This window comes from Ranitomeya variabilis, chromosome 1 (genome assembly GCF_051348905.1).
Source record: "Ranitomeya variabilis isolate aRanVar5 chromosome 1, aRanVar5.hap1, whole genome shotgun sequence".
NCBI classification, from domain to species: domain Eukaryota; kingdom Metazoa; phylum Chordata; class Amphibia; order Anura; family Dendrobatidae; genus Ranitomeya; species Ranitomeya variabilis.
Genome location: NC_135232.1, coordinates 537,192,191 through 537,264,279, shown reverse-complemented (window position 1 = coordinate 537,264,279; position 72,089 = coordinate 537,192,191). Strand labels below are relative to the sequence as shown.

The 72,089-nt window shown below is 45.0% G+C and overlaps 1 protein-coding gene and 1 long non-coding RNA gene across 2 annotated transcripts in view; both read right to left on the bottom strand.

Annotated features, from left to right (window-relative positions):
- Positions 1–40,470: 40,470 nt before the first annotated feature.
- On the bottom strand, positions 40,471–44,940 carry LOC143766694 (uncharacterized). The gene is made up of 5 exons (XM_077254557.1): positions 43,709–44,940; positions 43,555–43,629; positions 43,066–43,261; positions 42,736–42,898; positions 40,471–41,959 (listed from the first exon to the last, which is right to left on the bottom strand). The coding sequence occupies exons 1-5, from the start codon at positions 43,910–43,912 to the stop codon at positions 40,984–40,986; spliced, it is 1,614 nt and encodes a 537-aa protein (XP_077110672.1). The 5' UTR covers positions 43,913–44,940; the 3' UTR covers positions 40,471–40,983.
- A 24,801-nt stretch (positions 44,941–69,741) lies between these two features.
- LOC143766689 (uncharacterized) overlaps positions 69,742–72,089 on the bottom strand; it is a 13,308-nt gene continuing 10,960 nt past the window's right edge. Inside the window, exon 2 of the long non-coding RNA XR_013213613.1 lies at positions 69,742–70,939. This is a non-coding gene — a long non-coding RNA (uncharacterized LOC143766689). The remainder of the gene's footprint in view (positions 70,940–72,089) is intronic.

The following is a 72,089-nucleotide window of genomic DNA, read 5'->3' as shown; positions in this document are numbered from 1 at the left end:
ATAGATTGGGGAACAGAAACCTGCAGTTCCAGCAAAGGTAATCGGTTTTTGACAATTATGAGAGACAATTACCTTTCACAACTGGTTCAGGACCCAACAAGGAGGGGGGCACTGCTAGACCTAATATTAACCAACAGGCCAGACCGCATATCAAATATAAGGGTTGGGGGTCACTTGGGGAATAGTGATCACAAAATAATAAGTTTTCATGTAACCTTTAATAAGATGGGTAGTAGGGGAGTGACAAGGACACTAAACTTCAGGAGGGCAAATTTCCAACGGATGAGAGAGGATCTTGGTGCAATTAACTGGGACGATATCCTGAGACACAAAAATACACAAAGAAAATGGGAGACGTTTATTAGCATCCTGGATAGGACCTGTGCACAGTATATACCGTATGGGAATAAACATACTAGAAATAGGAGGAAACCAATATGGCTAAATAGAGCTGTAAGGGGCGCAATAAGGGACAAAAAGAAAGCATTTAGAGAATTAAAGGAAGTAGGTAGTGAGGAGGCATTAAATAAATACAGAAAATTAAATAAATTCTGTAAAAAGCAAATCAAGGCAGCAAAGATTGAGACAGAGAGACTCATTGCCAGAGAGAGTAAAAATAATCCCAAAATATTCTTTAACTATATAAATAGTAAGAAACTAAAAAATGACAGTGTTGGCCCCCTTAAAAATAATCTGGGGGAAATGGTGGATGAGGATGAGGAAAAAGCCAATATGCTAAATGACTTTTTTTCATCAGTATTTACAAAAGAAAATCCCATGGCAGACAAAATGACTAGTGATAAAAATTCCCCATTAAATGTCACCTGCTTAACCCAGCAGGAAGTACAGCGGCGTCTAAAAATAACTAAAATTGACAAATCTCCGGGCCCGGATGGGATACACCCCCGAGTACTGCAGGAACTAAGTACAGTCATTGATAGACCATTATTTTTAATCTGTAAAGACTCCATAATAACAGGGTCTGTACCACAGGACTGGCGTATAGCAAATGTGGTGCCAGTATTCAAAAAAGGGGCAAAAACTGAACTGGGTAATTATAGGCCAGTAAGCTTAACCTCTACTGTGGGTAAAATCCTGGAGGACATTCTAAGGGATACTATACTGGAGTATCTGAAGAGGAATAACCTTATGACCCAGTATCAGCACGGGTTTACTAGGGACCGTTCATGTCAGACTAATTTGATCAGCTTCTATGAAGTTCCGGACTGGACCAAGGGAACCCAGTGGACGTAGTGTATATGGACTTTTCCAAAGCTTTTGATACATGCCACACAAAAGGTTGTTACATAAAATGAGAGTAATGGGGATAGGGGAAAATATGTGTAAGTGGGTTGAGAGCTGGCTCAGGGATAGGAAACAAAGGGTGGTTATTAATGGAGCACACTCGGACTGGGTTGCGGTTAGCAGTGGGGTACCACAGGGGTCAGTATTGGGCCCTCTTCTTTTTAACATATTTATTAATGACCTTGTAGGGGGCATTCAGAGTAGAATCTGAATATTTGCAGATGACACTAAACTCTGCATGGTAATCAATACAGGGGAGGACAATTTTATATTACAGGATGATTTATGTAAACTAGAAGCTTGGGCTGATAAATGGCAAATGAGCTTTAATGGGGATAAATGTAAGGTCATGCACTTGGGTAGAAGTAATAAGATGTATAACTATGTGCTTAATTCTAAAACTCTGGGCAAAACCGTCAATGAAAAAGACCTGGGTATATGGGTGGATGACAAACTCATATTCAGTGGCCAGTGTCAGGCAGCTGCTACAAAGGCAAATAAAATAATGGGATGTATTAAAAGAGGCATAGATGCTCATGAGGAGAACATAATTTTATCTCTATACAAGTCACTAGTTCGACCACACTTAGAATACTGTGCACAGTTCTGGTCTCCGGTGTATAAGAAAGACATAGCTGAACTGGAGTGGGTGCAGAGAAGAGCGACCAAGGTTATTAGAGGACTGGGGGGTCTGCAATACCAAGATAAGTTATTACACTTAGGGCTTTTTAGTTTGGAAAAACGAAGACTAAGGGGTGATCTTATTTTAATGTATAAATATATGAGGGGACAGTACAAAGACCTTTCTGATGATCTTTTTAATCATAGACCTGAGACAGGGACAAGGGGGCATCCTCTACGTCTGGAGGAAAGAAGGTTTAAACATAATAACAGACGCGGATTCTTTACTGTAAGAGCAGTGAGACTATGGAACTCTCTGCCGTATGATGTTGTAATGAGTGATTCATTAATTCAATTTAAGAGGGGACTGGATACCTTTCTGGAAAAGTATAATGTTACAGGGTATATACACTAGATTCCTTGATAAGGCGTTGATCCAGGGAACTAGTCTGATTGCTGTATGTGGAGTCGGGAAGGAATTTTTTTCCCCATGGTGGAGTTACTCTTTGCCACATGGGTTTTTTTTGCCTTCCTCTGGATCAACATGTTAGGGCATGTTAGGTTAGGCTATGGGTTGAACTAGATGGACTTACAGTCTTCCTTCAACCTTAATAACTATGTAACTATGTAACACGAGTGTCAACTACCTTGGAGACTTCAAATTCCAAATTACCATCCACCAAAACTGGAGGAGGCATCGGTGTCGCTTCCACAAGACCCACCATCTTTTTTAGCAACGATCTGTGGAACACATTGTGTATTACACCGTAGGAAGCTCCAATCGGTACACTACTGGGTTAATGACAGCGGCGACCCTAAATGGACCAATAAACCGTGGACCCAATTTAAGGGATGGTATTTTGAGTCTTATGTTTTTTGTGGATAACCACACCCAGTCATCCACACTCAGTTCCGGACCTGGCACACGCCTACTGTCAGCCACACATTTGTACCTAGCACCCACGCTCAACAAGCGCTGCTTAACTCTCCTCCAGACTGATGACAGTTGTGCTCCTAACTGGTCTTCCTCCGGGACGCCGGAAGAGCCCCCCTGACTCAAAGTACAAAATTGAGGATGTAGCCCGTAAACACAAAAAAACGGAGACTCCCCAGAAGACTCCTGGCAGTGATTATTGATGGCAAACTCAGCCAAAGGAAGGATCGTCTGACCATTCGACTGAGGATGAAACGCCGAAGAATGAGACAACTTGATCCCCAGCCGTGAGCAAAATGCTTTCCAAAATTTTGCCACAAACTGAGTACCTCTATCGGAAACGATGTCAGACGGAACCCCATGAAGTCTGACCACCTCCTGCACAAATTCCTGAGCCAAAGTCTTAGCATTAGGCAACGAAGGCAAAGACACAAAGTGCGACATTTTTCAGAACCGATCAACAATCACCAAAATGACCGTGTTCCCAGCTGAGGAAGGCCAGTCAGTGATAAAATCCATGGAGATCTCCGTCCAAGGCTTACTAGGTACCTCGAGAGGAAGTAGTGTGCCAACAGGATGGGTTCGGGGCGTCTTAGCCCTAGCGCACGTGGTGCAAGCTGACACGTATGAGACCAAGTCCTGTCGGATTTTGGGCCACCAAAACCGACGTGACACCAACTCCAAAGTACCCCTGACCCCTGGGAGGCCAGCCAGGACAGCATCATGATGCTCCGCCAAAACCTTTAAGTGGAGATGAAGCGGTACAAACGATTTGTTGATGGGAAGCTCAGATGGTACCTCCTCCTGAACCTCGGCAATCTCAGCCTCAACCTCGGTTATGAGAGCCGAAACCACAACACCCTTTTGGAGGATGGGTACCGGATCTTCCCGAGGTTCTCCCCCCGGAAAACACCTGGACAGAGCATCTGCCTTAGTGTTTTTAGACCCAGGTCTGTAAGTGACAACAAAGTTGAACTGCGTGAAAAACAATGCCCAGCGAGCCTGCCTGGGAGATAGACGCTTGGCAGACTCCAAATAAAGCAAATTCTTATGGTCGGTAATTACAGTAACCTGATGAACCGACCCCTCCAAGAAGTGTCGCCATTCCTCAAAGGCCAACTTGATTGCCAACAACTCCCTGTTGCCAATATCGTAGTTATGCTCGGCAGACGACAGTTTCTTGGAGAAATAGGCGCAAGGACACAAATAGCTCAAGGATGAGCCTTGTGACAACACCGCCCCCACACCAACCTCAGACGCATCAACTTCCACAACAAAAGGTTTCGATACGTCAGGCAGCACAACAATGGGGGCCGAAACAAAACTGTTCTTAAGAAATTCAAATGCGCGCACAGCGGCCTCAGGCCAAAAAGAGAAATTGGTACCCTTTTTAGTCATGTCTGTTAGCGGTTTAGCAATGATAGAAAAATCCTTGATAAACTTCCTATAGTAGTTAGAAAACCCAAGGAACCGCTGAAGTGCTTTTAGGTTATCAGGCCGTTCCCAACGCAACACCGCTTGCACCTTAGCGGCGTCCATTTTTAACCCAGAAGCTGACACAATATAACCCAAGAAAGGCAACTCCTGAACCGAAAATACACATTTCTCAAGTTTTGCATAGAGCTTATTCTCACGGAGAAGCTGTAACACCTGCCTGACATGATCTAAATGAGTATCACGGTCGCAAGAATATATGAGAATGTCATCCAGGTATACAATAACGAATTTCCCCAAAACATGTGAGAACACATCATTTATGAAATGTTGGAACACTGCTGGTGCGTTTGTCAACCCAAATGGCATCACCAAATTTTCAAAATGACCCTCAGGGGTATTAAAAGCCATCTTCCACTCATCACCTTGACGGACTCTTATGAGGTTATACGCCCCCCTGAGGTCAAGCTTAGTAAACCACTTAGCACCTGCCACCTGGTTGAACAAATCTGGTATCAGTGTCATAGGGTATGGATCACGAACCGTAATCTGGTTCAACTCCCTGAAATCCAGACACGGGCGTAGTCCGCCATCTTTCTTCTTAACGAAGAAGAACCCAGCTGCCACAGGCGAGGACGAAGGCCTGATGTGCCCTTTGCTCAAACTGTCAGCAATGTAATCCTTTAAAGCTTGTCTCTCTGGACCGGAGATGTTAAACATCCTTGCTTTAGGCAAATTGGCCCCTGGTTTAAACCTGATAGTACAGTCATAAGAGCGATGTGGCGGCAACTCTGAACAACCCTTCTCAGAGAACACATCTGCAAAATCCAGAAGTGACTCAGGAACGCTTGAAGTCACAGCAGACACACATGTGGCCAGGCAATTCTCCTGGCAGAATTCGCTCCACTGAATTATGTCCTGAGTTTTCCAATCGATAACCGGGTTGTGCATAGACAACCATGGGAAACCCAAAACCACCTGTGCAGGAAGATTCCTGAGCACCTTACATGTAACCTGCTCGAAATATAGAACCCCAATGTGGAGTTTCACCTCAGCCACAAACTCAGTAATCTCCCCCTGTGAGAGAGGAGCTGCATTGATGGTGACCGCGCGGATAGGATGAGGCAGTTTTTCAATCCTAAAACCTGCTGTGCGCGCAAACTCCTCATCAATGAGATTTGTGGCAGAACCACTATCCACAAAAACAGTGATTGGCAGCTCTCTACCAGCGATAATAACTTTGGCAGGGAGCATGCATTGAGAAACCACCATGGAGGATATGCATAAGCTCAGATTGGTCTCCTCCACACCCTCTGAGCTTAGAAGTTTTCCGCCGTTGCGTTTTTCCTTAGACAGCAGAGGACAAATGTTAACAAAATGACCAGTTTTACCACAGTAAAAACAGGCTCCCTGCTTCTTGAGCACAGGGGCTCGATGCTTAACATGTGACACCCCTGAGATTTGCACAGGCTCCGTGGGCTCACCTGCAGCAACCTCACGTGAACCTACACCTTCTCCCATAGGCGGCGTCTCAGGCTCCCCCTGACGCAAACGGCGATCAATACGGACAACAAGACTCATAGCGGAATCCAGAGAAGCAGGAGCCTCGTACATCAGGAGGGCTTCTTTAACCCTTCCAGAAACCCCATGAATAAACTGACTCCGCAGCGCGGGATCATTCCACTGAGTGTTGACCGCCCAGCGGCGAAATTCAGAACAGTAATCCTCTGCAACACGCTCCCCCTGTCGAATAGTGCGTATCTTAGATTCTGCTAGAGCCATTCTGTCAGGATCATCGTAAATGTCTCCAAGAGCAAAAAAAACCTCTCCACTGAGTTAAATGCAGCAGAATCAGAAGGTAAAGAAAACGCCCATGCTTGAGGATCCCCGTTTAGTAATCACAACACCAGACCCACACGCTGAGCCTCATTACCTGAGGAGATCGGGCGCATACGAAAATAAAGTTTGCAAGCTTCCCGAAAAGTAACAAATTTACTGCGTTCCCCAGCAAACCTTTCAGGCAAAGGAAACTTAGGCTCAGCAACGCTACCTGCCGCTCCAGCTTGCACATTAGATATGCTAGTCCCTGTTGCTGCACTGCCCCCCTCAACTCAGTGACCTGTAGGAACAGCGCCCTCAACTGGCGGGTTACGGAAGTCATGGAATCCATGGGATTCAAACAATGTTGGCCGATTATAATGTCACGGGAAGCCTAGGTAAGCAAGAGCTAATAACCCAGGCCCCTGCGATTTCCCTCAACTCTGGGAAACCCTGACTGACCCTCTCCCAGAGTTTACACTGATGGTGTGCATGTCTGGGCCTCCACCCTCACCCTGTCTCCTGTTTCAACCCTAGGCTGAAACCTCCACCCACCACCCAGTGAAGAGACCACTAACCAATACCCACAGTTAGCACAGACAAGGATAACGGAAAATATACACCACACCGCAGTCACTCAGGAATACACAATAAATGCACAGGGCAAAACAAATACAAATATAGGAAGGAGGAAAATATGACAAAGGGAAATATACACCACCAGATACGATACTCCTTTTCCTAGACCACCACTCCAGACCGAGATAACCAAGCACAAGACAGAAGCTATAATCGGCGATGCCCAATGTTCAGAAGGACAATTTAAAGGCAGTGGGGGTGACCCAGCTTCCAATCCTAGCACCAGCTAAATTAACCCCGGACCAGCTAGACAAAATCTAGCCGACGCCACTGAGCGAATAGTGGACAAAAGCGGAATTACCGCTGTCTGTCGAACGCCCTAGTATGAACAGCGTCCGACATGACAAGCAGGTGCAGGAGCAGATGCAATGCCAGGGAGTCATCAGGAGCTGGATGCAAGGCAGAATACTCTAGCACAGACTAAAGGCTGGGGTGGAGTCATATAGCAGGAAGACACGCACTGTGTGCACATGAGACCAAAGATGCCATTTTGGAAAAGGGCAGTAATGCACAAAAGGTAATCAAAATGTTCAGAGTCCTGACAAACCCATTGGTTTGCGGGTGGTACGGGGCGCTTCTAATGGACTTTACGCCACACAGCTTCCACAGTTGGTTGGTCACCTCTGCTGTAAACTGGGTACCCTGGTCTGAGATAATCTCCCGGGGAAATCCAACCCGTGAGAAAACCTGGAGCAGGGCAGCCGCCACCGTCTCTGTCAGTATGTTAGGTAACGTAACCGCCTCTGGATACCGTGTGGCATAATCTACCACTGTCAATATATACCTTTTCCCTGACGGACTGGGTTTGGCTAACGGCCCTATCAGATCGACCGCTACTCGGCTAAATGGTTCCTCCACATTCACATTGGGGGGCGCTGCACTGTTGTGTTCCATGATGGCTGCTATCAAATCAGCTTTTGTTTTTTTGCTGGCGATTAACCCTCGGGCTTCCACCAGATCTTTTAATGTAGTCCTCTTTAACTTCTGGTAGTTGTTTTCCATTCATTCCTTTCCTCCTGTAGACGGGGTATCACATCCAGCTGTCTGCCACCAGTGTAACGGGGTCTACCATGCTGGAGTACCTCTTTCAGTACCACCCCGTGTTTCAGGAGGTCCACTCTGCTTTGGCTGGAGTCTCAATGAAGGACGCTGGCTGGAATTGCTTGGTTACATGGGCGCATATAAAAAATCACTGCTTCTCCACGTATTTCCAGTCTGACAACACTTTACTCACAGGACACAGAATATATCACACAGATACAGAGGGCAGGCCAATTGAAAAGCGGCAGGCCAGACATACATTACAATAGCCGCAGGTGGCCGGAGCCTGCCGATATTTACTGTGGGAATTACAAAGGTGGGGGAGGTCAGAAGGGGGATATCTTGTCCCCTCTGCCCAGGGGCGCAGCCTGTGGGCTGATGCATTAGGGACATGCATCTCACATGGAACCTATTATACATACATATAACTGCCCAACATATTCTGGGTGCTGAGGGGTTCCGTAACACGTAACAGGGGCATTATACTGTGTATAAGAGAGCATCATGCTGTGTATAGGGGAAAGACTCGGGACATTATTAAATGTAAAGTGGGCACTTATTGTTATAGGGGAACTCAGGTTACTGTGACTATCAAAGGGGCACACAGGGCAATATTACTTTCTAGGGGGCAAAATGTGGGCACTGTTTTCTAGGGCACTTGCACCCGGCATTACTATATGATAGAGGGGTGCTTTAGAATTTAGAGGGTACAGAGAACCACACAGCATGTGCAGTAATAGGGACACATACGGCAGCAGCGGTTCAGTATTGGGGTATCAGGTGGTGTAATAGGGTCACATACGGCGGCAGTGGCTCAGTATTGGGGTATCAGTAGGATGAGGAGTTTGTGCAGGTTGGGAATAGATGGTGATGGGGCTGGAATATGAGATGTGAAACGTGTCTTTGTTGTATTCTCTGCAGACGAGTTGTAGCTGGAAGAAGTTGTCATGTTGGTCTGGGCCAGATGGAAAAAATGAACGATTCCATCAGAAAGAACGTCAGCGGTAAGACATTATCTGGAACTGTGCTGTGATCTGTTATATGGTCTGTAGGGCTGTTATCTACCACTGACCATATGGCGGTAATATCAGTGTTGGTCTTTATATAGAGATTATCTTCAGTAACAGCACGGTCATCTGCTGAGGTTCTCCTCAACTATTAGGGTGCATCACCGAGTTGTAATGAAGGTTGCCTGGTTAGGGGCCCACTCAGAAGTTTCGCCCCCCCTGAACCAAAACCCTAGCTACGCCTCTGCTGCACACACAGAGCAGCTGAACAGACGCCACCTAGTAGCGAGAGCGAAGTTAGGAAAGTCAAGTCAGAGCACAAGATAGCACAACAGTACAAAATTATTTAGACAGAATGGATAGTCAGGACGTAGCAAGGGATCAGTAAACCAGGACGGGCAAAATACAGTACAATAGGGACAAACTGAAACAGAGTCAAAAGCCAAGCCAGGAGGTCAGAACCAGAGAGTCAAGCAAATCTACAGACAAACAAAGAGACGCTGGGAAAGGGAAGGCAGGGAGATAATAGACACAGGACAAGTCAGGGTTCACAGTAAGACAAATCAAGGGCTTCCAGAGTCAGTTTCACACGCCGAAGACAGAGCTATAGCTGACACCACCCTCAGGATACTTGGGAGCTAAATAGCAAACCCGAGCCCAGAATGAGGCAGAGCAAAGTTAACCATTGACATGATCCACCCAGAGAAAGCAGACAGGACTAAACTCTGGAACAGATCATGACAGATATAGCCCGCTTTGTAGGAGGAAGCCTAATCCTTGTGGGCTACTGGAGAAGATCCCTATAGCTGTAGCCTTCTCTGTATGGGGAAGCCTAATACTGGTGGGCTGCAGTACAAGGTACCCATGGCTAGTGCTTGCTCTGTATGGAGAAGCCTAATACTGGTGAGCTACAGGACAAGATCCTCATGGATATAGCCTGCTCTGTATGGGGAAGCCTAATCCTGGTGGCCTACTGGAGAAGATCCCCATGGATATAGCCTTTTCTGTATAGGGAAGCCTAATCCTTGTGGGCTAATGGATAAGATCCCATGGATTTAGCCTGCTTTGTATAGGGAAGCCTAATCCTGGTGGGCTGCTGGACAAGATCCCATGGATATAGCCTGCTCTGTATAGGGAAGCCTAATCCTCGTGGGCTAATGGACAAGATCCCATGGATATAGCCTGCTCTGTATGGGGAAGCCTAATCCTGGTGGGCTACTGGACAAGATTCCATGGATATAGCCTGCTCTGCATAGGGAAGCCTAATCCTCGTGGGCTAATGGACAAGATCCCATGGATATAGCCTGCTTTGTATAGGGAATCCTAATCTTGGTGGGCTACTGGAGAAGATCCCATGGATATAGCTTGCTCTGTATGGGGAAACCTAGTCCTGGTGGGCTACTGAACAAGAACCCATGGATATAGCCTGCTCTGTATGGGGAAGCCTAATTCTGGTGGGCTACTGGACAAGATCCCATAGATATAGCCTACTCTGTATGGGGAAGCCTAATCCTGGTGGGCTGGGGGAGAAGATCCCATGGATATAGCCTGCTCTGTATGGGGAATCCTAGTCCTGGTGGGCTATGGGAGAAGATCCCATGGCTATAGTTGTGACTTGTATTGTTCAAGATTATTGTACTTGTTTTTATTATGTATACTCCTCGGGGCTATAATAATAAATAACTAGATGGGCATTTCCTGAAGGAAATACATGGTACTTGAACAGCGCTGCCAGCTTTACAGCAGCACTTTTCACACACGGGACCGGGGGGGCACTTACTTTTCACACATGGGATCGGGGGGGCACTTACTTTTCACACACGGGACCGGGGGTGCACTTACTTTTGCACACACGGGACCGGGGGTGCACTTACTTTTGCACACACGGGATCGGGGGTGCACTTACTTTTGCACACACGGGACCAGAGGTGCACTTACTTTTGCACACATGGGGCCGGGTTGCACTTTTGCACACACGGGGCCGGGGGTGCACTTACTTTTGCACACACGGGGACGGGGGTGCACTTACTTTTCACACACGGGATCTGGGTGCACTTACTTTTCAGACACGGGACCGGGGGTGCACTTACTTTTAAGACACGGGACCGGGGGTGCACTTACTTTTCACGCACGGGACCGGGGATGCACTTACTTTTCACATACGGGACTGGGGGGGCACTTACTTTTCACATACGGGACCGGGGGGCACTTACTTTTCACACACGGGACCGGGGGGCACTTACTTTTCACACACGGGATCCCATGGCTATAGTTGTGACTTGTATTGTTCAAGATTATTGTACTTGTTTTTATTATGTATACTCCTCGGCGCTATAATAATAAATAACTAGATGGGCATTTCCTGAAGGAAATACATGGTACTTGAACAGCGCTGCCAGCTTTACAGCAGCACTTTTCACACACGGGACCGGGGGGGCACTTACTTTTCACACACGGGATCGGGGTGCACTTACTTTTCACATACGGGACTGGGGGGCACTTACTTTTCACATACGGGACCGGGGGGCACTTACTTTTCACATACGGGACCGGGGGGCACTTACTTTTCACACACGGGACCGGGGGGGCACTTACTTTTCACACACGGGACTGGGGGGGCACTTACTTTTCACATACGGGACCGGGGGGGCACTTATTTTTCACACACGGGACCGGGGGGACTTACTTTTCACACACGGGACCGGAGGGTGTCATAGTCACTTTATTCTGATGTTTATTGTACTTGTTTTTATTATGTATACTCCTCGGCGCTATAATAATAAATAACTAGATGGGCATTTCCTGAAGGAAATACATGGTACTTGAACAGCGCTGCCAGCTTTACAGCAGCACTTTTCACACACGGGACCGGGGGGGCACTTACTTTTCACACATGGGATCGGGGGGGCACTTACTTTTCACACACGGGACCGGGGGTGCACTTACTTTTGCACACACGGGACCGGGGGTGCACTTACTTTTGCACACACGGGATCGGGGGTGCACTTACTTTTGCACACACTGGACCAGAGGTGCACTTACTTTTGCACACACGGGGCCGGGTTGCACTTTTGCACACACGGGGCCGGGGGTGCACTTACTTTTGCACACACGGGGACGGGGGTGCACTTACTTTTCACACACGGGATCTGGGTGCACTTACTTTTCAGACACGGGACCGGGGGTGCACTTACTTTTCAGACACGGGACCGGGGGTGCACTTACTTTTCACGCACGGGACCGGGGATGCACTTACTTTTCACACACGGGATCGGGGTGCACTTACTTTTCACACACGGGACCGGGAGTGCACTTACTTTTCACACACGGGACCGGGGGTGCACTTACTTTTCACATACGGGACTGGGGGGGCACTTACTTTTCACATACGGGACCGGGGGGGCACTTACTTTTCACACACGGGACTGGGGGGGCACTTACTTTTCACATACGGGACCGGGGGGGCACTTATTTTTCACACACGGGACCGGGGGGACTTACTTTTCACACACGGGACCGGAGGGTGTCATAGTCACTTTATTCTGATGTTTGACTTTGATAAATGATCATGTCCTAAAATGGACACCGTACATTTGCATAGCTGCCATCTTTGGAAGGTCAAGTTGGGGGTCATGGAAAGGTCGCCATTAATTCCTATGGGAATTTTATTTTTTTTAAAATGCGATTTTTTTAAAAAAACTACAAATCGGATCAACTCCAAAAATACATAGCACACCTATCCCCACCGAGGGCTTCGAAACGCCGCCTGAACGGGGTCTCTGCACCGAGTGGTTCGGGCCACATTAATTGCGGAAAATGCGGAGAAGAATAAAATGTAAGAAATCGGATTACAATATGTTGCTTGAACCTAGAGGGTTCAAGCACCATAATAATGCCTGCTCTGTATGGGGGAAGCCTAGTCCTGGGGGGCAGAGGGGCCGATGTTATAGCCCACTAAGGTGTAACACTGTAGTAACACGTGGCTGTGCTTGGACTGCAGCACCGAGATCAGTCACACGCTGTTCAGCGACCGGCCATGGGCTGCGATGGATGTAGCTCCCAGGGGCCACGCCGTACGCGAGTATTGAATTTGCAGGCTGAATGTGTTGTGGGCATGTCAGGGGAGTGGCAGTCTTTGTGAGCTGCAGCGCTGATTGGTTCATCAGGGCATCGAAGGCGGCGCATTTAGGGGCGCGCTCTGTTCCTGAGACAGGCTTGCAATATGGAAGGAGCACATTCAGAAGTGCGCATTTGGAGCGCGCATTTTTGCCGACGCGCAATTCCCGCATTTCTGCCAGCGCGCATTCAGGAGCGCGCATTTATGCCTTTCGGCGCGCATTTCGAATGTAAGGAAGCGCGCATTCAGGATCGCGGATCCCTATTCTGCCTGTAGTAACCTGTTGCCTTTATTCCCAGCATATCCGTATTTTGCCTGTAGTAATCTGATGCGTTTATTCCCAGTGTATCCGTATTCTGCCTGTAGTGAGCTGTTGCCTTTATTCCCAGCGTATCCGTATTCTGCCTGTAGTAACCTGTTGCCTTTATTCCCAGTGTATCCGTATTCTGCCTGTAGTGAGCTGTTGCCTTTATTCCCAGTGTATCCGTATTCTGCCTGTAGTAACCTGTTGTCTTTATTCCCAGCGGATCCGTATTCTGCCTGTAGTAACCTGTTGCTTTTATTCCCAGCGGATCCGTAGTCTGCCTGTAGTGAGCTGTTGTGTTTATTCCCAGCGGATCCGTATTCTGCCTGTAGTAACCTGTTGCGTTTAATCCCAGCGGATCCGTATTCTGCCTGTAGTAAATTGTTGCATTTATTCCCAGCAGATCCGTATTCTGCCTGTAGTAAATTGTTGCGTTTATTCCCAGCGGATCCGTATTCTGCCTGTAGTAACCTGTTGCCTTTATTCCCAGCGTATCCGTATTCTGCCTGTAGTAAGCTGTTACCTTTATTCCCAGCGTATCCGTATTCTGCCTGTAGTAACCTGTTGTTGCGTTTATTCCCAGCAGATCCGTATTCTGCCTGTAGTAACCTGTTGCCTTTATTCCCAGCGTATCCATATTCTGCCTGTAGTAAGCTGTTACCTTTATTCCCAGCGTATCCGTATTCTGCCTGTAGTAAGCTGTTGCCTTTATTCCAAGCGGATCCCTATTCTGCCTGTAGTAACCTGTTGCGTTTATTCCCAGCGGATCCGTATTCTGCCTGTAGTAACCTGTTGCCTTTATTCCCAGCGTATCCATATTCTGCCTGTAGTAAGCTGTTACCTTTATTCCCAGCGTATCCGTATTCTGCCTGTAATAAGCTGTTGCCTTTATTCCAAGCGGATCCCTATTCTGCCTGTAGTAACCTGTTGCCTTTATTCCCAGCGGATCCGTATTATGCCTGAAGGAAATTGTTGCGTTTATTCCCAGCGGATCTGTGTTCTGCCTGTAGTAATCTGTTGCGTTTATTCCCAGCGGATCCGTATTCTGTCTGTAGTAACCTGTTGCGTTTATTCCCAGCGTATCCGTATTCTGCCTGTAGTAACCTGTTGCCTTTATTCGCAGCGGATCCATATTCTGCCTGTAGTGAGTTGTTGCCTTTATTCCCAGCGGATCCATATTCTGGCTGTAGTAATCTGTTGCGTTTATTCCCAGTGGATGCGTATTCTGCCTGTAGTAACCTGTTGCCTTTATTCCCAGCGGATCCCTATTCTGCCTGTAGTAAGCTGTTGCGTTTATTCCCAGCGGATCCGTATTCTGCCTGTAGTAACCTGTTGCCTTTACTCCCAGTGTATCCGTATTCTGCCTGTAGTAACCTGTTACCTTTATTCCCAGTGGATCCGTATTCTGTCTGTAGTAACCTGTTGCCTTTATTCCCAGCGGATCCGTATTCTGCCTGTAGTAACCTGTTGCCTTTATTCCCATCGGATCCGTATTCTGCCTGTAGTAACCTGTTGCCTTTATTCCCAGCGGATCCGTATTCTGCCTGTAGTAACCTGTTGCCTTTATTCCCAGCATATCCGTATTCTGCCTGTAGTAAACTGTTGCCTTTATTTCTAGCGGATCCCTATTCTGCCTGTAGTAACCTGTTGCATTTATTCCCAGCGGATCCGTATTCTGCCTGTAGTAACCTGTTGCCTTTATTCCCATCGGATCCGTATTCTGCCTGTAGTAACCTGTTGCCTTTATTCCCAGCGGATCCGTATTCTGCCTGTAGTAACCTGTTGCCTTTATTCCCAGCATATCCGTATTCTGCCTGTAGTAAACTGTTGCCTTTATTTCTAGCGGATCCCTATTCTGCCTGTAGTAACCTGTTGCGTTTATTCCCAGCGGATCCGTATTCTGCCTGTAGTAAATTATTGCGTTTATTCCCAGCGGATCCATATTCTGCCTGTAGTAACCTGTTCCCTTTATTCCCAGCGTATCCGTATTCCCCTTATTCCTTCATATGCCACCGCTACACGGGAGTGGGAAGAGAGTGGCTAAGTGCCAGAATAGTATTATTATTATTATTTATTGTTATAGCGCCATTTATTCCATGGCGCTTTACAAGTGAGGAGGGGTATACATAATAAAAACAAGTACAATAATCTTGAACAATACAAGTCATAACTGGTACAGTAGGAGAGAGGACCCTGCCCGCGAAGGCTCACAATCTACAAGGGATGGGTGAGAATACAGTAGGTGAGGGTAGAGCTGGTCATGCAGCGGTTTGGTCGATCGGTGGTTACTGCAGGTTGTAGGCTTGTCTTCCAGATGTGCCTTTTCTGGGGTGGCTGGGGGCAGATGTTTTTAGCCAGGGGGGAACCAATAACCATGGTCCCTCTCAAGGCAATTAACCCCTTAATCCCATATGACGTACTATCCCGTCAAGGTGACCTGGGACTTAATTCCCAGTGACGGGATAGTACGTCATACTGTTTAATGCGACATCGCGACTTAAGTCGCGGTGATCGTATTAAATTTCCACGCCATCTTACCTGCAGAAAGATGGCGTCGGCATCCGAGGGTCTGGCTCCGCCCCCCAGGCTTCACGATCGCTGTGATTGGCTGTTTAATTCGATCACAGCTAGGATGTACATGTACTCGATCCTAGGGCCGGTGCCTAGCAACGCCAGGCACCGGCAAAAGACCCCCGGATTGGCGTGATTGCCGATTGTGCCAATCGCAGGACACAGCGGCTGTATTACCGCGCTGTGCCCTGATGTACCCGGCTGTCCCCTGCTGTAGCGGCCTGGATCGGTGCTGCAATCACACCGATCGCAGGCCAGAGACTAGTGCAGGCCCTGCAGGAGCTGATTGGCGCGATCGATGCTATCGACAATCGCGCCAATCATAGGGCACAGCGGCGGTCACTTTGTGACCGCTGTGTGCCCTGCTGGTGACCTGGCTGTGACCTGCCTAGGATCGGAGGGATCCTAGGCAGTTGCCATGGTCACCAGGGCCTGCAGGGACTGGTGGGATCGATGTTATCATTCGATCCCACCAATGACAGCTCATAGCAGCGGTGTGACCGCTCTGTGACCTGTCTGTCACCTGCAGGTGACCTGTCTGACCGCTCTGCAGGGGTCCCCACTCTAGCTGAGGACTCCTGCAAAGCGGTCACACAGCCAGATCTTGTCTTGCTGTGCCTTGTGGTGCTACAGAAGCCTGTAACACCACAATCCCCTGCGTTAGAAATGAGCGAAAGAAAGAAGAAAGAAAACCGAAGAAAGAAGAGAGACTACAAACGTGTTAACAGCCCCTACCCGATCTCTCTTCACCCCCCCATCCCCCTCTTTTTTACCCCCTCCGTCCCTCTTTGCGCCGCCTCCGTGAGCACGTTTAGCAGCCCCCGAGCGTTGATTGGTGACACAGTTCACCGATCAACACTCGTGCTCACTTTTTTTTCATCAGCCCCCTTTGCCCAATTCCGTACACCCATCCCGCAGCCGCCAAACTTTGATAAGTGACGCAGTTCACTTATCAGAGATTGTGCCTGCCGTTTTCCTTTTATTTTTTTTCACCACACCTGTGCGCACACCCAGCAGCCGCCGAACTTTGATAAGTGACGCAGTTCACTTATCAAAGCTCTCGTGCCTGCCGTTTTCTTTTTTTTTTTTTCCCCATCTCCGTGCGCTCACCCAGCCGCTGCGTCTAACCCGTGCCTTCCTTTTCTTTTTTTTCTTCACATCTCCGTGTGCTCACCCAGCCGCCGCGTCTAACCCGTGCGTTCCTTTTCTTTTTTTTTTTTTCACATCTCCGTGCGCACACCCAGCAGCCGCAGAACTTTGATAAGTGACGCGGTTCACTTATCAGAGCTCTCGTGCCTGCCGTTTTTTTTTCACATCCCCGTTCGCACACCCAGCAGCGGTCGAACTTTGATAAGTGACGCGGTGCACTTATCAGAGCTCTCGTGCCTGCCGTTTTTTTTTCACATCCCCGTTCGCACACCCAGCAACGGCCAAACTTTCATAAGTGACGCGGTTCACTTATCAGAGCTAGGGCCTGCTGTTTTAGACTTTTCTGTCACAGGTATTTTTTTTCCCATTTGCTTCTTTTTCCTTTAGCTTTTTCTTTTTAGAGTAGTTTGCACGAAGCACTATCCCCCCCACACTTACACATAGTTACCAATAAAGTACACCCAAGCACCACACTTACAAAAAAAATATCCCGCTCGTCCCGTTCGTCCCAACAGCGCTATTCAGCGGAGGAGGCATATTTTTCCTTGCCTCCGACACTGATAGCGAGGGAGAGGATCCCACTTTTCTTTATTTTTCAGATTTTTCCTCATCCTCTTCCCACTCCTCATCTTCCTCCTCCAGCCCTGCGGAACCGCCATGCAGACGCCGCAGGACAGAAGATGAGGCAAGGCCCATCATCGATGAAGATGATGAAGTGCCCACCATTGCTGAAGACGAACCAGCGCACCCCACTGCGGACCCCATATGGACCTCGCCACCCGAAAATTACAAGCCACTGATTCCTGATTTTGTGGCAGAATCAGGAATCAAGTTTGACACCACCGGCCTCACAGAACTAGACTTTTTCAAAGTATTTTTCTCTGAGGCTTTCGTTAACCTCATGGTGGAGCAAACTAACTTGTATGCGCGGCAATTTTTAAATTTTTGGACCAAAACTCAGGTTCATCATATTCTAACTGGTCTCCTGTAGACACAGTTGAAATGATGCAGTTTTGGGGCCTGGTCCTCCACATGGGGATCCTGAAGAAGCCTGAACGTCGGCAATATTGGAGTGTTGATATTTTATATAACACTCCAGTGTTCCGAATGGTCATGAGCCGCACGCGTTTTGAGGCCATCCATAAGTTCCTGCATTACAACGATAATGCACGGTGTCCCGCACGAGATGATCCCAACTTTGACCGTCTGTTCAAAGTTTGGCCGGTCATCGAACACTTCAACAAAAAGTTTGCTGAAGTGTACGTGCCTCAAAGGGACATCTGCGTGGATGAGTCCTTAATTCATTTTAAGCTGCGGCTCAGATTCCGTCAATACCTGCCCAGCAAAAGGGCCAGGTACGGAATCAAACTCTACAAGCTGTGTGAGAGTACCTCAGGGTACACCCACAGCTTTATAGTTTACGAAGGGAAGGACACCAGGATTGAACCGCCTGAGTGTCCTTCTATCCTGGGAGTGAGTGGGAAAATTGTGTGGGATTTGGTGCACCCACTGCTGGATAAAGGTTATCACCTCTATACCGCTAACTTTTACACCAGCATCTGTTGTGAATTCGCTTTTTGCTCCCTCTAGTGGTTACTAGTTTTTTGACTCTGGTTTTTCTGTCATTCCTTTTATCCGCACCTGGGTCGTTAGTTAGGGGTGTTGCTATTTAAGCTCCCTGGACCTTCAGTTCAATGCCTGGCAACGTAGTTATCAGAGCTAGTCTGCTGTGCTCTTGTCTACTGATCCTGGTTCCAGTTATATCAGCTAAGTCTGCCTTTTTGCTTTTTGCTATTTGTTTTGGTTTTGTATTTTTGTCCAGCTTGTTCCAAATCCATATCCTGATCTTTGCTGAAGCTCTAGGGGGCTGGTGTTCTCCCCCCGGACCGTTAGACGGTTCGGGGGTTCTTGAATTTCCAGTGTGGATTTTGATAGGGTTTTTGTTGACCATATAAGTTACCTTTCTTTATTCTGCTATCAGTAAGCGGGCCTCTCTGTGCTAAACCTGGTTCATTTCTGTGTTTGTCATTTCCTCTTACCTCACCGTTATTATTTGTGGGGGGCTTCTATCCAGCTTTGGGGTCCCCTTCTCTGGAGGCAAGAAAGGTCTTTGTTTTTCCTCTACTAGGGGTAGTTAGATTCTCCGGCTGGAGCGTGTCATCTAGAATCATCGTAGGAATGATCCCCGGCTACTTCTAGTGTTGGCGTTAGGAGTAGATATATGGTCAACCCAGTTACCACTGCCCTATGAGCTGGTTTTTTGTATTCTGCAGACTTCCACGTTCCTCTGAGACCCTCGCCATTGGGGTCATAACAGTTTGCCAGGCCAGTATTAAATGTTTAATGCATTGCAGAAGAGGGATTATAAGAAAGAAGATTCTGAGTTTTTTTTTTTTTTTTTCTTCCCCTTTACCTCAGAGTGGCTATGCTTGCTGCAGACATGAATGTCCAGACCTTGATTACAAGTGTGGATCAGCTGGCTACTCGTGTGCAGGGCATACAAGACTATGTTATCAGAAATCCTAGGTCAGAACCTAAAATACCGATTCCTGAACTGTTTTCCGGAGACAGGTTTAAGTTTAGGAATTTCGTGAATAATTGTAAATTGTTTTTGTCCCTGAGACCCTGTTCATCTGGAGACTTTGCTCAGCAAGTAAAAATTATTATTTCGTTCTTACGGGGCGACCCTCAGGATTGGGCTTTTTCGCTGGCGCCAGGAGATCCGGCATTGGCTGATATTGATGCGTTTTTTCTGGCGCTCGGTTTACTCTATGAGGAACCCAATCTTGAGATTCAGGCAGAAAAGGCCTTGCTGGCTATGTCTCAGGGACAGGACGAGGCTGAAGTGTATTGCCAAAAATTTCGGAAATGGTCCGTGCTGACACATTGGAACGAGTGTGCTCTGGCCGCTAATTTTAGAAATGGCCTTTCTGAAGCCATTAAGAATGTTATGGTGGGTTTTCCCATTCCCACAGGTCTGAATGATACTATGGCACTGGCTATTCAAATTGACCGGCGGTTGCGGGAGCGCAAAACCGCAAATTCCCTCATGGTGCTGTCTGAACAGACACCTAATTCGGTGCAATGTGATAGAAAAACCGCAAATTCCCTCATGGTGTTGTCTGAACAGACACCTGATTTAATGCAATGTGATAGAATCCTGACTAGAAATGAGCGGAAAATTCATAGACGCCAGAATGGCTTGTGCTACTACTGTGGTGATTCTACACATGTTATCTCAGCATGCTCTAAACGTATAGCTAAGGTTGTTAGTCCTGTCACCGTTGGTAATTTGCAACCTAAATTTATTCTGTCTGTAACTTTGATTTGCTCACTGTCGTCTTATCCTGTCATGGCGTTTGTAGATTCAGGTGCTGCCCTGAGTCTTATGGATCTGTCATTTGCTAAGCGCTGTGGTTTTACTCTTGAACCATTGGAAAATCCTATTCCTCTTAGGGGTATTGATGCTACGCCATTGGCAGCAAATAAACCGCAGTATTGGACACAAGTTACCATGTGCATGACTCCTGAACACCGCGAGGTGATACGTTTCCTGGTTTTACATAAGATGCATGATTTGGTTGTTTTAGGGCTGCCATGGTTACAGACCCATAATCCAGCCCTGGACTGGAAGGCTATGTCAGTCTCAAGTTGGGGCTGTCGTGGTATTCATGGGGATTCCCTGCCTGTGTCTATTGCTTCTTCTACGCCTTCGGAAGTTCCTGAGTATTTGTCTGATTATCAGGATGTCTTCAGTGAGTCTGAGTCCAGTGCACTGCCTCCTCATAGGGACTGTGACTGTGCTATAGATTTGATCCCTGGCAGTAAATTTCCTAAGGGAAGACTGTTTAATCTGTCGGTACCCGAACATACCGCTATGCGTTCATATATCAAGGAGTCTCTGGAGAAAGGACATATTCGTCCGTCTTCTTCCCCTCTTGGTGCGGGATTCTTTTTTGTGGCAAAAAAGGACGGATCTTTGAGGCCTTGTATTGATTATCGGCTTTTAAATAAGATCACTGTCAAATTTCAGTATCCTTTACCGCTGTTGTCTGACTTGTTTGCCCGGATTAAGGGTGCCAAGTGGTTCACCAAGATAGACCTTCGTGGTGCGTACAACCTTGTGCGCATTAAGCAAGGTGATGAATGGAAAACCGCATTCAATACGCCCGAAGGTCATTTTGAGTACTTGGTGATGCCTTTTGGGCTCTCCAATGCGCCTTCAGTTTTTCAGTCCTTTATGCATGACATCTTCCGGAAGTATCTGGATAAATTTTTGATTGTTTATCTGGATGATATTTTGGTTTTTTCTGATAATTGGGATTCACATGTGGAGCAGGTCAGGTTGGTCTTTAAAATTTTGCGTGAAAATTCTTTGTTTGTCAAGGGCTCAAAGTGTCTCTTTGGTGTACAGAAGGTTCCCTTTTTGGGGTTCATTTTTTCCCCTTCTGCTGTGGAGATGGACCCAGTCAAGGTCCGAGCTATTCTTGATTGGACTCAGCCCTCGTCAGTTAAGAGTCTTCAGAAATTCTTGGGTTTCGCTAACTTCTACCGTCGTTTTATCGCTAATTTTTCTAGCATTGTGAAACCTTTGACGGATATGACCAAGAAGGGCTCCGATGTAGCCAACTGGGCTCCTGCTGCCGTGGAGGCTTTCCAGGAGTTGAAACGCCGGTTTACTTCGGCGCCTGTTTTGTGCCAGCCCGATGTCTCACTTCCCTTTCAGGTTGAGGTGGATGCTTCAGAGATTGGAGCGGGGGCCGTTTTGTCGCAGAGAGGCCCTGGTGGCTCTGTTATGAAACCTTGTGCCTTTTTCTCTAGGAAGTTTTCGCCTGCCGAGCGAAATTATGATGTGGGCAATCGGGAGTTGTTGGCCATGAAATGGGCATTTGAGGAGTGGCGTCATTGGCTCGAGGGTGCTAAGCATCGTGTGGTGGTCTTGACTGATCACAAAAATCTGATGTATCTCGAGTCTGCTAAACGCCTTAATCCGAGACAGGCCCGCTGGTCATTGTTTTTCTCCCGCTTTGATTTTGTTGTCTCGTATTTACCAGGTTCAAAGAATGTGAAGGCCGATGCTCTTTCTAGGAGCTTTGTGCCTGATGCTCCTGAAGTCGCTGATCCTGTTGGTATTCTTAAAGATGGAGTTATCTTATCAGCTATTTCTCCGGATCTGCGACGTGTGTTGCAGAGATTTCAGGCGGATAGGCCTGAGTCTTGTCCACCTGACAGACTGTTTGTCCCGGATAAGTGGACCAGCAGAGTCATTTCCGAGGTTCATTCCTCGGTGTTGGCAGGTCACCCGGGAATTTTTGGCACCAGAGATCTGGTGGCCAGGTCCTTTTGGTGGCCTTCTTTGTCAAGGGATGTGCGGTCATTTGTGCAGTCCTGTGGGACTTGTGCTCGAGCTAAGCCTTGCTGTTCTCGTGCCAGCGGTTTGCTCTTGCCCTTGCCTGTCCCGAAGAGACCTTGGACACATATCTCCATGGATTTCATTTCTGATCTTCCGCTTTCTCAGGGCATGTCCGTTATCTGGGTGATATGTGATCGCTTCTCCAAGATGGTCCATTTGGTTCCTTTGCCTAAGCTGCCTTCCTCTTCCGATCTGGTTCCTGTGTTTTTCCAGAACGTGGTTCGTTTGCACGGCATCCCTGAGAATATTGTGTCAGACAGAGGATCCCAGTTCGTTTCCAGGTTCTGGCGATCCTTTTGTAGTAGGATGGGCATTGATTTGTCGTTTTCGTCTGCTTTCCATCCTCAGACTAATGGACAGACGGAGCGAACCAATCAGACTTTGGAGGCTTATTTGAGGTGTTTTGTCTCTGCTGATCAGGACGATTGGGTGACATTCTTGCCGTTGGCTGAGTTTGCCCTTAATAATCGGGCTAGTTCCGCCACCTTGGTTTCGCCTTTTTTCTGCAACTCTGGTTTCCATCCTCGATTTTCTTCAGGTCATGTGGAGCCTTCTGACTGTCCTGGGGTGGATTCTGTGGTGGATAGGTTGCAGCGGATCTGGAATCATGTGGTGGACAACTTGAAGTTGTCACAGGAGAGGGCTCAGCGCTTTGCCAACCGCCGCCGCGGTGTGGGTCCCCGACTACGCGTTGGGGATTTGGTATGGCTTTCTTCCCGCTTTGTTCCTATGAAGGTCTCCTCTCCCAAATTTAAACCTCGTTTTATTGGGCCTTACAAGATATTGGAAATCCTTAATCCTGTATCTTTTCGTCTGGATCTTCCTGTGTCGTTTGCTATTCACAATATATTTCATAGGTCCTTGTTGCGGCGGTACATTGTGCCTGTAGTTCCTTCTGCTGAGCCTCCTGCTCCGGTGTTGGTTGAGGGCGAGTTGGAGTACGTGGTGGAGAAGATCTTGGATTCTCGCCTCTCCAGGCGGAGGCTTCAGTACCTGGTCAAGTGGAAGGGCTATGGTCAGGAGGATAATTCCTGGGTGGTCGCCTCTGATGTTCATGCGGCCGATTTAGTTCGTGCCTTTCATGCCGCTCATCCTGATCGCCCTGGTGGTCGTGGTGAGGGTTCGGTGACCCCTCACTAAGGGGGGGGTACTGTTGTGAATTCGCTTTTTGCTCCCTCTAGTGGTTACTAGTTTTTTGACTCTGGTTTTTCTGTCATTCCTTTTATCCGCACCTGGGTCGTTAGTTAGGGGTGTTGCTATTTAAGCTCCCTGGACCTTCAGTTCAATGCCTGGCAACGTAGTTATCAGAGCTAGTCTGCTGTGCTCTTGTCTACTGATCCTGGTTCCAGTTATATCAGCTAAGTCTGCCTTTTTGCTTTTTGCTATTTGTTTTGGTTTTGTATTTTTGTCCAGCTTGTTCCAAATCCATATCCTGATCTTTGCTGAAGCTCTAGGGGGCTGGTGTTCTCCCCCCGGACCGTTAGACGGTTTGGGGGTTCTTGAATTTCCAGTGTGGATTTTGATAGGGTTTTTGTTGACCATATAAGTTACCTTTCTTTATTCTGCTATCAGTAAGCGGGCCTCTCTGTGCTAAACCTGGTTCATTTCTGTGTTTGTCATTTCCTCTTACCTCACCGTTATTATTTGTGGGGGGCTTCTATCCAGCTTTGGGGTCCCCTTCTCTGGAGGCAAGAAAGGTCTTTGTTTTTCCTCTACTAGGGGTAGTTAGATTCTCCGGCTGGAGCGTGTCATCTAGAATCATCGTAGGAATGATCCCCGGCTACTTCTAGTGTTGGCGTTAGGAGTAGATATATGGTCAACCCAGTTACCACTGCCCTATGAGCTGGTTTTTTGTATTCTGCAGACTTCCACGTTCCTCTGAGACCCTCGCCATTGGGGTCATAACAAGCATCCCACTCTACAAATCTCTCTCTGCGCGAGGTACCGCAGCCTGCGGTACTGTCCGTAAAAATCAGAGAGGCCTCCCGAACACGCTACTTGGGCAGACTCTCAGAAAAGGTGAGAGCAAAGCCCAATGTAGCGACCACCTGCTGGTGGTCAAGTACAAGGACAAAAGGGATGTCCTTCTATTGACCACCATACACAGTGATACACCATACACGCCCTCAGCACTGTAAGGGGTACCTCTACAGAGGTCAGCAAACCGACCTGTGTACTGGGGTGCAACAAAAACATAGGGGGCGTTGATCTCTCTGATCAACTCCTCCAACCGTACAGTGCTTTGAGAAAGGCCAGGGTGTGGTACAAAACGCTGTCCATGCACACTGTACAAATGGCAATGCTCAAAGCTTTCCTGCTGTCACGATGTGCACACAACACCGATACGTCGTACCTTCATTTCCAGGAGGTAGTGGTTAAGGCCCTGATGTTTGGCACGAGGGAAGGAGCGGGCCCCAGTACTTCTGGAACAGAAGGTGCATGTATCGTACCAGGTCAGCATTTTCTGGGGGTGGTCTCGCCAACTGGAAGAAAAGGTAAGCCGCAAAAAAGGTGCCGAGTGTGCTACAAAAGAGGAATACGCGAGGACACCATCTATCAATGCGACACCTGCCCCGAAAAACCTGGCCTGTGTAGGAAGGATTGCTTTAAATTGTACCACACCTCCATGCGCTACTAATTTACAGGAAACAGATTCATTCCAAAGGAGGCACATCTACGTAAGTTCTTTGGGGGCCTACTTTCCAAAATGTTGTCATTTGTGTTTTTTTTTCCTGTTTAGGCACATCAGGGGCTCTGCAAATGGAACATGACGCCCGCAGACGATTCCATCAAAGTCTGCATTCAAAAACTTCAGTACTTCCCTTTTGAGCCCCAACGTGTGCCCAAACAGTTTTTTCCCACATATTGGGTACCAGCGTACTCAGGACAAATCGGACAACAACTTTTGCAGTCCAATTTCTCCTTTTACCCTTGGGAAATTAAAAAATTGGGGACTAAAAGATCATTTTTGTGGGCAAAAAATAGGATTTTTTATTTTCATACCCGGGCGTTATAAACTTTAGAGAAACACTTGGGGGTTCAAAGTTCTCACCACATATCTAGACAAGTTCCTTAGGTGGTGTAGTTTCCAAAATCGGGTCACTTGTGGGGGGTTTCCACTGCTTAGGCACATCAGGGGCTCGTCAAACGGAACATGACGGCCGCAGAACATTCCATCAAAGCCTGCATTCCAAAACGTCACTAGTTCCCTTCCGAGCCCTGACGTGTGCCCAAACAGTAGTTTTCTCCCACATATGGAGTACCAGCGTACTCAGGACAAATTGGACAACAACTTTTGTGGTTCAATTTCTCCTGTTACCCTTAAAAATTACAAAATTGGGGACTAAAAGATCATTTTTGTGGGCAAAAAATAGGATTTCTTATTTTCCCACCCGGGCATTATAAACTTCTGTGAAGCACTTGGGGGATAAAAGTGCTCATCTCACATCTAAATAAGTTCCTTAGGGGGTCTAGTTTCCAAAATGTCATCATTTGTTGGGGGTTTCCACTGTTTAGGCACATCAGGGGCTCACCAAACACGACATGGCGTCCGATCTCAATTCCAGCTAATTTTAGCTTGAAAAAGTCAAATGGCACTCCTTCCCTTCTGAGCCCTGCCATGAGCCCAAACACTGGTTCCCCCCCACATATGGGGTATCGGCGTACTCAGGACAAATTGGACTACAAATTTTGTGGTTCAATTTCTTCTGTTACCCTTGTTAAAATACAAAATTGGGGACTAAACTATCATGTTTGTGGAAAAAATATGATTTTTTATTTTCACGCCCGGGCGTTATAAACTTCTGTGAAGCCCTTGGGGGTTCAAAGTGCTCATCACACATCTAGATATGTTCCTTAGGGGGTTTAGTTTCCAAAATGGGGTCATTTGTGGGGTGTTTCCACTGTTTAGGCACATCAGGGGCTCGTCAAGCGCAACATGGCATCCGATCGCAATTCCAGCCAATTTTAGGTTAAAAAAATCAAACGCCGCTCCTTTCCTTCCGCGCCCTGCCATGCGCCCAAACAGTGGTTCCCCCCCACATATGGGGTATCAGCGTACTCAGAACAAATTGTACAACAACTTTTGCAGTCAAATTTCTCCTGTTACCTTTGGGAAAATAAAAAAAATTGTTGCTAAAAGATCATTTTCATGACTAAAAAGTAAAATTTTCATTTTTTCCTTCAACATTGCTTTAGCTCTCATTAAGCACCTGAAGGGTTAATACACTTCTTGAATGTGGTTTTGATCAGCTTGAGGGGTGCCGTTTTTAGAATGGTGTCACTTTTGGGTATTTTTGCTATATAGACTCCTAAATGTGACTTCAAATGTGAGGTGGTCCCTAACAAAACTGATTTTGTAAATTTTGTTGTAAAAATGAGAAATTGCTGGTCAACGTTTAACCCTTATAACTCCCTAACAAAAAAAAATTTTGTTTCCAAAAATGTTCTGATGTAAAGTAGACTTGTGGGAAATGTTACTTATTAAGTATTTTGGGTGACGTATCTCTGTGATTTAAGGGAATTAAAATTCAAAGTTGGAAAATTGCAAAATTTTGAAGATTTTCGCCAAATTTCCATTTTTTTCACAAATAAACGCAGGTAATATCAAATAAATTTTACCATTATCATGAAGTAGAATATGTCACAAGAAAACAATGTCAGAATTGCCAAGATCCGTTGAAGCGTTCCACAGTTATAACCTCATAAAGGGACAGTGGTCAGAAATGTAAAAATTGCCTTGGTCAATAAGGGGTTAACATTGATAGCCCGTCTTTACCACTGGTTACACCCGCCATCTTAGCTGTTAGCTCTTTCCTGGTGTCAGCCGGAGCTGCTCAGTCACCGACACCCACAGCACAGCGGCGTCACCAGAGCTGTGTCCAAGGTTGGGTACAGCGCAGGGACTGACAAGTTCCATCCAACAACTTAAAAGGCGGAGGTGCTGCTGTCGCACCCCCACAGATCACATACTCTAATGAGAGACCATCAATGTCACGGTCATGGACAACCCCTTTAAAAAGAGAACAGTTCAAGGGATGAAAGCTCATGCCCACCATGGCAGCGCCTCCAACGCTGCTGCAGCAGATCAGCACCACATCGTCGGCCATACCGATGACATCTGTACACAAGAGACCCGTGAGGACGAGGACCACGAGCAGCTCGTGTTTATATCGTAGCAGTTGTGAAAATGCAAGAACGGGGATGTTTCAATTCACTGCTTGCAAGCAGCTACAAAAGAGCCATTACTTACGCTCCGCCAGCTGGGCCCATCTTTATGACACAGTTCTAAAAAGTGGGAAGAGCTTAGCGGGAGGGGCGGAGTCTGCTAGCGGTTTAATTAATTAATTAATATAAGCCATAAACTTGATGTAAATTATCTAATGCTGAGGACACGGCCCATTACCGAGAAACCAGCGACTCAGTATCGCAAAAACATAGAAAATATAAAATTTTATTATACAAAAATGACTAAATACAGATATAAAGGGGAAAACCATGGAGCACATAGCGGCGCTCGCTTCTCCAACGGAGCAGATGCTACGTGGAGTCTCCCAACTTCTGAAAGTAGTAGTTCAGTTTGTCACTGAGCTTCTCCCGCAGCTGTAAAGGAAATGGAGGAAGACATTAATGGTGCACACACGGTCTGAGCCCGGCTGCCATGGCTCTAATCCCTCACAGTTTCTGAGTGTGGCATTACGTCACCATGAATGACATCACCATTAGTCACGACGGTCATGTGATGTGAATTCTCACCATAAACGGTCAGGGAGTCCAGGCGCATGCAGAGGACAAGCTTTGGCTTTGCCGGTTCTCATTCTTAGGCTTCATACCTATTTGCAATAAGCAGTTTTCTGTCATTTACACATCATTTTAATACTAAATATTTATCAAAACACACATGTATGTATATATATATATATATATATATATATATATATATATATATACACACTATGTTCCAAATTATTATGCAACTGACATTTTTATCGGATTTTCCTAAATGGTTGGTGCAAATGACAGTCAGTCTAATAAAAGTAATCACCCGTTATAGTATACATCGAATTTTATTGAAGAAACCTCCCAATGATAACAGTGTAATTTCCAAAATGAATAAAAACTTAAAATGTACTGTTCCAAATTATTAGGCACAGTAGAATTTCTAAACATTTGATATGTTATAAAGAACTGAAAATGCTCATTTGTGGAATTGGCAGCATTAGGAGGTCACATTCACTGAACAAAAAATCTATTTAACTCCAAAACATCCTAACGGGCCAAGTTACATGTTAACTTAGGAACCCTTTTTTTTATATCACCTTCACAGTTCTTGATTCCATTGAACCTGTGAGTTTTTGGAGAGTTTCTGCTTGTATTTCTTTGCATGAAGTCGGAATAGCCTCCCAGAGCTGCTGTTTTGATGTGAACCTCCCACACTCATAGATCTTTTGCTTGATGATACTCCAAAGGTTCTCTATAGGGTTGTGGTCAGGGGAAGATGGTGGCCACTCCATGAGTTTATCTCCTTTTATGCCCATAGCAGCCAATGACTCTGAGGTATTCTTTGCAGCATGAGATGGTGCATTGTCATGCATGAAGATGATTTTTCTCCTGAAGGCACATTTCTGCTTTTTATACCATGGAGGAAAGTTGTCAGTCAGAAACTCTATACAGTATACTTTGCAGAGGTCATTTTCACACCTTCAGGAACCTTAAAGGGCCCTACCAGCTGTTTCTCCATGATTCCGGCCCAAAACATGACTCCTTCACCTCGTTGCTGACGTTGCAGCCTTGTTGGGACATGGTGGCCATCCACCAACCATCCACTACTCCATCCATTTGGACCATCCAGGGTTGCTCAATGCTTATCAGTAAACAAGACTGTTTGGAAATTAGTCTTCATGTATGTGTGGGCCCAATGCAACCATTTCTGCTTGTGAACACTGTTTAAGGGTGGCCGAATAGTAGGTTTATACACCACAGCAAGCCTTTGAAGGAGCCTACACCTTGAGGTTCAAGGGACTCCAGAGGCACCGGCAGCTTCAAATATCTGTTTGCTGCTTTGTAATGGCTTTTTAGCAGCTGCTCTCTTAATCCGATGAACTTGCCTGGCAGAAATCTTCCTCATTATGCCTTTTTCAGCATAAACACATCTGTGCTCAGATACAGCCACATATCTCTTAACATTACGATGATCACGCTTAAGTTTTTGGGAAATTTCTAATGTTTTCATCCCTTCACCAAGGCATTGCACTATTTGATGCTTTTCGGCAGCAGAGAGATCCTTTTTCTTTCCCACGTTACTTGAAAACTGTGACCTGCTTAATAATGTGGAAAATCATTTTTAAGTAGTTTTCCTTTAATTAGAATCACTGGGAAAACCAATTATCACATGTGTTTAAGATTGATTTCAGTGATACATTGAGCCCTGAGACACAATACCATCCACGAATTTATTTGAAAAACAAAACAATTAAATCTTTATGACAATTAAATCCAATTTGCATAATAATTTGGAACACAGTGTATAATAATCAGTAGAAGAAAAAAGGATTCGTTCCAGCTCCCAAGAATAAAATTCCAATTCTTTATTGATCCATATTAAAATTACAGGCTGAATTACTCTCCATTACACGGTAGGAAACGAGCTACGCGTTTCGATCTTAACAGATCTTTGTCAGAGCTACAAATGAATGAACATTTGACTTCATATAGCCACCGTCAGCCAGTAATCAGCTGACCCAAAATCACATGGTAGAGACAGGTCCTGCTAATATAAAAGGTGTGCACACACAAAAACAAAAATCAAAACAACTCATTACGTTTGTTATCCAGGAAAGCTTTGACTATCGGTAATAGGGTTTCACCAAGTATGTTTCGTACCCATACAAATATAAATATAACCTGGTTAAATTACACAGGTTTCTACAAATGTGGTGGTAACAGATGTATAACATGTGCCCATGCATTAGTTACCAAGACATACAAAAATTCCACGGCCTCTCAGTTTTTTAACATAAAACAATATATCAATTGTAATACAGCCTTTGTAGTTTATAAGATAGATTGCAGCATATGCAATCTGTCTTATGTAGGCTGTACTTCTCGTAAACTAAGAGTACGAATCACGGAGCATTTACGGGATATAGGGAGGTCAGGAGACTTAGGTCGTTCTATATCGGCAGTGTCTAGACATTTCAATGTTCAACATGCAGGCAGCACAGATGTTTTTTGTGCATATGGTATTGAAAGAGTTAACAAACCCTTGCGAGGAGGTGATTCCAGACGCTGTCTTCTTATGCGGGAGGCGTTCTGGATTTATCACCTGAACACTCGCTTCCCTGCAGGGCTCAACAAACGTAATGAGTTGATGTACCATTATTAGGATTTTTTGTGTCATGAGGATAAAGCTTATTTTAAATATGTTTATATTTGTATAATTGTATAAATGTAATGATGTTTTGATTTTTGTTTTTATGTGTGCACACCTTTTATATTAGCAGGACCTGTCTCTACCATGTGATTTTGGGTCAGCTGATTACTGGCTGACGGTGGCTATATGAAGTCAAATGTTCATTCATTTGTAGCTCTGACAAAGATCTGTTAAGATCGAAACGCGTAGCTCGTTTCCTACCGTGTAATGGAGAGTAATTCAGCCTGTAATTTTAATATGGATCAATAAAGAATTGGAATTTTATTCTTGGGAGCTGGAACGAATCCTTTTTTCTTCTGTTTGTTCAACACCACGCACATCAACGTGGAAGTTCCGTGCACCTGCTGAGGCTGCCTGGTGAGCTGGCTTTTTGTTTTTTAATTTGTGTTTCACAGTTTTGATTGCCGTTGCTCTAAAGGACTACTCCTATTTGAATATTTTTTCTACATTTATATATATATTTGAAGATTAAGCACGTATGGTAGGAAAGATATTAAAGACTTCTTTGTGATATTTTCACAATGGCTACAGTTTTATGCCGAGACAGATCACAGAAGGCAGCACATGTGTTTTCTCATGACACAATTGACTCTAATGTTATACCAGACCTGCAGGATGGTGTAAATAATCTGGAAAAATTACTATCACAAGAAACTAAAGTTTGGTGGGATCAAACAACGTTAAATAATTATCTGGCAAAGGACATGGTTCCACGTGGTTTGCGTATTAAAAAATTACCTACCACTACTTACTCATCTGACTTTATGGAGGAGTGGAACAATGTTCTGAGCAATTGCTCTCTGAATTTAATGAAGTTAATTGTTAAATATGAAGATGTCAAACTCAAGGAAATACAAAAACAAATGGAAGATGTGAATTCATCTCTGATACAATTCAAGTCCTCGTCACATTTTGAATCTCTCATTAATAAAATGCATGAAAATATTTCAATACTGGAGGAAGATATCATGGAGAGAAAGAAAAGAAAGTTCGCTAGGGATTTAAATGACTATGCCACTAATAAAGTATATGATTGGGGGCAATGGGAGAACTTGAATAGAACTCCTAAATCCATTCTGAAGCGTAATCAGATACATCGCAGGCGCACAGCAGCAGTAAAAACGCACGTGAACTTCACTTCATCTGATCCAGACTCTTCGGATAATAATCCCAATGTATCGGATGTTTCTTCCAATGACACAGTTTATATGGGAAGAAAAAAGGTGTTTCGTCATTCAAAAAACGCCAAAGACGCGGTGGCAGGAAACACCGGGGAAAATCAAGGAATTATTACCCGCAACAAGAAGCGTCTTTTCAAATAAGGGTTAATGACAATGTTTTGAATTTATCATCTCAGCCCTTATCCCATGATCAGCTTTCAGTGTTGTCCTTAGGATTGAATTTTGTTCCCAGCCAAAATTTTGACTTGTTCACCACCCTTCTGGATGTAAACAAGTTTGTTCGCAATTTAACGGTCAAAAAACATTTCTTAAATAACTCTGAAATGGTGGACATTCAACAACAGGATCATGAGAGTCCTTCATTCACAAATGAATTTCAAGGCATGGACTTCCAAGATCAAGTTTCACTTGTTACGTTACAGTCTCTGAGAAATGAAAATTCAAGAGATATATTAATAACTGATCAATCCCAGAGATTTACCACTAAAAATCCGTTTTTTTATCCCATTCAGTCTAGATCAGACTGCATGGATAGATTCCAGGAGGTAGTAGAACGAGAACTAAAAAAATTGGATAGTGATATAAAATCTGGCAGTGTTGGGTCAAACAACAATTTTTCCAAAAAACAATGGATTGCTCTACAACAATTACAAAATAATAAGGACATAACAATAAAAATGTCCGACAAGGGAGGAATTGTTGTGGTTCTAAACACTGCGGATTATTATTCTAAAATTATGGAATTGTTATCAGATGTGACTACATATATAGAACTTAAGACAAATCCATCTAATGAATTTAAAAATAAAGCAGACAAATTAATAGAGGAAGGACATAATTTGGGTATTTTGACAAAAAAACAATCTGATTATTTGACAGTTCAGGATCCAGTATGTCCCATTTTTCATGGATTGCCGAAGGTACATAAAAAAGAAGCTATTCCTCCATTAAGACCGATAGTCTCCGGAATTGGTTCAGCAAATGAACATCTCGGAGAATGGGTTGATTCATTATTACAGCCCCTTGTGGGTAGGATTCCAGGCTACATCAAAGACTCCAAAGAAATTCTGGGGGTGTTTGCAGAAAAGAAGTGGTCTATTCAGTTCGCATGGCTGAGTTGTGATGTGGTCTCGTTATATACGAGTATTCCCCACACCCTAGCCATGCGGGCCCTTCAGTTTCATCTTGAAAATTATAGTGATTATTCTGCAGATTTAATACAATATGTTTTACAGGTTACTTTTTTTCTTATGACACATAATTTTTTTATGTTTGATTCTCGTTATTATTTACAGCGGTCAGGTGTAGCCATGGGTGCGAAATTTTCACCTTCTTTGGCTAACCTGGTTATGGCTTTTTGGGAGCACAATTATATTTTTTCAGCCTCCAATCCTTTTCTTTCCCAAATAAATTGGTATGGCAGATACATCGACGATTTACTCATCATTTGGGCTGCCGATGTATCTGTCATACCTGATTTCATTAGTTATCTCAATTCAAACGAATATAATTTACGGTTTACGTACAGATGTGAACAAAAACAAATTGATTTTTTAGATTTGAGTTTAATGGGTAATGATGGCCAAACTATTGAGACAAGAACTTACCATAAATCTCTTAGTGGTAACACCATATTACATGCAGAAAGTAACCATCCGGAACATACCATTCAATCTGTCCCCGTTGGGGAATTTACTAGAATCAAACGTAATTGCAGTAATGCAAATATCTTGAATAATGAAATTGATGTAGCCTCGGGTAAATTGAGACGTCGTAATTATCCACCTTGGATGCTGGACAGAGCTCAGAAAATAGTAGCTTCAAAAAAACGTGAGAATTTAATCGCACCTAAAAGTGTGACTTCTTCAGCACCCATGCTTGCTGATAGAAATAGCAAACCATATGTTTGTTTTCAGTTCAGCTCACAGTTCAGCAGGGTAAAAAATATAGTTAATAAATTTCTACCAATTCTCTATGAAGATGCCAGTTTGGCCACGATTTTAAACACAGGAATTAATGTAATATCCAGGAAAGCTTTGACTATCGGTAATAGGGTTTCACCAAGTATGTTTCGTACCCATACAAATATAAATAGAACCTGGTTAAATTACACAGGTTTCTACAAATGTGGTGGTAACAGATGTATAACATGTGCCCATGCATTAGTTACCAAGACATACAAAAATTCCACGGCCTCTCAGTTTTTTAACATAAAACAATATATCAATTGTAATACAGCCTTTGTAGTTTATAAGATAGATTGCAGCATATGCAATCTGTCTTATGTAGGCTGTACTTCTCGTAAACTAAGAGTACGAATCACGGAGCATTTACGGGATATAGGGAGGTCAGGAGACTTAGGTCGTTCTATATCGGCAGTGTCTAGACATTTCAATGTTCAACATGCAGGCAGCACAGATGGTTTTTGTGCATATGGTATTGAAAGAGTTAACAAACCCTTGCGAGGAGGTGATTCCAGACGCTGTCTTCTTATGCGGGAGGCGTTCTGGATTTATCACCTGAACACTCGCTTCCCTGCAGGGCTCAACAAACGTAATGAGTTGATGTACCATTATTAGGATTTTTTGTGTCATGAGGATAAAGCTTATTTTAAATATGTTTATATTTGTATAATTGTATAAATGTAATGATGTTTTGATTTTTGTTTTTATGTGTGCACACCTTTTATATTAGCAGGACCTGTCTCTACCATGTGATTTTGGGTCAGCTGATTACTGGCTGACGGTGGCTATATGAAGTCAAATGTTCATTCATTTGTAGCTCTGACAAAGATCTGTTAAGATCGAAACGCGTAGCTCGTTTCCTACCGTGTAATGGAGAGTAATTCAGCCTGTAATTTTAATATGGATCAATAAAGAATTGGAATTTTATTCTTGGGAGCTGGAACGAATCCTTTTTTCTTCTGTTTGTTCAACACCACGCACATCAACGTGGAAGTTCCGTGCACCTGCTGAGGCTGCCTGGTGAGCTGGCTTTTTGTTTTTTAATTTGTATAATAATCAGTAACATTATAATTACCAATTTCCAATTGGTTGGCAATAGACAGGGAATCCCACTCGGGATAAAGGTCCCTCAAAATCTTGGTCCAGCAATGTTCTCGATAATATTTGTCTTTATAGGACACATCTACGGCATCCCAAAGAGCAGGTATATCGCGAACCTACAATGAATAGAATAGTGTCATTACATACGATATCCAACTGCTAAGTAATCTAAAGGGAATCTGTCACCCCCAAAATCGAAGATGAGCTAAGCCCACTAGCATCAGGGGCTTTTCTACAGTATTCTGAAATGCATTCTGTAATGCTGTAGATAAGCCCCTGAAGTATCCTCAAAGATGATTAAAAGAGGTTAGATTATACACACCCAGGGGCGGTACCGGTCCAATGGGCATCGCGGTCCGGTCCAGCGTCTCACATCTTGTTGTGATGACGTCCTCTTCTTGTATTCACGCTGAAGCTTCGGCGCAGGCGTAATTTATCTCCCTGTTGAGAGCAGACCAAAGTACTGCAGTGCGCAGGCGCCGGGAAAGGTCAGAGAGGCCCAGCAACTCCGCACTGCAGTACTTTGCTCTGCCCCCAACAGGGAGATAAAGTACGCCTGCGCCGGAGCCTGAAGACAAGAGGACGTCATCATAACAAGATGTGAGGCGCTGGACCGGACCGCGACGCCCATTGGACCGGTACCGCCCCTGGGTTGTATAATCTAACCTCTTTTAATCATCTTAAAGGATACATCTACAGTATACCAGAATGGGTAGATAAGCCCATGATGCCGGTGGGCTTAGCTCTACTGCCATGTTGGAGGTTTGAGGTTTCCTTTACAGCAAAAATGTAAAAAAAATTGGATATATATTAACATCACCCCTACCCTAACCCAAAGTCAAACAAGCAAGGCAAACACCAATAGTTGCCAGTTTCACAAATCAGTGGCTCCGGTACGTGTGGTGACAGTTTCCTCACGTACCGGAGACAATGAAAGACGTAGACACATTAAAATAAATGTGTCTCTGCAGATGTCAGTGTGATATCACGCACCGTGTGTCCGATTGCAAAACACGGAGACATGTCTGTGTTTGTGGGAGCGCACGGATCACACAGACCCATAAAGTCAATGGGTCCGTGTAAACACGTACCGCACACAGATGCTGTCTGTGTGCCATCCGTGTGCATTTTTCCTGTCATAGTGTTAACATTTTAAAAATTGTTGCTGGATACGAACACGGAAACACGCCCAGCACACAGACACAAAAGCAGACACACGGACATCACACGGATCCCACACACGGGACCCCCCCCCAAAAAAGTAGGGTCCCCCTATATTTTTGGGCCAGAAAGGCTACGCAGACAGCTGTGGGCTTATATTCATAGCCTAGGAAAGGGGCCATGGATATTTGCCCGCCCGGCTACAAATAGAAGCCCGCAGCCGCCCCAGAATAGGCGCATCTAAAAGATGCGCCAATTCCGGCACTTAGCCCCTCTCTTTCCACTCCCATGTAGCGATGGGATATGGGGTAATGAGGTGTTAATGCCACCTTGCTATTGTAAGGTGGCATTAAGCCCGGTTAATAATGGAGAGGCGTCTATAAGACGCCTATCCATTATTAATCCTATGAAAGGGTTAAAAAAAACATAGACCAGAGAAAAAATGTAAATGAAATTAAGACACACACTTCTTGACCAGTCTTTTATTCTACGCTCAATCCACCTGAAGTCCCTCGACCTACAAAAGAAATAAAAAAACAAACCAAATTCATACTCCCTGGCCATGAAATCCAACGAGTGTCCCACGACGATCTGCCATGGAGAACAGACACATCCGGAGATGCGTCTGCTCTCCACGGCTGCAGCAACACTGACAGGAGCTCTGGCTCCTTTTGGTGTGTAACTGCGCATGTGCGAGAGTTTACCGGCGTTCATTGACCCCGGTACTCTCGCTTTACGACAGTGCTCCGTGGGAAAGTTCACACGCAGCTCTAATGCCGTAAATAGAGACGCACACAGGGAGTATAGATTTGGTTTATTTTTTCTGGATTTTTTCCTAGGGGACCGAGGGCTTCGCGTACCAGTGTACTGTATGGTGAGTATATACTCTGTTATATGTACTGTGTGTCATGTATGTTACTTTTATTGTATGTGTATTATAGGCAATGTGTTATAGGCAATACCTGCCTATAATGTTAGGCAGGTATTGTGGCATATCCTTGCTCCATGTAGGGAGTGTATGCAAAGAAGCGGTGGACACCGCGTCCCACGGCTGCACAGCAAGGGCCGCTTCTTTGCATACACTCCCTACATGGAGCAAGGATATGCCACAATACCTGCCTAACATTATAGGCCTCCCATGTATACCACTCACAAAACGTAACTGATGAAGGTCAAACTTTGTGACCGAAACGTTTTTGTTGCTGTAAAATAAAAACCACTTGCATACAAGTTGAGTGCCAGGTTTTGTTACATACTACTGAGGTGTTGGAACCTACCTGGGCACCACATCCTAAGGTTGTGCAGACGTTTACCCACTACATTGGACCTGGACCTGAGACACCGATCGGAACCGACCGCAACGCACGACGCAACAAAAACGCAATAGAAACGCGTGGTTTTTCGACGCATGCGTTCAACGCATGCGTCGAAAAACGCAGCGTTTTTTGGAAACGCAGTTGCGTTTTGAACAAAAACGCAGCATTTTTCGACGCATGCGTTTTCTTACAGTGAGTCATTCTTCATCCCAAAAAAAAAAAAAGTTGTGTCTACACACTAGATAAGGACCACCAATGGCTAGAAGAGGGTTGGTGTAATGTAATTGTGTATATATACCCTGGCAGAGATGAATTCCTCCCATTTTGCTGGTATTCATGATGGAGCGTCCCATGGACAGTATCTACATGGATATGGAGATGGAATTTGCCTTGGCTAATGCCTACGCTCTCGCCTGTTTTCATCAAAGGAAAAACGGAGATGGAGTAGTCGCCGCTTTTGGCTACACCCTATCGTGGAAGTCCGGGAGAGCCGTGGAGCCTACCATTGCTTGTTTGGCGAACTCAATGACAACCTGGAAAAATATTTTGAGTATACCAGGATGTCTCAGGACAGCTTCCGCTATCTTCTGCGTCGGGTGGAAGGAGCCATTAGCAGGCAGGACACGCAGCTCCGGAGATCAATTTCCGCAGAGGAACGGCTGCTGGTGACTCTACGGTACGTAGCTGTTTGAATGACTGTGATATGTTCTTCCCTTTGTTTATCTTTTTTTAAAATTTTTTTTGGGTTTGGTATGGTCAATGTACTTTTATAAATTATAATGTACTTTAATGTAATTTCTTTATCTTCTTGGCAGTTTCCTGGCTACCGGAGAGACCTTGAGATCCCTTCATTTTCAATTCAGGATTGGAGTCTCCACTCCGGAATTATTGCTGACACATGCCGCGCTTTGTGGGATAATCTCCGGGAGGAATTTTTACCCGTCCCTACAAGTGAAATCTGGGAGGCCAACGGCCAGAAATTTGAGCAAGTGTGTTCTTTTCCGAACTGTATTGGCGCAGTGGATGGAAAGCACATTCGGATTACCAAGCCTGCAAAAAGTGGATCCCTTTTCTATAATTATAAAAAATACTTTTCAACTGTTTTAATGGCAATTGCAGGTGCGGACTGCAGGTTTCTCGCAGTGGACATTGGTGCTTTTGGCCGTGCAAATGACTCACGGACATTTAAGGAGTCGGATATGGGCCAAAAATTATATGGGAACAATTTTAATTTCCCCAGCCACGACCTCTTCCCTACACCGAAGGCCCTGCGATGCCATTTGTTGTGGTTGGGGATGAGGTATTCCAAGTGTCTGCCAACCTATTGAAACCCTACTCCAGTCGGGGCTTGGACCATACAAAACGGATTTTCAATTACAGACTGTCCAGGGCCAGAAGGACTGTGGAGTGCGCCTTTGGCATCCTTGTCTCCAAATGGCGTATATTGGGATCCGCCATTAATCTTAAAATTGAAACAGTGGATGAGGTGGTGAAGGCTTGTGTGGTTCTCCACAATTATATTATGGCCAAAGAGAGACTGAACGTGGAACTCGATGAACCCATAGCCAACCCATTGCCCGATTACCATGATCATCCTCTGAGGACAAGTGTTGAAATTTCGCAGATGAGGGATCGTTTTGCGGCCTATTTTGTTTCAGATGTTGGCCGTGTGTCATGGCAAGATCAAATGGTGTAGTATTTATGTTTTACTGTTGGACTTTATTCTGGTTTTAACTACACAAATAAATACCTCTACTGTGACTGTGCTAAAAATATAATATAATGATAAAATATTTCTACAGTATTATGTGCAATAAATGGCATCCGTTTAGGTGGATTTTGTTATGTCAAATTTTGCATCTACCTATACTGCACAAATGTAATGTGCCTTATCTAAAAACTTGGAACCCTTTTTTTTTTAAATGTTGTTTAATAAAAAAATTTCTACGTTTTCTACACTGCTTCAAAGAACATATTTATACCAACTTAGCTAAAACGGTGTACCGCCCAAAATGTACTCTGGTGATCACCAGCTCCCAAATGGTCTGCAAAACCCCCACACTTTTGTTCACATGGTCGTGTGTTCGCTAGTTGAGCAAACATGATTCTCTCCTTCCTAGGCAAACTGTCAAGATTGCAGACTAGTTTCATGTGGAACACGGCTTCAATGAGCGCACTTGCTGATAATACATTTTCACCCCACGCAGCTGCATGTGACGCGGCAGTGTGACTGGCACCACACCATGGCGAGGCCAATAGGCTTCGGTTGTGCATTGGTTGTGCCACTCACACAGCCTTGGAACATGCGGATGCAGTGCCGGAAAACAGCAGATCGTCAACCGCACACCAGGAAGCCGTGTCAATATGCTATTTGAAACTGTTCAGTTTGCCAACGAGGGAGCCCATCTTGTTCGCTCCATTAAGTATTGAAGTCAGGATGCAGAAATACATCCTGATTCAAATAGTGTCAACACTTTGCCATGTGACCATTGCAACCCCCGGAGCACTGACCTTATTATATGTATACAATAACAGTTAAGGTACCTTCACACTAAACGATAACGCTAGCGATCCGTGACGTTGCTGCGTCATGGCTAGCGATATCGTTGAGTTTGCCAGGCAGCAGCGATCAGGATCCTGCTGTGATATCGCTGGTCGTTGGTTACAGTAAACTTTATGTGGTTGTCAGATCGCCGTGTATCGTTGTGTTTGACAGCAAAAGCAACGATACCAGCGATGTTTTACAATGGTAATCAGGGTAAATATCGGGTTACTAAAGCGCAGGGCGGCGCTTAGTAACCTGATATTTACCCTGGTTACCAGTGTTAAATGTAAAAAAACCAACAGTACATATACTCACCTTCGCGTCCCCCGGCGTCCGCTTCCTGCACTGACTGAGTGCCGGCCGTAAAGTGAATGCACAGCACAGCGGTGACGTGACCGCTCTGCTGTTAGGGCCGGCACTCAGTCAGTGCAGGGAAGCGGACGCCGGGGGACGCGATTGTGAGTATATGTATTTTTTTTTTTTTTTTTACCATTTTACACTGGTAACCAGGGTAAACATCGGAAGCGCGGCCCTGCGCTTAGCAACCCGATGTTTACCCTGGTTACCCGGGGACCTCGGCATCGTTGGTCGCTGGAGAGCTGTCACACAGACAGCTCTCCAGCGACCAAATAGCGACGCTGCAGCGATCTGCATCATCGTCTGTTTCGCTGCAGCGTTGCTTAAGTGTGAAGGTACCTTTAGTGTTTGAAAAAACCTCATACAGCAATGAGAGACACCCAAAAAAAGGCAAAATAAAAATTGTAAAAATACTGTCTGACATTGCATATATGAGGTGTTTCAAGCACAAAATATGTGTAGACGGTGCACGGCGTGAATTGCCGAGAAGTATACTGCAAAATAAGAACAAATATTGTTGTTTTAAAAATAACAATTTTTATTGGGGAAACAGGAAAAAAAAGGGGAAATAAACTTAGGGGGTATCAACCTCAGCTACCATGGGTGAGTGGTAAGTCTCTGGTTGGGAATGGGGAGAGGAAGAGGAGGATGATGAGCCAGAGTCCAGGAGGCTCGAGGGCAATTCCAAGCCCTCCTCAGGGTACACTGGGGACGAAACCGCAACCTCTGTAGGGGAGGGAGGAGGCAATCTTGCACTGGATCTTGAATGGCCCTGGCTGCTCCTGCTGCGGCTAGACCCCCGCCGCGAAGTTGGTGTCTGTATGATTGGAGCAGCCAGAGCCGCAGTGTGTGTCCTCCTTCGCTTCCTCCTCTGTTCTCCCGCGGCAGCTCCCACAGAATGACGCCTACGGGAGGATGAGGGCCTGGCAGGAGCAGGTGTCGGCGGCACAATGTTACGGTGCCTGCGGTGGCGTCGCTCCGCACGCGGACCTGGGTGGGGTGGCTGGAGTGGCTCTGCAGCAGGAGTCGGAGTCATGCTAGCCAGCGACGGCACTACGGGCATTGTAGTCGCTGACTGCATGACCCGAGCCTGCTGCAGAGCCCTCACGTAGGCAGTGTTGCATGCCTGCATCACCGAAATCTGGAGTTCCGGCGTAAGGTGTTCCACCATGCCCTTAGCAATGGCACTAAAAAAATGTTTGGCCGGCCTCGAGAGCTCGGCTTCCATATTTTCAAGGCGCCGGTCGATATTGGACAGAGCAGTGTCCATTCTATCGCCCAGCGCCTTGAAACAGTTCTGGAAGACCGTGCTCAAATGCAAAAATTCGGGCATGGTTGGCCTGTCCGAGGCCCGCTGGCGCTGTCGGTAATTACCGAACGAAGGAGCGCCAGAGGCCTCGGCCAGGGGAACACCTGATGGACCGGCTGCCGGTTCTCCAGATGGTGGTGCAAGCCTGCTGTCGCTGTGGGATGGCTGTGACGGGTCAGATGGCGATGCATGAAGTTCCGCTTCAGATGGGCGAGCACGCTCGAGGGTGCTGCTGTGTGTTCTGTGAAAAGATAAGGGAAACATTAGTCTTCAATTAATAACCTATCACATACGCCAACTCCTGTAATAAAATTAACATTACATGACACAACAATACATTACAATCCTCTGTCTCTCAGTCTGTGTGGCCTATAATAAATTGCTGATTGTTATCGCCAGCTGACCGTTACGGCTGACGATAACAATCATGGACATACCAACGGCAGAAAATGAATGCTCATTCACGCTGCCAAAGCCTTTTGACCGCATACCACTGTCATCGGCAAAAAATTTTTTTGTTGTCAAAAACTCTTTCTTGACGCTGCCTATGCCGCAAAAATAGTATAACATTTAAAGTCAAGAGAAAACATTAAAAAAAAAAAATATATATATACACAGTTACTTTGCTGATGTCTGCCATGTTACGCTGATCGCAGGAACTGCCATGACGTTGGGATCATGTGATCGAGACGTCATCATTATTCCTGCGATCAGAACTACCCTGACTCAGAACGTAACCTGTCATGGACTACAAGGACTCCCGCTTAACCAAAAAAATTACTAATGGGCAATATACCATCCCACTATGGAAAAAGGATGGCCAATATGCTACGCTGACTACATGGATGGCCAATACACTATGTGCCTGGGAAATATACTATGTGGATACGTGGCTAGAACGTGTACTATGTGGCTGCGATATAGTGGCCTGGCAATATACTATGTGGATGCGCAATGTACGTGGCTGGGCAATGTACAATGTGGCTGTGCAATATGGTATGTGGAGAAAATACTTACTGTCGGCGGCCAAGGACCGGTCTTAGGAACTGTAATGCCCTGTGGTATTTGTAGGGCACAGACTTGGCCGCAGCAGCACCACTCCGAGCTTGCTCCTCCTCATTACGGAGCCCCTTATTGAAACGGTCCTTCATGGATCGCCATCTGGTCCTCAACTTTTTAACTGTGAATGCAAAGAAAAAAAAAGGTTACATATTTAGCATTTAAAAAGGATAAAACAACCGTGTGCGATGCAAAGTTGAAGGCGTTGATCGCATCACACACGGTTGTGTTTATCCTGGCATGATGGGTCATAGCAGCGTATCAGCACGGCGTATCAGCAATACTCACCAAAGTTGCTTTTGTCCGTGCCTGAAGCGCTTTCAAAGCCATCCCACAGCGACTTTGCCACCTCAACCCACAAACGCCTCAACACCACCTGGTCCATGTGCCGGGGGTCACGGCTGTCCCACAACGGGCCACGCTCCTGGATGCTGGTGATCAGGAGGTCCACATCAATACTGTCACCGTGGCCCCGTTGTGAAACCTAGAATAATTAGAAAACATTAAGGTGAAAGATTGGAAAATATGAACAACCACCAGCACCTGTCATGATATGTACCTTTGCCCTGTCCTGTCTATGAATAATATGCCATTTGATGTATGTATATTATCTCTGGTTTCTACACCTGTATTTATGTATGTTCTTGTGTGTATGTTACCTTCCCTCAAAACTTGCAGCCCTTAAAAGCTATCCCTAGTGAAAGCAGGATGCTACTCAAATGTACTGTTCCTCACAGCAGGATGCTAGTCAAGAAAAAAAATAAAAAAAATACTCACTCGCCGGCTTGACGCCACACCTTGGCCCCGAGCTCTCTGCTCCCGCTGACTCCCTTCCCCCTCACTTGAAGAAGCCTGTAAAAATTGTAGACAAAAATTATTGCCAAGGCTACAAATGACAGCGAATAGTAAGCAACTGGACATAATTACTCACCGCACTCCCCTGCGCCGATTGGCTAGATGCTGAACTTGGCATTCTTGCAAGTTTGTTCTGCAATGAAAAAATGAGCAAAAAAATCACATCCAAAGCTAACAATGCCACATACAATAAAATAGCCCCCCCCAAAAAAATAACAACCACAATGGACTGTTGACTGATAGGACAATGCAAACTCAACAAGCGACACCACAACGCCATACATTGCAAGAGAATACAATAGAAGATACAACACAATGCAGAGTATGAAAAAGTTTCATCCAGAATAGACCCAAACAAAATTAAGCAAAAATAGACACCTATGTCCAAATTTTAAAAAATAAAAACTTACAAAAAAAACAACCTTTATTTATACAGAAAAAAAAAAAGGCCCAAGGAAATAGCAAACTAATGAACGCCATACTTTACAATTACAACAAGACATGATCCAAAACAACACCATCTGGTGACATATAACCACAGAAATACATCAGAAAAAGGTGATAAATACCATTCTAGATAATAAGCAATAAACATTACGGGACAACTGCTGTTACAATATACAGCAACCCAAAAGATAAACCATAGTCAAATAGAAAAAAACCCCCATGAAACTAAAAAAAAAGGGCCCCACCAAAAAAAAAAAAAAAAACATCCATACTACACACTTGGCAATGCAAACAGTCAAGGAAGGAGATATATGCCATACGGAAAACGACGTAAAACCAACAGAAATTAAAAAAAAAGAAAAATACAATTGAAAATAGAATGGCATATAGCCGCACGGAACAATACAATACAAATGAAACATCATAAATGTAGCCCCCCCACCAGCAAGAAAAGACAGTCAAGGAAAGAAAAAAAAATGCCAACAGCATACTTTACAATAAAACACAGCAAGACATGAGCCAAGAAAACGCCATACGGTTACCCCCAACAATAGAAACCAGAAAAAGACATGCACCAGAAATTTAACAAGAAAAAATCAGCCAAAAAAAAGACATTGAACAACCGCATGACACCAGAACAACCCAAAATCCATTAAAACCAATCCAACCAAGCAAGGCCGAAGACAATAAATGCCAGCATATAACGCCAGAAGTACATCAGAACCAGATTAAAAAAAAAAATATTTCAATAACAAACCACAGTGCCATAACCGTACAATAGCACAGACCAAACATTGCACAAATTTAATCAAAATCAAGAAATAAAACACAGAATAAAAAAAATGCAAAGAGAAATTATATACTTACAGGTTTTTAACCCCTTCCCGACATGTGACGGAATAGTACGTCACATGTCGGGACCCCCGCTTTGATGTGCGCTCCGGCGGTGAGCGCACATCAAAGTCGCGACATGTCAGCTGTTTTTTACAGCTGACATGTGCGCGCAATAGCGGCGGGTGAAATCGCGATCACCCGCCGCTATTAACTAGTTAAATGCCGCTGTCAAACGCAGACAGCGGCATTTAACTACCGCATCCGGCCGTGCGGCCGGATATGAGCGCATCACCGACCCCCGTCACATGATCGGGGGTCGGCGATGCTCCTCCATTGTAACCATAGAGGTCCTTGAGACCTCTATGGTTACTGATTGCCGGTGGCTGTGAGCGCCCCCCTGTGGTCGGCGCTCACAGCACACCTGCATTTTAGCTACATAACAGCGATCTGATGATCGCTGTTATGTAGCAGAGCCGATCGGGCTGTGCCTGCTTCTAGCCTCCCATGGAGGCTATTGAAGCATGGCAAAAGTAAAAAAAAAAAGTTTTTAAAAATGTGAAAAAAATAAAAAAAATATAAAAGTTTAAATCACCCCCCTTTCGCCCCAATCAAAATAAATCAATAAAAAAAAACCCAACCTACACATATTTGGTATCGCCGCGTTCAGAATCGCCCGATCTATCAATAAAAAAAAAGCATTAACCTGATCGCTAAATGGTGTAATGATAAAAAAATTCGAAACGCCAGATTTACGTTTTTTTGGTCGCCACGACATTGCATTAAAATGCAATAACGGGCGATCAAAAGAACGTATCTACACCAAAATGCTATCATTAAAAACGCCAGCTCGGCACGCAAAAAATAAGCCCTCACCTGACCCCAGATCACGAAAAATGGAGACGCTACGAGTATCGGAAAATGGCGCAATTTTGTTTTGTTTTTTGCAAAGTTTGGAATTTTTTTTCACCATTTAGGTGAAAAATAACCTAGTCATGTTAGGTGTCTATGAACTCGTAGTGACCTGGAGAATCATAATGGCAGGTCAGTTTTAGCATTTAGTGAACCTAGCAAAATAGGCAAGCAAAAAACAAGTGTGGGATTGCACTTTTTTTGCAATTTCACTGCACTTGGAATTTTTTTCCCGTTTTCTAGTACACGACATGCTAAAACCAATGATGTCGTTCAAAAGTACAACTCGTCCCGCAAAAAATAAGCCCTCACATGGCCAAATTGACGGAAAAATAAAAAAGTTATGGCTCTGGGAAGGAGGGGAGCGAAAAACGAAAACGGAAAAACGGAAAAAGCTCCGGGGGTGAAGGGGTTAAAGCAGATTCTCCTCAGTCTTCTCTCTCTGGAATAGCCTTGTGAAAGACAATGGCAACCCCCTTTTTTTTATATATATAGTGTTTTTTTAGTGTCTAGACAAAGTCTAGACAATGTTTTGCATTTTTTATTTGAAAACGCATGTGTCGTACAACGCATCACGACGCAAGTACTTGCGTCGTCTGCGTTGTCAATACAATTCAATGGGGAATAAGGCGCATCGGCGATGCAAACACGACGCATGCGTTTTTTAAAAGGTCGGCGCCGCCCAAAAAATGCAACATGTTGCGTTTGACGCGCCCTGACAGGTGCGCCCTTACGCCGCATGCGGCGTACAACGCAACACAACGCATGACAACGCATGTACATGCGGCCCCATGCGGTGCCAATGTTAAAGATAGGGCCGCACGACGCATGCGTTTTCTTGCGGCGACGACGCTGCAGCGCACACCGCAAATGTGAACGTAGCCTTAGTGATGATATCAGAATGTATGGGCTCCTGTCAGGTATATATTAGTGATGGTATCAGAATGTATGGGCCCCTGTCAGGTATATATGCTGCGATTGTTCTCGTATGCTGATTCGGCATGAAAAAATAATCACAGATGTGATCTGCCCCATAGATTAACACTGGTCCGAGTGCCATGCGATGTTTTCTCACATAGCGCTCGTCCGTATTCTGCGCAAGTGTGACCCCGGCCGTAAACTTATGAAGCGACACAGACCACCTGCAGTTCAGCCATCATCAATATTTAAATTACAAGCTTTTCGCCATCCAAAAAAATGCTAATTTTAACCTAGTTCCATAGGTTTCTTAAAGGGAACCTGTCACCAGGTTTTCCCCATATGTAGTACCACCAGCACCTATATGCCCTTATACACACCCTTCTAGAGTGCTGTACATACCGTATATACTCGAGTATAAGCCAAAATTTTCAGCCCACTGTTTTGGGCTGAAAGTGGCCCTCTCGGCTTATACTCGAGTTATTGTCGGCGGGGGGGGGGGGTTCGGCGGGGGAGGGCGGCTGTCACATACTCACCTGCCCCTGGTGCAGTCCCTGCATGTCCGATGGTCTCCGGGCAGCTCTTCCCGTGTTCAGCGGTCACGTGGTATCGCTCATTAAAGTAATGAATATGGACGCATATTCATTACTTTAATGAGCGGTACGTGACCGCTGAACATAGGAAGATGCTGCCGGCTCCCGGAGACCATCTGACAGTTAGAAGCTGCCAGGGACCGCGCCGGGAGCAGGTGAGTATGACGGGGGAGGTGAGCATTGCACGATATTCACCTCTCCCCATTCCACCGCTGCGGGCCGCTCTGTCTTCCGTCCTCTGGCTGTGACTGTTCAGGACAGAGGGCGCAATGACGAAGTTAGTGTGCGCGCCGCCCTCTGCCTGAACAGTCAGTGCAGAGGATGGAAGACAGAGCAGCGCGCAGCGGTGGAAGATGACTATCGCAAGTGCCGGGGGGCCTGAGCGAAGAGAGGTGAGTATGTGATTTTTTTATTTTAATCGCAGCAACAGCATATGGGGCATAATGTGTGGAGCATTGTATGGGGCATAATGTGTGGAGCATCTCATGGGGCATACTCTGTGGAGCATCTCATGGGGCATAATCTATGGAGCATTTTATAGGGCATAATCTATGGAGCATCTTATGGGGCCATCAACCTTTATGCAGCATTGTATGGGGCAAAAGTTTCTATGGAGCATCTTATGGGGCCATTAACATTTGTGCAGCATTATATGGGGCATATTTTAATATGGAGCATCTTATGGGGCAGACTTTGTATGGAATGGAGCATCTTATGGGGCCATAATGAACTGTATGGAGCATTATATGGGGCTCCTGATTCAATATGGATATTCAAAAACACTTAACCTACTGATGTCTCAATTAATTTTACTTTTATTGGTATCTATTTTTATTTTTGACATTTACCGGTAGCTGCTGCATTTTCCACCCTGGGCTTATACTCGAGTTAAAAAGTTTTCCCAGTTTTTTGTGGCAAATTTAGGGGGGGTCGGCTTCTACTCGAGTATATACAGTATGTCCCTAAGCCAATGTGCATAATGTAAATAACTTCTTATACTCACCTAAGGGGCGGTTCAGTGTTATGTTTGGTGCTGGTCTTCATCCGGCGCAGTCCTTCCCGTGGATGATGTGTTCTACATCATCCACACAACCTCCCTCATCACGCTTCTGTGCAGGAACACTTCTCTGCCGAGCACAAAGCAAAGTACTGCAAAGGGCAGAAAGAAGTGCGCTTGCACAGGAGCGCGATGGAAGACTCCGTGTGGATGACATAGGACACGTCATCGACTCAAAGAAAGAAGGATGGTGATAGAAGAGAAGGCACCGGATTAAGACTAGCGAAGCCCATTGGATGGGGCTAGGCAAGTCTACTATGCCACTATCTTAAGGGCATACAGATAGTGGTTGTGCTTTAGAAAATGCTGTATATAAGGGTATACAGGCAGTGGGCCTACTATATATACACAGCATTCTAGAATGCTGTATATAAGGGCATATAGATAGTGGTCATACTATATACACACAGCATTCTAGAATGCTGTATATAAGTGCATATAGATGGTGGTCATACTTTATATGGGGGGGGGGGGAACAGAAACAATGATTTAATACCCTGTAGTACGTAAACGACTATAGTGCAAGAAAATATAGGGTACTTAGTTAACACAGTCCTAAAATCCCACATCCTAGATATCACTGAATGAAATATTCCAGTTGTAAATCTTTATTCATTACATAGTGGAATGTGTTGAGAACCATAAAACCTAAAAAACAACGTAAATCACCACTAATATAGCACGGAGGTCTGGAGTTGGAATGATGCTCAAAATCAAAGTGGAAAATGAAGTTATAGGCTGATCCAACTTCAGTGGAAATGCCTCAAGACAAGGAAATGATGCTCAGTAGTGTGTTTGGCCTCCACGTGCGTGCATGATCTCCCTACAATGCCTGGGCATGCTCCTAATGAGGTGGTGGATGTTATCCTGAGGGATGTCCTCTCAGACCTGGAATAAAGCATCCGCCAACTCCTGGCCAGTCTGTGGTGCAACGTGACATTGGTGGATGGAGCAAGACATGATGTCCCAGATGTGCGCGATAGGATTCGGGGCTAGTGGACGGGCAGGCCAGTCCTTAACATCAATGCCTTCATCTTGCAGGAACTGCTGACACACTCCAGCCACATGAGGTCTGGCTTTGTCATGCATCAGAAGGAACCTAGGGCCCAGTGCACCAGCATATGGTCTCACAAGGGGTCTGAGGATCTCATCTCGGTACTTAATGGCAGTCAGGCTACCTCTCGTGAGCACATGGAGGGCTGTGCGGCCCTCCAAAGAAATGCCACCCCACACCATTACTGACCCACTGCCAAACTGGTCATGCTGAAGGATGTTGCAGGCAGATCTCTCTCCACGGTGTCTCCAGACTCTGTCACGTCTGTCACATGTGCTCAGTGTGAACCTTTCATCTGTGAAGAGCACAGGGCGCCGGTAGTGAATTTACCAATCCTGGTGCTCTGTGGCAAATGCGAAGCATCCTGCACGGTGTTAGGCTGTGAGCACAACTCCCATCTGTGGTCAGACACTCAGATCATCCTCATGGAGTCGGTTTCTAACCGTTTGTGCAGACACATGCACATTTGTGGCCTGCTGGAGGTCATTTTGCGGGGCTCTGGCAGTGCGCCTCCTGTTCCTCCTTGCACAAAGGCTGAGGTAGCAGTCCTGCTGCTAGTTTGTTACCCTCCTACGGCCCCCTCCACGTCTCTTGGTGTACTGGCCTGTCTCCTGGTTGCGCCTCCAGCATCTGGACACTATGCTGACAGACACAGCAAATCTTCTTGCCACAGCTCGCATTGATGTGCCTTCCTTGATGAGCTGCACTACCTGAGCCACTTGTGTGGGTTGTAGAGTCCATCTCATGCTACCACAAATGTGAAAGCACAACAAACATTCAAAAGTGACCAAAACATCAGCCAGAAAGCATTGGTACGGAGATGTGGTCTGTGGTGCACACCTGCAGAACCACTCCTTTATTGAGTGTCTTGATAATTGCCAATAATTTCCATCTGTTATCTTTTCCATTTGCACAACAGCATGTGAAATTGATTGTCAAACAGTGTTGCTTCCTAAGTGGACAGTTTGATTTCACAGACGTTTAATGTACTTGGAGTTATATTCTGTTGTTTAAGTGTTCCCTTTAGTTTTTTGAGCAGTGTATATTGATGTGGTTTCCCATTGCTGTGTCCAGTACGTGGGCCCAATCCTTCTCATCCTTTATCCACATGCATGTCACATGACAAAATAGTAATGTTTTTAATTTTAGACTTAGGACTGTCCAAATTACGATCACCATGAACTGGTGGGATGGCTTCTGTTTTTTTTTTTTTTTTTTTTTTAAATAAAAAAAAGTGTTAACTAAATACCCTATATTATTTTCATGCACTAAGCTATTTATTTACTGCAGGGTATTCAATCATGTTTCAGTCTGTTTCTTTTTTTCTGTTCAGAGGCCAGTGTGAATGTGTACTTACACGCTGCATGCACAGCATTTCAATTATTATTATTATTATTTTTTTTTAACGGGGAAAACCTGGTCACAGATTCCCTTTAACTCCTTAATGACCAATACACCTTTTTACTGATCTGAGATGTAAGAGAATAGCATCCCCAGACAGGTGGCAATCCTGCAGCTGTTGGCTGTACAATATAGCTGACAAAATTCTGCATCAGCCACAATCAGTGTTGGCACTGACCTTGGCTGTTTAAACCCCTTAAATGCTGCTGTCAAGTGACTTAAGTACCTAAATGGTTAAGGCTATGTGCGCACGTTGCAGATTTGCTTGAGGAAATTTCTGCATGGTTACTGCATCTCTTAGCAGAAAACGCAGTGGAAATTCTGTAATTTTTTATGCGGATTTGATGCGTTTCTGTAAATCCAGAGCGCTAAATAAAGATATATTAAAAAAAAATAAATAAATAAAGGAATTGTGATGTATTTTCCTTATTCAACCTCTTCACGAGATACCCTCATTAATATTAACTAAAGGCACACACACACCCATTTAGGAGTAAAAAAAAATCAACTAAGAAACCTGCGTGAAATGAAATATGTTTGTTTTTCAAAAAATAAAACCTGCATGGGCTCCCGCATAATTTTCATAACCAGCAGAAGGAAAGCTGACAGCTGATGTTAATATTCTGGAAAGGAGCCAATAACCATAAAGGTTCCAAGGCTATTAATATCAGCTCACAGCTGTTTGCTTAGCCTTTACTGGCTATTTTACAGGGGGACACAAAAATATTGACATGGGGTCCCCTTAAAAAAATCCAACCAGCAAAGGCTAGGCAGACAGCTGTAGCCTGATATTAATAGCCTGTGAAGAGGGCATGGATATTGGCAGCCCCACAGGCTAAAAACCATCAGCTCTCAGCCGTCCCAGAAATGGCGCATCTTATAGATGTGCCAATTTGGGCACTTAGCCTCATTCTTCCCACTTGCCCTGTAGCAGTGGGGTTCATATTTGTGCTGTTGATGTCACCTTTTTATTGTCAATTAACATCAAGCCCACAGGTTAGTAATGGAGAGGCATCTATCAGACACCTCTCTATTACTAAGCTGGCCTAATGTCACCTTACAATACAAAGGTGACAGTAACCCATTTACCCCATATGCCACCGCTACAGGGCAGTGAGAAGACAGAGGCCGAGCGCCAGAATTGGTGCATCTTACAGATGCACCTTTTCTGCGGTGGCAATAACCATGGTCCCTCTCTAGGCTATAATATCTGTCCTCAGTCACTGGCTTTCCCTCTGTGGCACAGAAAATTGTGCGGGAGCCCACGCCAGTTTTTTCAGTGAAAACATTTTTATTAAATACATACAGGTCCCAAATTTTACACACACACACTACTAACCGTATTAGTCACTGACCTATATAAGTTTAACCGTTCTGCAATGGTTTACTGTATGGAAACCATGTCTCCTATCCTGTCAGCTTCTGCAATGATTTGACAGAAGCTGACAAATTAACTATCGGCTATTCTGCTGTCCGTGTGAGATATATATTTATATATATACACACACACACACACGCGCGCGCACACACACACACACACACACACACACACAGTACAGACCAAATGTTTGGACACACCTCATTTAAAGATTTTTCTGTATTTTCATGACTATGAAAATTGTACATTCACACTGAAGGCATCAAAACTACGTGGAATTATGTACTTAAAAAAAGTGTAAGACAACTGAAAATATGTCTTATATTCTAGGTTCTTCAAAGTAGCCACCTTTTGCTTTGATGACTGCTTTGCACACTCTTGGCATTCTCTTGATGAGCTTCAAGAGGTAGTCACCGGGACTGGTCTTCCAACAATCTTGAAGGAGTTCCCAGAGATGCTTTACCTTCACTCTGCGGTCCAGCTCACTCCAAACCATCTCGATTGGGTTCAGGTCTGGTGACTGTGGAGGCCAGGTCATCTGGCGTAGCACCCCATCACTCTCCTTCTTGGTCAAATAGCCCTTACACAGCCTGAAGGTGTTTTGGGGGTTATTGTCCTGTTGAAAAATAAATGATGGTCCAACTAAAAGCAAACCGGATGGAATAGCATGCCGCTGCAAGATACTGTGGTAGCCATGCTGGTTCAGTATGCCTTCAATTTTTAATAAATCCCCAACAGTGTCACCAGCAAAGCACCCCCACACCATCACACCTCCTCCATGTTTCACGGTGAGAACCAGGCATGTAGAGTCCATCCGTTCACCTTTTCTGTGTTGCACAAAGACACGGTGGTTGGAACCAAAGATCTCAAATTTGGACTCATCAGACCAAAGCACAGATTTCCACTGGTCTAATGTCCATTCCTTGTGTTCTTTAGCCCAAACAAGTCTCTTCAGCTTGTTGCCTGTCCTTAGCAGTGGTTTCCTAGCAGCTATTTTACCATGAAGGCCTGCTGCACAAAGTTTTTGTAGAGATGTGTCTGCTGCTAGAACTCTGTGTGGCATTGACCTGGTCTCTAATCTGAGCTGCTGTTAACCTGCAATTTCTGAGGCTGGTGACTCGGATAAACATCCTCAGAAGCAGAGGTGACTCTTGGTCTTCCTTTCCTGGGGCGGTCCTCATATGAGCCAGTTTCTTTGCAGCGCTTGGGGACACTTTCAAAGTTTTCCCAATTTTTCGGACCGACTGACCATTTCTTAGAGTAATGATGGCCACTCATTTATCTTTACTTAGAATTTGTATTATGGCAAGAAACAAAGCAGCTAACAGTCTATTCAGTAGGACTATCAGCTGTGTATCCACCAGACTTCTGCACAACACAACCGATGGTCCCAACCCCATTTATAAGGCAAGAAATCCCACTTATTAAACCTGACAGGGCACACCTGTGAAGTGAAAACCATTTCCGGTGACTACCTCTTGAAGATCATCAAGAGAATGCCAAGAGTGTGCAAAGCAGTCATCAAAGCAAAAGGTGGCTACTTTGAAGAACCTAGAATATAAGACATAATTTCAGTTGTTTCACACTTTTTTGTTAAGTATATAATTCCACATGTGTTAATTCATAGTTTTGATGCCTTCAGTGTGAATTTTCTGTATTTTCATGACTATGAAAATTGTACAATCTTTAAATGAGGTGTGTCCAAATTTTTGGTCTGTAATGTATCTCTTTAGATTTTATATACACCTATACTATGTGTATATATCTATTCTATTGTAAGCTGTCAGTGTGATTTTACTGTACACTGCACCTGAATTGTCGGCCTTTCAAAGGACACCGTTGGGTATTTCTCGCAAGTCACACTGATGGCCGGTGTGGTGCGAGTTTTTCTTGCACAAATAGACTTTCATTGGCAAGTCTCGGCTGATATACGGTGCAAATCGCAGCATACTGCAATTTCACTCGCACATATAATATGGCCGTGAAAAAAAAAAAGTGATGGGAGCTGCCCAATAGATTAACATTGGTCCGAGTGCTATGCGATTTTTTTTTTTTTTTCTCGCATAGCACTCGTCCGTATTCCTCTCTAGTGTGACTCCGGCCTTAAAGGGAACCTGTAACCCCCCCCAGGCGTTTTTAACTAAAAGAGCCACCTTGTGCAGAAGTAATGCTGCATTCTGACAAGGTGGCTCTTTTAGTTCTGGGTGCTGTAACTGCCGAAATAATCAGTTTTATAATTTGTCCAAAATACCTTGTCTTCCGTCAAGGAGGCAGGCCTTTCCCCCCTGCTTTAGACGCCACACAGCTGTCACTCACATGTTCTTGGCGCCGCCTCCTCACCGCTGTTTTGAAATGATGCGGCACCTACGCTCTTTTCTCCTGCCTTGGGCAGGCGCAGTGAGCGCTGGCCGTCTGTCCTCTGTGCGTACGTACACCCTGCCTGTGAATCCCAGCCCCGCAGTGTCTTATGATTTATTCATACTACGGGGCTGGGATTCCTGGGCATGCGCATTGCGTGTCTAAGCCTCTCACCCTCTCCCACCGCCTGCCACACACACACACACACACACACACACACACACACACACACACACACACACCCCAGCTGTGAGGATTTGGCAAGGTTCCAGGCGATTGCATGGAGGAGGGATCACCTGAGCACGCACATGCTGTAGCAGGCGGTGGGAGAGGGTGAGAGGCTTAGACACGCAATGCGCATGCCCAGGAATCCCAGCCCCGTAGTATGAATAAATCATAAGACACTGCGGGGCTGGGATGCAGAGGCAGGGCTTACGTACGCACAGAGGACAGACGGCCAGCGCTCACTGCGCCTGCCCAAGGCAGGAGAAAAGAGCGCAGGCGCCGCATCATTTCAAAACGGCGGTAAGGAGGCGGCGCCAAGAAGATGTGAGTGACGGCTGTGTGGCGTTTAAAGCAGGGGGGAAAGGCCTGCCTCCTTGACGGAAGACAAGGTATTTCTGACAAATTATAAAACTGATTATTTTGGCAGTTACAGCACCCAGAACTAAAAGAGCCACATTGTCAGAATGCGGCATTACTGCTGCACAAGGTGGCTCTTTTAGTTAAAAACGCCGGGGGGGGGGGGGGGGGGGGGGGTGTTAGACAGGTTCCCTTTAAAGGGAATATCATTCAAAATTTCTATTTTTTTTTTATATTTTTAAAATTTCTGATTTTTCACAAAATGAAGCAAAAACATATTAACCCAAGTTTACCATTATCGAAAAGTGTAATATGTCACGAAAAAAATAAAAAAAAAATCTCAAAATCAATGGGATGTTGAAGCATTCCAAAGTTATTACTATATAAAGTGACACTGGTCAGATTTAAAAAAAATTGGCCACGTCGCTAAGAGCTTGTACAAGTGAAAATGGTTTCAAAAGTGGTTTACCTGTCTCAGGCAGGTTTCACACCAGCGTTCGGCAGCCTTCTTCCTCCGTTAAGCCCTGCCCACTGCTGCACCTCTTCCTTCAGCTCCGCCTACGTCTGCATGCGTCCCCTATCTTTATCTTTGGGTACGCAGGCATGCCTCATTTTGACGATGCGCTGAACTGCGTCAAACGCAACATGTTGCATTTTATTGCGGTCGGCGCAGCGTTAAAACAACGCATGCGGAGGCATCCGCTTGGCCTGCGTACCCAATGTTAAAAATAGGGTATGCAGGACGCATGCAAACGTAGGCGAAACTGAAGGAAGAGGTGTAGCAGTGAGCGGGGCTTAGGCTACTTTCACACTAGTCCGTCGGTACGGGCCGTCGCAAACCGTTGGCCCGACGGACAGTGTGTTTTATGTAGAACGTGGGCAGCGGAGACAGTTTTACAACGCATCATTGGCCCATTGTGAGTTCCGGCTGCGCATGCGTGGTCAAAAATGGTGGACTCGACACACGAAAAATAGAATTATTCTTACCGTTAATTCGGTTTCTAGGAACCTTCCACGACGGCATACGGAGGTTGCCTCTTTGCCCTAATGGGGAACAGGAAATGGAGAGGTTAAAAGGCCCTCCCACCTCCCTCTCACCAGTGACTTATAACTGAAACCATAGCACCGGTTTACCTTGAATCCCAGATTTAAATCCAGGAGTATAGGGAGGGAACTAGCGCCGTCGTGGAAGGTTCCTAGAAACCGAATTAACGGTAAGAATAATTCTATTTTCTCTAGTCACCTTCCACGACGGCATACGGAGGAATACCAACTAATTGGCGCTAGGGAGGGACAACGGCCTGGAGTACTTTCCAGCCGAAGGCTAAATCCTTGTTGGGCATTACATCTAATCTGTAATGTCTGGAGAAAGTATGCAATGAAGACCATGTAGCTGCCCTGCAGATTTGCTCTGCTGATGCACCTGCTCTTTCTGCCCAGGAGACTGAGGTTGATCTAGTCGAATGAGCCTTGATTCGCACTGGATGGGTTTTATCTTGAGCAAGGTATGCTTCTGCTATCGCTTTCTTTATCCAGTTGGCAATAGTACTTTTGGCTACCTTTTTTCCTTTGTTTTGTCCTGATGGATGGATAAATAGATTCTGGTCAATTCTGTACGAACTGGTTTGTTCCAGGTAAAATAATACAATGCGCCTGACGTCCAACATATGGAATTTCTCTTCTTTTGGATTTTGGCAAAAAGAAGGTAGAACAATTTCCTGGGAGCGGTGGAAATCTGATACGACCTTTGGGAAAAAGGTAGGGTCTAGGCACAGTATTATAGAGTCATCTCTAACGGACAGGTATGGTTCTCTCATTGAGAGAGCTTGTATTTCTCCGACCCTCCTTGCTGATGTAATAGCCACTAGAAAAACTGTTTTATAGATCAGATTTTTCTGGGAGCAGGAGGATAACGGTTCGAAGGGGGGACCTGTGAGCCCTTGTAACACTAGGTTGAGATCCCACAGTGGTACTGTTATTTGTTTCTTAGGGTTCATTCTAGAAGCTGATATCATGAACCTCTTAATCCAGCGATGATTTGCCAGTTTCCTGATCAAATATTGAGCGGAGGGCGGAAACATGGACTTTTAGGGTGCTAGGCCTGAGGCCTATTTCTAAGCCTTTTTGCAGAAAGTCTAGAATTTTTGATAAATTTGGACTGAAGGGATCTGGTACCTCAGGAAGACAAAAAGATGAGAATTTCTTCCAGATCTTATTATATATAGCAATGGTTACCGGTTTCCTAGATTTTTGAAGTGTGGAAACCACTGCCTCTGATAGCCCTCTGGCTCTTAATATTTGGGCTTCAGTAGCCATGCCGCCAGATTCCATTTGTGGGCATCTAGGAGATGGATTGGTCCTTGAGAAAGAAGGTCTTCTTCTATCGGAAATTGGAACGGGCCATCTGCCTGTAGATCCACTATCAGGTTGTACCAACTCCTCTTGGGCCACAACGGAGCTACCAATATGGTTGGCGTTTGTTCTTCCCGCACTTTCTGCAAGACTCTCGCCAATATCGGAATTGGTGGAAACGCATAGGCCAGCCGAAAATTCCACTTCTGGGCTAGTGCATCCACTCCTTTGGAGCCGTCCCTGGGGTTTAGTGAGAAGAAGGCTTCGACTTTCGTGTTTTGGCTGGATGCGAAGAGGTCGATCTCTGGAAGACCCCATTTGTTCACCAGCATCTCGAAACTTTGGTTGCTTAAACACCATTCTCCCAGATGTATGTCCTGGCGACTTAGATAGTCTGTGAACATGTAATCCCTTAAAAATTCTTTTATTGAATATATTAAAAATACCAATTTCCCAGTGAAATGACCCTAAACAAGATCGAAAAGTGCACCTATCCTAACACATATCCCTACACTGGACTGCTCTCCCTTCCTAGCAGTGGAGGTTGGCACCCTGATAGAAACAGGATCATGGGGTGCATTAAAAGAGGTCTGGATACATATGATGAGAGGATTATACTGCCTCTGTACAAATCCCTAGTTAGACCGCACATGGAGTACTGTGTCCAGTTTTGGGCACCGGTGCTCAGGAAGGATATAATGGAACTAGAGAGAGTACAAAGGAGGGCAACAAAATTAATAAAGATATACCCAGATAGATTAGCGAAATTAGGATTATTTAGTCTAGAAAAAAGACGGCTGAGGGGCGATCTAATAACCATGTATAAGTATATAAGGGGACAATACAAATATCTTGCTGAGGATCTGTTTATACCAAGGAAGGTGACGGGCACAAGGGGGCATTCTTTGCGTCTGGAGGAGAGAAGGTTTTTCCACCAACATAGAAGAGGATTCTTTACTGTTAGGGCAGTGAGAATCTGGAATTGCTTGCCTGAGGAGGTGGTGATGGCGAACTCAGTCGAGGGGTTCAAGAGAGGCCTGGATGTCTTCCTGGAGCAGAACAATATTGTATCATACAATTATTAGGTTCTGTAGAAGGACGTAGATCTGGGGATTTATTATGATGGAATATAGGCTGAACTGGATGGACAAATGTCTTTTTTCGGCCTTACTAACTATGTTACTATGTTACTATGATTCTGGCACCCCCACACAACGGCTATCCACTGCTCACCCTATTAACCAACTATTGCACTGAAGGTGAGAAAACAATGAGCAATTAAAAGAAATGAATTATAGTGTAGAGAAGCCACGCTAGGTGCACATAAAAACCCCGATATATTTCAATTGTCCAACAATGATTATATATATATATATATATATATATATATATATATATATATATATATATATACACACACTGCGAATAGGCACTGTTATAGATGCAAATCTGTATTCGCTAATAACTTCTATAGATATATTAATATCTCAAAATATGGTTAGATGCATAAAGGACAAAAAATGGCACGGGGAGTAGTTATCAATGATACAAAAAAATGGTTCAAAAAAAGATTATATATATATATATACTAGACTGTACAGAAAACAGCCACACTTAGGCCTCAAGTAAGGTAAACCACAATGGTAACCTCAATAGCACAATCAGTGCAACATTCTGGCCCTGTGGCAAGCGGCTAATGATTGTTGCCTTTAAAGATATAAAAAAGTGATAATACCAAACACCTTCAATGTACAGTCTAATATCAACAACAGTTTGTTATGGATAGCAAAGAGGGGGTCATAACCCCAGATGAACCACTTAGCTTCCCAGTAGTCGCCTCGACGCGTTTCCCCGAACTACGGTTCATCAGGAGGCAGTCAGAGTAAGAACCATTGATACACAGATGCAGGTGCTATGATGTTCAGCAGACCTGATAAGATCCAAGAGAATGGGGAATCTTTATACCAGTCGGTATCAACTCTCTGGCCAGTAAACACCCGCCAGTGAAGAAACCACCCCCATCTGTTTCCGGACTAACACCGGGTATGCCAGTAAACAGAGTCCAAAGATCCGGACTCATTGATGCGTATATGTCCATAGCAGCATGTGGTTCCCTCCCCCACATAACTTAAGACAGATCATAAATATATGTACAGATAATGCATAACGTAGCGGAGATGTACATATTCCGCCATGCTCGCCATGTATCATGGATGGCACCATGTTAACTATTAGATCAGCGCGTGCGCAGGGCCGACGTAATCCCGCATGCGTACAATAATCAAACCCAGATAGGGATGTACAGCGCATGTCATAATTCGTCGGTAACTGCGCGTGCGTCACAGCAGCGCAATCGCGCATGCGTACAATCACAAGCTAGCCAGGAACACAGGGCGCATGACAGAGATCGCCGGTAATGATATCAAGAGCGTTCACGCGCAATGCGCAAAAGGAAGCGCCTCCCGCTAGCTCAACATCTGACAGGTGCACACCAAATCGAGGACACAAAAAGTCAAATCAAGTCAGACCCAAGGCACAGACGGCCAAAAAGGTGGCCGTGGCCATAACATTAAAAACCGCAATACAGACAAGCGTGCCAAACCACTCACAGCGAGCCAAAAGACAATGATATTCAAATTTATAAATAGAGTAACATATACCTGAATGATATCTCTTATATCATAATAGATACGGGGAGTGATAGGTAAAAAAACAGCATCCCCATATTGTGACGAAAATAACCCGGTACAGTGCAAGAGATAAGGGAAAGACAAAAATTCTTTAAATGTTAGTCAAACGATAGACTACTGTAACATATAGAATACAGTTTTTATAGCAGTTCCTAAAGCAGTTAGTCCCTTTCATGTGTGTAGCAGCAAAGGATGCAAAAGAAGCTTTTATAGATGGAAGACGGAGTGTCATAAAAAGCATGTATAGGTCAGAGACTCATTCAGTCCCCTCGGCGACACAGACTGCATACGAAAAATCCACTCCGCTTCACGTTTTAAAAGCACTTATGGCTCTATATGCAGCAGGTATCCTCTCCCTTGCCTTCTACATCTTCATCTTCTTTTTTAGACAGCAGACCGATAGCAAGTTACGATTTGAGAAAGAGACATCAATAGCACAAGGTCAGATCATTAATTTAACCCCACATGTTTTCTCAAGAGAGGAGTATGCCGTGATGCAGAGGGGACTGAATTTTGTCCCCACCAACACATTTAATTGTTTTAATTGGGTGAAGGATGTGAACTTATTCGGGCGTAACCTCAAGTGGAAATTGTTTTTCCAAAAAAATGATTGGGAAAAATGTAGGGAATTGGGCTTGACTGAAGATGATCTGGAGGGGTATCATGCTTTATTTGGTCTCCTACAGGAAAATGAGAGAAACAGAGGTGAAGGACCATTTACTAATTTGAAAAGTAGGAGCAAAAAGATGCCACCGGGTAATGAAGTCACTAGTGTTGACATCTTTGTCAAATTGGTGGAAGCCGATCTTTGTAAAATCTCAAACAATAGTGTGAAAATGGAATTTAATATGACGGCTAGCGAGTCTCAGGTCTTGAAGAGACTGGAAAAGAACACCAATTTAATTTTTAAATCATCTGACAAAGGTGGCAACCTTGTGATCATGAACCATACAAAATATCTAGGAATGTGTGGCCTACTCCTGAATGACCAAGAAACCTATGAAATTCTACCGGGTAATCCAACAACATCATATTCGGATGAATTGATGTGTCTTCTGAATTTAGCCCTGTGTAAAAAACTTATATCACAGAATGAATGTACCTTTCTTACCCCGGTCTCTCCTTCGGTGCCAACATTTTATGCCCTCCCGAAGGTGCATAAGGGACTTGTTCCACTCAGAGGCCGCCCAATTGTGGCGGGGATAGATTCATTGTCCCAGAATGTTGGTATATATATAGATCGTATTCTGAGACCGTTTGTACTCTCTCTGCCATCATATGTGAGGGATACGTCTCATCTACTGGGCATGTTGGATGGTATTACGGTGGAACCCCATGTTAAGTTGGCCTCCATCGATGTTGAGGCGCTCTATAGCAGCATTCCTCACGATGGAGGTATGAGAGCAGTGGATCATTTCTTAAAAACAAGAGCCATTGAATGTAATGACCATAATATCTTTGTTAAAGATCTCCTCCGTTTTGTACTCACCCGGAATTATTTCATTTTTAATGGGAAGTACTTCCACCAGCTCAGGGGCACGGCAATGGGGAGCCCTTGTGCCCCCACGTATGCTAATTTGTTCCTGGGCTGGTGGGAGGAAACCCAGATTTTTCCGGGTGAGGATAGGTGGTGGCATTCCTATATCTGCCTCTGGGCCAGATACATCGACGATATTTTGGTTCTTTGGTCTGGCCCAGGGGCGGACTTTGAGAGGTTTATGGAGGAGATAAATGTCAACAACATTGGGATGAGATTCACATCTGAGTTTCAGGAACAAAGTATTGCCTTTTTGGATCTTACTATTACAAAAAATGAAAAAAGGGGGGATTAGTACGCATACTTATCGTAAACCGACTGCAATGAACAGTCTGCTGCAGTGGCAGAGTCATCACCCTACCCCCCTTAAGCGTGGTATACCTAAAGGCCAATTTCTTCGTATCAGAAGAAATTGCTCTGATGTGGCTACATTCAAACGTCAGGCTAGTGATCTGCACCGTAGATTCAAAGAGAGGGGATACCCCACAGGCGTTTTGGCAAAATCATATAATGAGGCGCTTGCGAGGGACAGATCCCTGCTGCTTAGAACAAATAATGATCTTAAAGCTGCCTCATGTCCAGTTAGATTGATAGGGACCTTTGATAACCAGTCCGAAAGGGTGTACCAGATTATGAAAAGACACTGGGGGGTACTTCGGGCAGATCCGGGCGTAAGAGACATCATTCCGCATGCACCCAGTATAACCTATAGGAGGGGTAAATCTATCGGGGACAGGCTAGTACATAGCCTATACCAAAGACCACAGCCAAAGGGTCCAGTGCTCGATAGAAAACCGTTGGGCTTCTATAAATGTGGAAACTGTACCAAATGTAAATATATAAAACCATCAAAGCAATTTACCAGTGCGGCGAATGGGAGGTGTTTTGATATGAGACTTTGGTAATTGTAGATCAACAGGAATAATATATAAGATCACCTGCTCCTGTCCCCTTGATTACATAGGCAAGACTACCAGGGAGATAAAAACTCGGTTCGGTGAACATCTAGGGGATATTAAGCATGATAGAGATACCCCATTGGCCCGGCACTTCAATCAGGTACATGGAGGAAGGTTGGAGGGGATCACACTCTGCATGATTGAGCTATTGAAACCAAGAATCAGAGGAGGAGACTTTGATAAAGTGCTTTTAAAACGTGAAGCGGAGTGGATTTTTCGTATGCAGTCTGTGTCGCCGAGGGGACTGAATAAGTCTCTGACCTATACATGCTTTTTATGACACTCCGTCTTCCATCTATAAAAGCTTCTTTTGCATCCTTTGCTGCTACACACATGAAAGAGACTAACTGCTTTAGGAACTGCTATAAAAACTGTATTCTATATGTGACAGTAGTCTATCGTTTGACTAACATTTAAAGAATTTTTGTCTTTCCCTTATCTCTTGCACTGTACCGGGTTATTTTCATCACAATATGGGGATGCTGTTTTTTTACCTATCACTCCCCGTATCTATTATGATATAAGAGATATCATTCAGGTATATGTTACTCTATTTATAAATTTGAATATCATTGTCTTTTGGCTCGCTGTGAGTGGTTTGGCACGCTTGTCTGTATTGCGGTTTTTAATGTTATGGCCACGGCCACCTTTTTGGCCGTCTGTGCCTTGGGTCTGACTTGATTTGACTTTGTGTCCTCGATTTGGTGTGCACCTGTCAGATGTTGAGCTAGCGGGAGGCGCTTCCTTTTGCGCATTGCGCGTGCGCGCTCTTGATATCATTACCGGCGATCTCTGTTATGCGCCCTGAGTTCCTGGCTAGCTTGTGATTGTACACATGCGCGATTGCGCTGCTGTGACGCACGCGCAGTTACCGACGAATTATGACATGCGCTGTACATCCCTATCTGGGTTTGATTATTGTACGCATGCGGGATTACGTCGGCCCTGCGCACGCGCTGATCTAATAGTTAACATGGTGCCATCCATGATACATGGCGAGCATGGCGGAATATGTACATCTCCGCTACGTTATGCATTATCTGTACATATATTTATGATCTGTCTTAAGTTATGTGGGGGAGGGAACCACATGCTGCTATGGACATATACGCATCAATGAGTCCGGATCTTTGGACTCTGTTTACTGGCATACCCGGTGTTAGTCCGGAAACAGATGGGGGTGGTTTCTTCACTGGCGGGTGTTTACTGGCCAGAGAGTTGATACCGACTGGTATAAAGATTCCCCATTCTCTTGGATCTTATCAGGTCTGCTGAACATCATAGCACCTGCATCTGTGTATCAATGGTTCTTACTCTGACTGCCTCCTGATGAACCGTAGTTCGGGGAAACGCGTCGAGCCGACTACTGGGAAGCTAAGTGGTTCATCTGGGGTTATGACCCCCTCTTTGCTATCCATAACAAACTGTTGTTGATATTAGACTGTACATTGAAGGTGTTTGGTATTATCACCTTTTTATATCTTTAAAGGCAACAATCATTAGCCGCTTGCCACAGGGCCAGAATGTTGCACTGATTGTGCTATTGAGGTTACCATTGTGGTTTACCTTACTTGAGGCCTAAGTGTGGCTGTTTTCTGTACAGTCTAGTATATATATATCTCTTTTTTTGAACCATTTTTTTGTATCATTGATAACTACTCCCCGTGACATTTTTTTGTCCTTTATGCATCTAACCATATTTTGAGATATTAATATATCTATAGATGCTATTAGCGAATACAGATTTGCATCTATAACAGTGCCTATTCGCAGTGTGTATATATATATATATATATATATATATATATATATATATATATATATATATATATATATATATATATATATATATATATATAATCATTGTTGGACAATTGAAATATATCGGGGTTTTTATGTGCACCTAGCATGGCTTCTCTACACTATAATTCATTTCTTTTAATTGCTCATTGCTTTCTCACCTTCAGTGCAATAATTGGTTAATAGGGTGAGCAGTGGATAGCCGCCGTTGAGTGGGGGCGCCAGAATCGTTTCTATCAGGGTGCCAACCTCCACTGCTAGGAAGGGAGAGCAGTCCAGTGTAGGGATATGTGTTAGGATAGGTGCACATTTCGATCCTGTTTAGGGTCATTTCACTGGGAAATTGGTATTTTTAATATATTCAATAAAAGAATTTTTAAGGGATTACATGTTCACAAAGTATATAATTTTTCCCTTTTTGTGCTATTTAAATTGTTTAGAGAATATTTTCGACTTAGATAGTCTGCCTGAATGTTGGATGAGCCTTTCAGGTGAACCGCCGTCAGAGATAAAAGATGTCTTTCTGCCCAGGAGCATAGCCGGGCAGATATGTTCTTCAGGCTGTTGTTCTTTGAACTGCCCTGATGTGTGATGTGGGCCACCGTGGTCACATTGTCCGAATATATCCGAACGTGATGACCCTTGATAAGATGACCTCCTACTAGTAGGGCTTCTTCTACAGCTTTTAGCTCTCTGTAGTTGGAAGACTTCCTGCTTGTTGACTGGTCCCAGAGACCTTGGAAAGGGGTGTGATTTATCATGGCCCCCCAGCCTCTTTTGCTGGCATCTGTTGTAACCGTGGTCAGTGGGACTTGCGCCCAACTGACTCCTTTTTGTAAATTTTTTGGGGACATCCACCACGCCAGGGAGGCTTTGACACGACCTGGTGTGTACAACTTTTTGTTCAAAGAACTGGGATGACCATCCCAATTCTGCAGGATATGTGCCTGAAGAATTCTGGAATGGGCCTGTGCCCATGGTACCGATTGGATGCAGGCTGTCATCGATCCTAGAAGAGACATGCCCTCTCTGATCGTAGGGGATCTGGTGTCCCTGAATGTCTTGACCTTTGATAGTAGGGTTAGAGGATGTTCCAATGGGAGGAAGGTCATTTGTCTTGCAGAGTCCAGAAGAACTCCCAGGAATTTCCTGCATTTGGAGGGTCGTAGGTGAGATTTCTTCAGATTCGGCACCCATCCCAGAGATGTCAGAATATCGAGAGTCTTGGATACATGAGACTCCAGGGCTTGTTTGGTAGGGGCCACTAACAAAAGGTTGTCTAGATGTGGCACTATACAGACGCCTTGCCTCCGGATAAAGGAGACTACTTCCCCCATTATTTTGGAAATAACTCTTGGAGCAGAGGAAATTCCAAATGGGAGAACGTTGAATTGATAGTGTTCTATCAGATGTCCCGACTGTACAGCAAATTTGAGATATTGGCGATGTCTCTGGTGAATGGGGATGTGGAAATAGGCATCTTTCAGATCGAGAGTGGCCATGAAGGAGTGCAGACCTATCAAGGGAATGGCATTTTTTACCGATTCCATCTTGAATCTTCGGTACTTGATATGGCGATTGAGACCCTTCAGATTTATAATAATACGGGACTCGCCCGATGGTTTGGGAACCAGAAATAGACGAAAGTAATGCCCCCGATCCCTCTCCGATTCCGGTACCTGGGATATCGCATTTGACATTTTTAGGGCCTTGAGACCAGACTCCAAAATGGACTGGTCTTTCAGGGAGTGAAGGGAGGTGACTTTTAGACCCCGTGGGAGGGGGGGGGGGGAGAAATGAATTCTATTAGGAGACCCTCTTTGATGACATTGAGGACCCAGGGACAATTGGTGATATTTTGCCACTGGGAAACAAATTTTGAAAGTCTCCCCCCCACTGGGTCGAAGTCACCGCTTCTCCTGTTGAGACTGCGGCTGCTGTTGCTGAGGGATAAGGATGTTTCTCCCCCCTCCCTTCGGGAAACTCCACCTCCCGGACTTGCCTTTCCCTCTTTGATAGGTTTGGGCCTGAAAGGGACGAAAAAACTTCTTTTTGGGAGTTTTCTGTTCTGGGAGGGCTTTCTTTTTATCGGTTGCTTTCTCCAAGATGTCATCTAGAGAAGGTCCGAAGACGTAGTTACCTTTAAATGGTATGGCGCACAATTTGGCCTTGGAGGTGATATCACCAGACCACATTTTTAACCACAGCGCCCTTCTAGCTGAGTTAGTCTGCACCAATGACCTAGCAGCAATTCAGATAGTTTCCATAGAGGAATCCGCTAGGAAGCCCGTGGCTCTAAGGAGACTGGGTAGAGAGTCCAACATTTCAGCTCTGGACGTGCCCTGGGATATGTGAGACTCTAGTTCACCTATCCAGCGGAAAAGCGCTCTAGCCACACATGTTGAAGCAATATTGGCTTTGAGGGCTACCGTGGAGGTCTCCCACGATTTCTTCAACAGACTTTCTATTTTCCTGTCCATTGGATCCTTTAACTGTGACGAGTCTTCGAATGGAAGACCCGTTCTTTTGGCCACTCTTGCTACCTGAGAGTCAACTTTAGGGATATCCCATTTGGCTAAATCCCCCTCTAAGGGGAATCTATGCTTCATCTTGGATGGAGTACTGAGACGTTTTTCAGGTAGCTCCCATTCCTGGTCAATCATATCCGATATGTTCGAGTGGATTGGAAACCCTACCCGTTTACCCTTGGTTATGCCACCAAACATCTGGTCCTGTATGGACTGTGGTTCTGGCTCCTCCTCCAGCCCCATAGTACTGCGTACAGCAGCTACTAAGTCCTCAATCCAGTCTGAAGAGAAAAGATACTTTATAGCTTCAGATGTTATAGGGGACGTAGGTTCTTCCCGTCGACCTGAGGATGAGGTATAGGAGAGGTCTGACTCCGATTCAGAATCCACCTCCTGGATTTTCCTTTTTTTAGCTGGAGAGGGTGGCGGAGGGGGTGGGGGTGGGGGTAAAGGCTGCTAGGGAGGATTGAACCTCTTGCTTGACCAAAGAGCGGATTTCTTCTAGTAAAGAAGGTTGCTCTGCCCTGACAACCTTGTCAGTACAGGTCCTGCAAAAGTTTTTTCTCCCATAAAGGTGGCAGCTTAATGTTACAGATGGCACACTTCTTTTTTGTAGTAGTTTTGGGGGCAGACCATTCTCCCTGAAATGAGAGGGGAGAGAGAGTGACTAAAGAATATCCCCAAATTACTAAGGACCCCTGTCCCTGCGGCACTTACTGTGGCAGGGGCAGCGCTGGGCTCTGCAAGCGCAGGGCAGGTAGTGCTCTCCATGACAGGATAGTCTTACCTGCGACGTTTTCTGGCAGGCTTTATACCATATATTAAACACAGTCTTAGAAGAAAAAATTTTTTTGCAACACGTCAAAAACTGTAATAAATACACACTACTACCTGAATACGGAGTAGAAAGACGAAACAGCAAAATATTAAAATAATTGTAATTTTATTGAGAAAATAATTAAAAACACATAAAAAAGTTATATGAACCACACAAGACAGAGCACACAAATCCGGACTCCTGAAAAGTCAATGTATATATACCGAACCAGGTATGTATAGGAAATTAATACCTTGGGAAAACATACTTCTGGACTGCTAAATATGATTAGCTATGTGCAAAAAACTGCTACATAAAGTGCCAGTAATAAATATCTAATACAAATATATACAAAAAATGTGCAAAAATTGCTACATAAAGTGCCAATAAATAAATATAAGATCTGAAGTGTACTAGTGCAATTTGTATATATATGTAATTTAATTAGTAAATAATTATGGAATGCTGGATATTCTATGCAAGTACCTAATGTACACAGTGTGCCATGATAAAATTATAAATCTAGCATAAAGTGCTGAGTGTATAATGCATCTTGCATAAGGTGCTGAGTGTCCAATATAAAGACCTGGTGTACACGTGTGTCACTGTGAAATGGCCGCACTATGATCATTAATCTAAAGTGCTAAGTGCTTAGTGCAAATATATGGCACACAAATGTGCTACTACAAAGTTATGTCAGCAAAAAATCCAGTTTGTTCCATAAAGTAATATAGAAAAACCTGTAATCATACCTGGCAATGAATGAGGTCCTAAGTGAAGTGCGTGCTCTCACCCCGACAGCGCCGTTTCGCTAATGCTTCCTCTATGGGGGCGTGGCTAATACATGGAAAAGGATGGGTCTAAATACCGGATGTGAATGGAAAATGTGAATCTCATTGGTGGGCAGAAGTGGGCACTTCCATGGTAATGCAAGTCTAAGCCGGGCATACCAGCGGTATGCTCCTGCCCCCAGCGATGTGGAAACACCACTTCCTCCTCCCCTCCATGGTCCAGCGTGGAGGACGCCGTCCTGCACGAGACACCGCCGGCGGAAGTGCCTCCAGGGAGCGCAGAAAAGACCGGAAGTGACGCGCGCGATCACTTCCGGGTTGCCAGCGGCATGTGGAGGGGAAAGGGAGACCGGAGAGCTCCAGGAGGACTCCGGTCAGGAACGCTAGCCTGCTTTGCCCTCACGGTCGCGGGAAGGCTAGGAACAGGTCCCGAGGACACCGCAGCGCGGCGCGACGGGAGCAGCATGAGAGGGAAGTAAGATACGACCCCATGCTGCCCGGTTACATTCAAGCCAGCGCTTGTTACATGCAGCAGTCACCGGCCACCACTGCATACAAAAGTAAACCTCTCCTGTCCCATGGGGAACAGGAAAGACACTGGTGAGAGGGAGGTGGGAGGGCCTTTTAACCTCTCCATTTCCTGTTCCCCATTAGGGCAAAGAGGCAACCTCCGTATGCCGTCGTGGAAGGTGACTAGAGAGAAACGTTACATGGAACGTTTTTTTGTGCCGACGGTCCGCCAAAACACGACGCACGACGGATGCGACGTGTAGCTAATGTGGAGAAAAACTATAACTAACTATAAACATAAATAAATAACTATAAAAAAATAACTATGGAGAAAAAAAAAACGCATCCGGTGGGCAACTTTGCAGGATGCGTTTTTTCTACAAAACGATGCATTGAGAGGTGCGTCACACGACGCTAATGTGAAAGTAGCCTTAACGGAGGACGAAGGCTGCCATCCGCAGCCCTGCCGAACGCTGGTGTGAAACCAGCCTAAGGCTGTTATTATAGCACCTTACATATGTTACACAGATACATCATGAGCTTGTTCTGCCCTACACATGAAATGAAAGGCTAAAATACAATGTGGAGACTTAATCAGAGCAATGTTTTATTTACATTCAGAACTGGTTTAAGAGGAACAAATTACCATTTCCCACAGAAATCTCAGACTTTTACTTATAGAAACACTGGATAAATATCATTTTAAGATTAGATATAGAAACATTTCTAATTTTATAAAACTGCATTTTTTTTGCATCGAATAACTTTATGCCTTTGCTTGTTTCATTTTATGCATTTCTAAAGTATTGTAAAACTGTAATATGCTGTTGGTGCATGCGGGCCGGACTGTCGGTTTGGTATGTGGCTCTGCACCCCCCAGGCTGGCCTCCGGTGTCTGAGGTTTCGGTGTCCTGGACCAGAGATCATAATACCGGCCTTGAATTGTGAAGGACACGGCAGCCGACCCTGAGAAACATCCAAGGTGGGAACGCCCCATCATGTCGAAGAGAGTCTGCTAGATCCAGGCCTAGCAGACCAGTGCTGGAGGGTTCATGGATGCCAGGAGAGGGCTGGTCTAAAGGAAGGTCTCGTCTTTTCCTGGCGGGTCGGAGAGTTGTCCCGTCGTTCTTTTGGACAGAACATTTCCAAAACCACCAAAATTAAACAGCAGATCTCTTGGGAGGCAGACTTTAGTCCTCTGTTGCAGAAGAAAAGTACTCAAACTGATAGGCGCAGAGTAGGACGCACTAGGAAGTTGGCGTGCATGATTGTTCAGGGCACGGGCGGTGTGGACCGGCCACCAGAGAAGGCCTAGACCGAAGCCTGGATATTTTAAAAGCAGGGTCACAGGAGCCCCTGGAAAACATGGAGGCTGCATGAATAGGAAGGTTTCCCCAGGAGACGTCCATATTGCTCAGGGGAAAACTAGGACATATTTGCCCTGTCCTTTCCATTTTTTTTTTTTTTTTTTTTTTTTAAAGTAGCCCCCTCACTGCCTGGTAGGATATACCTGTCCTGAAGATCACAAATCATTCTTCGCAGACCGATGATGAAGATGGGCATGGAATAACCTGGACGCAGACATTTCGGCGGCTGGCACATAACGGATTCATCTTCCCTCCCTACTCTATCTGGCTCTGGGGGGGCGAGAGGATAGGGGGATTCGTGGCATGGACCATCCTCTGGGAAACCACAAACACTCTTGATGTGTTAGGGCCTAGATGATACGGTAGTGACAATACTAGGTGGGAGATTAGAGTGACAATTCCACTGTCGCCCTCAAAAGCCGTATCTGAAAAAAAATAAAAATAAATTAATAAGAAAAAGGAAAATCGTTAATAAACCCCCCCCCCAAAACCTAAGTCAGAAAGTGGGCTGGGCGGTCCAGACCCATGTCTGCCTCCAACTGACATTAACCCCTTAATCCCATATGACGTACTATCCCGTCAAGGTGACCTGGGACTTAATTCCCAGTGACGGGATAGTACGTCATTGCCTATCGCAGCTGACATCCGGCACTATGTGCCAGGAGCGGTCACGGACCGCCCCCGGCACACCGCGATCAAACATGATCGCGGTGTACCGGAGGTACAGGGAAGCATCGCGCAGGGAGGGGGCTCCCTGCGTGCTTCCCTGAGACGATTGGTACAAGGGAATGTACTCACCTTGTACCGAGCGTCTCCTCCCTGCAGGCCCCGGATCCAAAATGGCCACGGGGCTGCATCCGGGTCCTGCAGGGAGTACTTCCGGGTCCTGCAGGGAGTACTTCCGGGTCCGGATCAGGCTGCAGATGAAAGCTGCAGCCTGCAGCGATGTGAGTGAGAGCGCCGATCTGATAGAGTGCTATGCAAACTATCAGATCGGCGATCTGTGATGTCCCCCCCCTGGGACAAAGTAAAAAAAAAAAAAATTCCACATGTGTAAAAAAAAAAATAAAATTCCTAAATAAAGAAGAAAAAAAAAAAATATTATTCCCATAAATACATTTCTTTATCTAAAAAAACCAAAAAAACCCAATAAAAGTACACATATTTAGTATCGCCGCGTCCGTAACGACCCAACCTATAAAACTGTTGCACTAGTTAACCCCTTCAGTGAACACCATAAGAAAAAAAAAAAAAAACGAGCCAAAAAAACAACGCTTTATTATCATACCGCCGAACAAAAAGTGAAATAACACGTGATCAAAAAGACGAATATAAATAACCATGGTACCGCTGAAAACGTCATCTTGTCCCGCAAAAAACGAGCCGCCATATAGCATCATAACCAAAAAAATAAAAAAGTTATAGTCCTCAGAATAAAGCGATGCCAAAATAATTATTTTTTCTATAAAATAGCTTTTATCGTATAAAAGCGCCAAAATATAAAAAAAATGATATAAATGAGATATCGCTGTAATCGTACTGACCCGACGAATAAAACTGCTTTATCAATTTTAC

What these genes read in the sequence shown, in the direction of transcription:
- LOC143766694 (XM_077254557.1), bottom strand. Translation starts at nt 43,912, where the DNA reads ATGGCGTTGTGGTGTCGCTTGTTGAGTTTGCATTGTCCTATCAGTCAA. An exon ending in GTGTGGCGTCAAGCCGGCGA is followed by an intron (nt 43,262 to 43,554) that starts GTGAGTATTTTT and finishes TAATTATTCTAG; the next exon opens with GTTTCACAACGGGGCCACGG. An exon ending in CACGGACAAAAGCAACTTTG is followed by an intron (nt 42,899 to 43,065) that starts GTGAGTATTGCT and finishes TTGCATTCACAG; the next exon opens with TTAAAAAGTTGAGGACCAGA.